The sequence below is a fragment of the Schistocerca americana genome, chromosome X (genome assembly GCF_021461395.2).
Source record: "Schistocerca americana isolate TAMUIC-IGC-003095 chromosome X, iqSchAmer2.1, whole genome shotgun sequence".
Classification (NCBI taxonomy): domain Eukaryota; kingdom Metazoa; phylum Arthropoda; class Insecta; order Orthoptera; family Acrididae; genus Schistocerca; species Schistocerca americana.
Genome location: NC_060130.1, coordinates 317,444,993 through 317,517,081, shown reverse-complemented (window position 1 = coordinate 317,517,081; position 72,089 = coordinate 317,444,993).

Below are 72,089 nucleotides of genomic sequence, written 5' to 3'. Positions count from 1 at the left end.
CTACTTTTATCATTATAAGTAGTCCAGTCAAGAATAGCATCTTCTTCATATTTTCATGAAATTCAAGTGATAATTACTGTTAAATCTCCCTCCCAAATTATTTCTTTAAAATCTTTAAAAACCTAACATATAATACTAATAGATAAAGTACAACATTTTATTTGCTTTCAATTTTACCATTGTCTTGAATATTTCATTCCGTAGTTAATTCATTTGATAAAGTAAATGAAACAACAGTTAATGGAGAATTAAATTGATGTTCTATACTACATAATATATTTTTCCTTTTTTAATTGTAATAACATCAAACAATTTTAGTACATAATTAGCTTTAGTTTAAAATTCCATTTACCAACTACCCTGAAAAATCTGTTCTATCTGTGTTAATAACATCAACTGTCAAACCAAACTGTGAACAATTAGCATGGACCAAACATCACAAATATTAATATCAATTTCCGATTCCTTGTTGGGAAGATTTAAATTATTCTTTGTTTTCATATTAATGGGAAATTAGTAAAATTGATAACTATTGCTTTTGTTAATTACTTATTAAGAGAAAAATTTATTAATTCATTTTCAAAAGTACTGTTACACAAGCACCACTAAAGTCAATCAAATTATCACTTTCATCAGTGACAGTAATTATTACATTTTGAGTAGTACCAGAAGTGGGAATATTTGTGGGATAATTTGGCTCGTATATTAGTGGCCCTCCAGATTTGGTTTATATTAAGAAATAATATCAGGTTCTCTATTAAAATGAACATTATGTTCAATGAACATTCCATCAGCTAATTAAAATTAACATGTATTAATTCAAATGGAACAATTTTAGGAACATTATTAGAAATTGGTTTTTCTTTAGCTTCAATAATTTGAATATCAAATGCTACAATTTGGCCAATTCACTATCCTTTATCCATAAATAATATAATATCTTCCTTATTATGTAACTTAGAGTTCTTTGATTGAATAAATTTTTCTAAGCTTTTATAGCATACTGACCAACAGGAATTTCGATAATTTCTTCATTAGTATACTATTTATTATTTTTTATCATAATATGTGGAGTTAAAAAATTAATTAAAACCAACTAGTGAAAGACGTTCATAAGTTCCTCTTGTTGCAACAGTTACTCTTTTTTTCAGAATCGATTATTTATGATTCAATTTAAATAATCTAATCATTTATGTTAATCACATCTATGTAACAAAATGAGACATTGGGAACCAAAAATCAGAATTCCAGAAAATAAATTAAAGGGAAACACAATAAACTTTTACCAAATTCTGTTCGATGTTTAGTAATAGAACCAACTCATTGTCGAAAAGTAACATTAATGACTGATAATTAGATTCTAGCTCCAGGACTGGCAAAAATTAATCATTTGTACATTTATGCTAAAAGTTTAGATCAGCCAAATTATCAAGAATTTATAAAAAGATGTGAAAGATTAAAGATAAACTTAATGAAAGATTTATGCTTTAATTGAAAATAATTATTCAATTAAATGAATGTACAGATAATTCAGTTGTAGTTTTTGATGTCTTAATACTTGATAATCAAGAAATAGTTAGAGAATATTTTAGTAGTAATAGACATAAAGGAAAAGACTGTTTTTACTTAGCTCAAGCATATTAAAAAGTACCAAAGAATTAGTTAGAGATAGTCTACATTTTAAAAATATTTTCAGACAAGATGATACAAGTTTAAACCATGTCTCACATGAGTTTGTCGGTGGAGATCTTAAGTTTGAAGATTTTAAAGAAATATGTAGTATATGTTTGAATAATGGTAAGTTTCGTTTTAGTACAATAGATATGACAATAAACATTAATGAATTTAAATACTGAAAAAAGATTAAGAACTTTTTTAACAGTGAACACAAAAGACACAAACATAAACATAAAAACGTTGAACCTAAAAATATTGAACATAAACATTGGATGCAAAATAAAAATTAACATTGTACTTTTATCCTGATTAAATGTTTGCAAAACATAATGTAGTGGCTGTTAAGAAGGCAAGACTAAATAGAAAAATTGAAGAACAGTTAAAAGAAGATTTTAAATAAATGTAAAAACAGCAAAGAAGAGAATATGAGAAATTTTGAAAAAGATGATCTACCAGTTATTGATGCAAATTAAGAAGTTAAACAAGAAACTAAATGATTAGCTGATAATGTTACGAAAGAATTGAAGGGAATCGAGAAGTTGAAGAACAAATTGTTGTTTATAATAAACTTCATTTAGATGAATATAGAGATGCATCACCAGTTCCACAATATGAATGGGTTGATGGTAACCCTACCAAGTGTGACTACTGACTACACATTAAGTAAATCAGAAATAAATGTATTGTTAGAGAATTACGAAAAAGAAATAAAATAAAAATGCAAACATGTTAAAAAATAAATATAAATGGAAAAACGTTAGACTTTGTTTATCATTGTGAAGATCCTGTTTTTGGATTAAGACCTGTTGCTACTGTTAAATAGATTGCTAATTATCAGTAGAACTCAATGGTCACAAATTAAAAGTTGGTGAAAAGGAATATGAAAGAAAGATGGATTAATGAAACTTATGACTAAAAGAACGAACTATGGTTGATTTAGATACATAGAGTGATTCTCTTGATTTACAAAATTATGCTAGATTTTTATATGACTGAAATGCAAAAAATTCTATTAGAATTCTATATAAAACTAAATCAAGTAAAGGAAGTAAATACGATTATTTAAAAAATGTTGAAGAATATTATCCTAGTTCTTCAGAGAGAAATCTTAATGTTTCATTTGAAAAAGTTGGTGAGGGTTTAGTAAAAAGATATTCAAAAAAGACAGTTTATTATATTTCGATGAAGAATGTTTGTCAAGTAATTGATAGGTTAGCTGTAATTCATTGAGAAGAATTAGTTGGAAATAAATATTATTGTAGTGAAAAGATGTAATAACTGACATGTTAACTAATAAATTTAGTGATTTTATTATTAATGATCCAAAAGGAATTCCTCATTCATCAGTTTTTTTAATATATACCATACTCATTTTCAAAAATTATAAAATATGGAGCACCATTAGTCAATACTTTAACTAACAAATTACCATTTGAAATGCATCTTCCAAGCTGTCGATTTTGCGGTCTGGGCATCAAACTAATTGAAACATTAGTTAGAGGTTATAATGGATGAATCCATGAGATGAAGCTTGGAAAAACGTGACATAGCTTATAGAGATAATAAAGATTTACAGAAGAGACACAAAGTTGATAAAGAACTTCAATGATATGCAGAAGTAAGATTTACTAAGAGAAAAAATAGCTTCAACAGCAGCAAGAGAAGTAATGTATGGAAAACATAATTAGGAACTTGGATTAAATGTTGATGAAAATGGATTTGGTTTATCGAAAATTCTTTATTATTTTTCAATTTATGTAAATCAATAACTTTTAAGCGAATTGTACTTGTTACCAAATGGTAAAACATTACCAAAATCAATTAGAATTAAATAGTATTGAACTATTTTAAACTGATGTTCAAAGGAGAAGGTGAGAGGAAAAAACTGGCGGAAATTTAATTGTCAGATTGGATATTCCTCTTGTTCAAAAGACTATAAAATATTTAACGTACAACAAAAACAATACATAAAGGTGGATTTGTTCCATTACTTTTGGCTGCATTACTACATCTGTTAACTACTGTTCCACTAGCTGGTGGATAAGTGAAATTGCTAATGCAGTTATAGACAAGAAAAAGAATTACAAGAACAATAAATATATAATCTAGTAGTGGAAAACTAAGGGAAGGTTTGAAAAAGTAAAGAAATTTCAAAGACATAATCAAAAAATTTAATAATCCCTTAACAATGTTGACATAGAAAAATTAGTTAAACACCTACAGATTTTATATTTTCGTGTGTTTTATTGATTGATGAACTGCCTACTTAACCAAGGAAGTGACAATATGGGATAGTAAATTTACATACTTCTGATCATGTTGGTACTCATTCGCTATATTATAGGAATAAAAATAAAAAAGTTGTTTCTGCTTCATTTGGATGAGATATACCAAGCAACTAATAAGTTATTTAGTAAAAAATGACAAGGTTGAAAGTTTGGTGAAGTAATATGGGTTTATTTGTGTTTACTTCTTTCAAAACTGCATTCAGATAACTGTAAAATTAGTGATATTATGAATCTAATAAGAAGACACTTTTTGAATTAAGGCACAGCCTAATAGTTCCACAATGAATGGTCAAATAAATTTAGAAAAACATGAAAATTGAATTAGAAGCAAAAATTGATCCAAAAATAAGAAGTTTACTTTAACAGTTTCATATAGGATTATCTTACATTTTTAATGTAACTAAAGGATATATTGATTTTAAATGTAGACGAATAGTAGACATAAAATATCCAATAAAGGGTTATTATGCTGTTAGCAAACAGTACTAAAAAAAGAATATTTTAAATAAACCTGAATACACAAGTATTCTAACACATCTCAATAATTATATTAATTTAGAAAAACTAAGTAAAGACTATACAAAAAATATTTAAAAATTAATCAGACAATAGAATTTCAGCTAAAAATGGAAAACAGAGTTTTGAAGGTATTTGTCCAATTTGTAAAATTAAAAAAGTAAGTTTGTTTAAAAAATGGTAGGTAATGGATTGCATATTTGTGAACACATTATTAATAAATTACATAATCCCATGAAAAAATTGTAAAAGAAGAAATGTAATTTCTGTAGGAATAGATGAATTATGGCAAGCTGATTTAGTCTAAATGGGTACTGGAAAATTAAAGGGAATTTCAAAAAATAAATAAAGATTATAAAGTTTTGTTAACTGTTACAGATTTTTTAAAATGTGCTTGGGCTATTCCAGTTATAAATAGAAAAGGTAAGAATGTGTTTGATGCTTTTGAATAAATTTTTAGAGATAGAAATCTATAACGTATACCAACAGAGCATGATAAGCAGTTTTATAATAAAGAATTTCGAGGATTAATGACAAAATTTAACATTAATCATTATTTAACTTTTAGTGTATTATAAGCATCGTTGGTTGAATGATTTAATAAGACAATAAGAGAAAAATATAAAAGAAAAGTGCTTTTCACAGGAGTTACAAATGGGTTAAACTAGTTTCTAAATTAATTGATAGTAACAACACAGAAATTTAACGGTAAAAATGAAGCCAAAAAATGTAAATACAGAAAATGGAAATATCTATTAGAAAGCAGTTTATGTATAAATTTGTAGATAATAATGTTAATTTTAAAAGGTGATAAAGTAAGAATCAGAAAATTAAAAGGAATTTTTGAAAAGAGATAACTGCATCTGGACAACTAAAATTTTTGACGTTAAAGGTGTTCTCCATTCAAACATTGAAAAATTAATTTTCCAGATGTTTATCTTATTGAAAAAGTTTTGAAAAAGAAAGGTAAATAAAGCACATCAGAAGTGGTGAGGTATCCATAATTCACACAACGGATTTCTTAACTACTTTGACTCATTGCGATACAAAATTGTATATTGAAAGTTTTATTTATGTTTCTCTGATAACCTGCTACTCGTTTTTCCGAAAATACTGTAGTATGTTCATAATTTGGATTTTTACATAATTCATATACATTTTAATATTGTATCCATTTCTAATATTTTCCATTGTTTTTCCAAATACTGAAGAATTCATTAACTTGTATAAATCATTTTCATATTTGTTACCTGCATTTTTCTCGTTTCTGAATTAAAATCAATGAGTTTCTTCAAGCAACCTGATTGCACAAATGATAAGAAACTATGAACTTTTTTAACTTTAATACAAGATTTAAACATCGATTGTGATTTCTGTAATGTAAAACATAATTTTTTATTATTACATGTTGTTAAGAGAAATGTGAGAAATTCCACCTCTAATTCCTTTTTCAAGATATAAAATCATGGCTTAACTGTTTAATAAATGTAATTCAACTATTGTGATTTTTAACAATGATTCCATAGATAATCCTGGAGCTATAAAATATCAAAATGGATTGAGTTTATAATTTCTGATACATGTTCCTGTAAAATTATTATAACATTTATTAGCATTAAAAGATTAGATTCATTATGCAATTTTGTATATTCATCTGAATTTTCAATATCGACTTTTTTCCAAACTAATTTTGATTTCGTTCATTAGAAATCACTGATTTTGTAAGTCTCTAACAAAAACATTTGCAGTTTTTCTTCATAATTCATATATTCATATCGACAGACTCCTTATGATATCAAATTGTTCACTTCTAAAATATTTTGCTGTTTCTATAGGTTGTTGATTCTTGAGATAAGAAGTTAATTTATCAGTATTTGCAATATTTGAAACCACAAATCGAAATGAATGGTAACCGTGATAGCGTTACGCAGATGTTTAATAAACTCAAGTGGCAGACTCTGCAAGAGAGGCGATCTGCATCGCGGTGTAGCTTGATCGCCAGGTTTCGAGAGGGTGCGTTTCTGGATGAGGTATCGAATATATTGCTTCCCCCTACTTATACCTCCCGAGGAGATCACGAATGTAAAATTAGAGAGATTAGAGCGCGCACGGAGGCTTTCAGACAGTCGTTCTTCCCGCGAACCGTACACGACTGGAACAGGAAAGGGAGGTAATGACAGTGGCACGTAAAGTGCCCTCCGCCACACACCATTGGGTGGCTTGCGGAGTATCAATGTAGATGTAGATGTAGAATCTCAATCCATCTTCAACATAATTATTATAAGAAATATATTTTATTTGTTATTCGAAATAGTGTCGGTAGCCTAATGAACTACTGCTGATTCTTTGATAAAGAAACAAATTTCATTATTTGATAAATAATGAATATAAACTGGAATAGATTTAGGATTTTGATAATTAAGATTATAATATTCATTTTCAACTCCTCGATATTTCATGTTAAATGACGATTTTTCTTTCACTTTTTATCTTTTGGTAAACGCTTTTTCAGAACTAAAAGCAGTTACTGAAATTAACATTTATTTCCTCATCCTTACTCATATCATCGGAACATTTTTTCCATATATTTTAGCGCCTTCTCTAGATTCTTGTTGTCACATTTCAATGAATTTTCTTGCTGTATCTTTACCATTATACATAACAGGATTTTTATAATCACCATTAAAAATTATTACAAAACTGAATGAAATTGCTAAATGTTTTTGAAATTTATTAATATAAGCTTATTCAGGATTTGGTTGACATGTGTCAATATCTTTCAACAGACATTAGAAAACTGCAAAACAATAAAGGTTTCTGTAATAAATTATTACAATTTTCAAATTCCATTTTCCACTTCCAAAAGACATATCTATTTTTACTTCTTTATGTTGTTTGCAATCTTTTTCGTGATTGTCACTTTTTCTAGTGATATCAATAGCTTAAACTTCTTTCATAAGAAGAAATTTGATGGCCATTTATAGTTGATCATGAACTAATTAATCTGGACACAATTTTATCCAACAATAATACGATTTATGTTTATCTTTAACTAAAAGAAGATGAAAATTTTTTTCTTGTTAATTCTTATGGGAAGTTAAATAATTGTCTCTTCCTCATCTATGTATTCATATGCAAAAACAGTAACAGAAATCTTTGATTTATTTTCAAGTTCCAGAATATCTGTTAACAAAGCAGGAAAAGGAATTTTCTCTTTTTGAAGAATTTCAGCTGACTAATCCAAAATGTTTATAACTATTAACTCTTTCAAGACGATCTGTTGCTGGATATAAAGCTGATTTGAATGTATAAAGAAAACATTTTTAGTCTTTGTTTCTTACATTAACTACAGATTTTTGTATTTTATTACTTTTGGTAAACTAATGTAAGAGGAACCAGAAAGTGGTTTGTGTCTATTTAGACCTAATTTTAAATTATTTGTATAAGATAAAAAAAAGATTTATCTTTTGTATTTCTTCCATTTAAATTAATAGTGTCTTAGTCGATTTTTGATAATGTTTTTCTAAATCAGTTATAGTTAATAAAACTTGATTAGTTGTTTCAAAAATTATCCTTGTATTTAATCTTGTCTTTTAAAATTGCAGTAAAATTTCATGTTAGCCTTTCTATTAAAGTATTTTTTAATTTGGTATTTATTTTTTCTTAAAATTAATTAATAAATTCTTGTCATTTTACAATTTAATCATTATTATTAATTCCAAAATTTATTATTGTTGATTTAAAAGCAGTAGCTTTTCAATAAATTTGGTTAGGTGATTTTAAATATCGTCATCATCTAGAAAATTGAATCTGGTAAATTTTTCTGATATTTTTTTTGTTTAATTTCTTGTCATTTATCTAATAGAAGCTTTTAAAATAGTTCTCATTATCATTATTATTTTTTTCAGATCTATTGAGAAGATTAATAATTGTTGCTTATTAATATAAGAATGTTTTTTTAATTTTTCGTTTTACAGATTTTACTAAGATCATTTAAATAGATCGATAATATGAATTTTATAAGAAGGTCTTTTAATGAAAGTGCTTAATTGCCTTTTATTAAATGTAGAATAACTTCTTAATATTTTTGTTATGCAGAGTTGTAATGAAGATCTTTTAAAGATTTTTTAATCAATTCCTTTTCATTTTATAAATTTAAGTTATTTTATATTTTTACATATTAGTTCACCATTTTCCCTTCCTTTCATCACTTCTTTCTTATTACAGCAATCAGTAGATTTCAACATATCTTGTCTAGTTACATTAGAATAGCCATTTTCCTTACAATAATTTTATAAATGATTGTAATATAGTCCATGTTTTCCTTTACAATAATTTTGTAATCTTTTTAATAGCTCACCTTTGGAGTTATTTTGTTTTGTTCTCATTTAAATAGAAAAATTTACCTTCTTAAAAATTAAAATGTTCGTGGCTGAAATGTGCCTTTGAGTTTTTAAAGCAAAATTTCAATTGATGGTATACACAAACAACGTTTGGCAGAGTTTACTTATAAAGAGAAAATTTTGTAAGATTTTTGTTTTTTAAATAAATAAATATTTCATTTCTGGGTATAGACAGATGACATTTGATGGATGTTACTTATAAAGAAAAAAATTAATTCATTTTCAAAGTTTTTAAAGAACTTAGACTTTCGTTTATGCATGTAGATAGATGGTGTTTGGTGGATCTTATTTATAAAGAAAAAATTTATTACATTTTTATAAGTTCAAATTAAATGAAAATTTCGTTTGTGAGTATATATGAGTTTTTGTCGATGTTATTTATAAGGAAAAAATTATATTACATTTTAAATGCTTTTAATTAAATTAATGTTTCATTTGTGGGTATAGATAAATTTTTGGTTGGGGTTCAGCAAAAGTAAAATCTTGGTTTATATCATGGAATTTTTAAGAAATGTGGTGTTTAGTCCAGAATTGGCATAGATATAGTACTCCTGCCAGTTGAAAGAGAATGTAAACTGTAATGACTCAGTGCTCATAGATTGTTAATGCCTCACCATAAACTGGCAGGTTGCTTTAAGAAGGACTGCAGGCAAAACTGCAGTATGTCGCTCTTTCTGGGTTGTTCGAATGTGGAGTGGGGTGCAGACACGGAGGGATAGGGGATGGGGCATGAGTGAGGGAGAGATAAATGCAAAATACATTATATAACTGACAATGAGAGATTTGTAATAGATCAGCAGGAAAATAGTACAGTATTATTTCTAGTCTGATGTTTCTTAAACTCGATGACCTCGAGGATCTGTGACTGCAACCACACAGAGAGCTACATCTACATCTACATCTACATTGATACTCCGCAAGCCACCCAACGGTGTGTGGCGGAGGGCACTTTACGTGCCACTGTCATTACCTCCCTTTCCTGTTCCAGTCGCGTATGGTTCGCGGGAAGAACGACTGTCTGAAAGCCTCCATGCGCGCTCTAATCTCTCTAATTTTACATTCGTGATCTCCTCGGGAGGTATAAGTATGGGGAAGCAATATATTCGATACCTCATCCAGAAACGCACCCTCTCGAAACCTGGCGAGCAGGCTACACCGCGATGCAGAGCGCCTCTCTTGCAGAGTCTGCCACTTGAGTTTATTAAATTTCTCCGTAACGCTATCACGGTTACCAAATAACCCTGTGACGAAACGCGCCGCTCTTCTTTGGATCTTCTCTATCTCCTCCGTCAGACCGATCTGGTACGGATCCCACACTGATGAGCAATACTCAAGTATAGGTCAAACGAGTGTTTTGTAAGCCACCTCCTTTGTTGATGGACTACATTTTCTAAGCACTCTCCCAATGAATCTCAACCTGGTACCCGCCTTACCAACAATTAATTTTATATGATCATTCCACTTCAAATCGTTCCGCACGCATACTCCCAGATATTTTACAGAGCTGTGACTAAGCGTGTTATATTGACCCTAATACTAATGAAATTGAAAACTTGATAAATCTGAAAGACTATTTTAATGGTTGTTAATGGAGTTCACCTTGTGCCACAGTATGTTACAGTGAACATTTGGATTGATGAATCTAACGTTACAAGCTGGTCGTTAATAGAGGTATGCTGCAGAAACAGAAAGTCACACGGAATCCTTACGACTGACATTGCCTAGATTAGATATTCAGCTCTAGGCATGTGTGACGGTGAGACTTCATCAAATATTTCTAGTACACACTGGCCTTTCATCAGAGCATGATAGCAGTGTGCAGTCACCAATGTCGCATTTCACATATCGTAGTCATTCCAGATGTGAGTACATATAGAAAATATGAAACTTCCTGGAAGATTAAAACTGTGTGCTGGACCGAGACTCGAACTCGGGACTTTTGCCATTCACGGGCAAGTGCTCTACCAACTGAGCTACCCAAGCATGACTCACGCCCCATCCTCACAGCTTTAATTCCGCCAGTATCTCGTCTCCTACCTTCCAAACTTCACAGAAGTACTACTGCGAACCTCGTTCTAGAAACATTCCCCAGGCTGTGGCTAACCCATGTCTCCGCAATATCCTTTCTTCCAGGAGTGCTAGTTCGGCAGGTTTGCAGGAGAGCTTCTGTGAAGTTTGGAAGGTAGGAGATGAGGTACTGGCGGAATTAAAGCTGTGAGGACGGGGCATGGGTCGTGCTTTGGTAGCTCAGTTGGTAGAGCACTTGCCCGTGAAAGGCAAAGGTCCCGAGTTCGAGTCTCGGTCCAGCACACAGTTTTAATCTGCCGGGAAGTTTCATATCAGCACACACTCCGCTGTAGAGTGAAAATTTCATTGAATATAGAAAATATGTTTCCCATGCAGTGAGCGTTAATACCTGGGGATTTCTGCTGAACTGGGCAACATGATCCACTGCTGTTTCATCGAAATGAAAGTAATGTGGTATTTTAAGTACAATGCGATTCACAGTTAGACAGGGTAACTAAAATAAATTGTATTTAAGCCTGGCTCAAAACAATACAGTCAGCACATCAGTAAAAATTAGTACTGTTTTATAACATGCCCATTTCACACAGCTTGCGTACCTTTGAGCAGATCTATTTTCAATGCACGTTAGTTGAGAATTTGGAACCCTATAGCAAAATGATCACTGGAGTTCCAATCAGTGGCGTGAGCAACAGTTACACTATCTGATCAAAATTATCTGTGCACCTCTCTGAAATTCGGAACTGACCATTAGACGTCACAAGAAGTGTACCTGCCAGCTGGTCATAGGAGTTTAGTGACTTAGTGTGTGGACTTGTCATTGGTTGTCACTTGAGTAACAAATCCATATGGGAAAATTCAACCCTTCTTAAGCTACCTAAGTCCAACCTTCATGATGTGATATAAAAGGCAATTGCGAAGGAACAACCACAGATAAACCAAGACCTGGAAGACCTCATGCATTGACGGACAGGGAGCGTCGAGCATTCTGAGGATGGTTGTAACAAATTGGATGAAATCAGCACAAAGAGTCACTCGAAAGTTACAAAGTGCTACCAGATGTCCAGCTACCACAATGATTGTGTTGTGCCTAGGGAGCTAACAGCAATTGGATAAAACGGTAGAGTACCTTCTCATAAGCTACAGATTCGTGGAAAATTTCATTCCTGACTGGAGCTGAATGGAATATCTTTGGGATGAGTTACGACGTAAACTTCGCTCCAGATCCCAGCGGCCGACACCACTACCTTCTTTGGTTTCGGTTCGTTAGGAAGAACGAGCTGTCATTCCTCCACAGATATCCAGACACCTCACTGAAAGTCTTTTCAGCAGTGTTGAAACCGTTATAAAGGCGGAGGGTGGATTCAACGCGTATCATTCGACATTTATATGTGTCCGGAAGCTTTTGATCAGATAATGTGCATTTTCTTTTACATCCATACTCTGTAAACCACTATGACGTCCATGGCAAAGAGTACTTCCTACGTATTAGGGGCTCTATTCATGATGCGGTCTTGCTCCTCTTGTATTTCGCGTGTTTGCAGTGAAAATTGTTGTATATGAAGTTCGCCTGTTATGCAAAACACTGTTTTTCATGTGATCCAAACATTTTTCAGCTCCTCTGTGTCATCATCACTGGGTTTTCTTTATTAAAATTGGTGAAATGTGATCTTCTTTGAGTAATAAGTAATCTACGAAACGGAGGTCTGAACACGAGTTTTCATTTGATTCGCCATTACCTTCATTTTGCATTACATGATTCTGCAGGATCAGCTGTACATTATCATGCACGAACAGCGTGTCATCTGCAACCAAATGGTGTTGAGGTGAATTTGAATGGCGAGTTAACACATCTCTTTACTTTAAATATATTTTTCCTGTGCCAAGATAGTTCGCACATATAATTGCTGTTACTTACCTTTTCCTTTGGTACATCCGTTTCCTTTTGCGTTCCCATGAGTTACTGATAAGCACGTGCAGATCGACACAAATCTGCCAAATTTTGTTATAACTAACACTTTTCGCTTCGCTAAAACACTGTGCAAATGATGTTATTGTGTGTCGTATCACAGTCGTCGTTCACTTGTTCTCAAGCGGATTTGGCACCGAACTCGAGTTTGTGTGTGTGTTTGTATGTGTGTGTAAGTGGGTTTAGCTGAGTTTGTTGCCTTTTCTGTAAAGTTCCTCTAATGTATTAAATAGCGTGCCTCTGTACACTTTAGACTTCTCATTTATAAACTTTTTTCTGCTATTGTCTTCTGTATGTGGAAGTTTTCCTCTACTGTTAATTTTGGCATAGGCTGCATGTAGATTTTAGTTCTTTTAGAACTGTGTTAGTTATAGTTGGGTGATAGCTGTGGGCTCTTAGGAGTCAGCAATTGTGGTATGGAAGTTTTTACTTTTTATAACTCTGAAGTCTTCTGAATGTCTTGTTTCAAAGTTCCTGCATTTTTTTTTTTCAATTTACACCGACTGACAAGTGTTGCATGTGAGTTCATATGTGCCTGATGTATAGAATTTTTCTGTGGGTGTTCCTTGTGTTCTGAGCTTTCTCTGTGTTGTATTGTCTGTTCTGCATCCTATTTGATGAAAGCCCATCTTAAGTATGTTGTCTGTTCTGTGAACAGATTCGTCACCTTAGTGTGTGCGAGTAATGAGTGGATGAGCAAATATCTATTAGGTTCAGGTTGCTCGAATTCTTATGGAAATCGTCACCTTAGTGTGCACAAGCAATGATTGGATTGGCATATACGTATTAGGTACGTTATGTATGTAGATTGTGGATAGCTGGGAATGTGGGTCTTACAGGGAGCATGCAAGGGATAAGTCCCTGCAGTCGTGCTCTTCATCTGTGTCCTCAGTGGCTCGGATGGATAGAGTGTCTGCTATGTAAGCAGGAAATCCTGTGTTTGAGTCCCACTCGGGGCACACATTTTCAGCTCTCCCCATCGAAGTATATCAACAACATCTGTCGTCAGCTGAGGGTTTCAATTAATTATCATTTATTCACCGACTCGTACAAAAATATTAAATTCCTAATCCTACAAATAACTTTGTAAATATTAAATCAACATCATGAAATTGCAAAACCCTTATTTCTATGTAACCTATACATTCACAAACACATTACATACTAGAATCTTAGCCTTCAAAGGAGATATCACCATTTAGTTTTCTTAATATAGATATGTTGTCAAAGTATGAAATACGAGAAAATATCATTTATCTGTCAAGATTAAAAACCTCAAAATTATTCAGAATGAGATTTTCACTCTGCAGCAGAGTGTGTGCTGATATGAAACTTCTGCCAGGAAGTCTCAAAATTATTGTTAACAAAAATCAGTTTATTACACAAAACTCTTCAAAAATTAAATATTTTTAAACAATAAAAAGCTACGTGTGTTCGTAACTTTTTTACAATTTAATCTGATATTAGTCCGTCACAGACAGTCTTTTCTGACATATCTTCAACGTGGTTCATTGAAGTTGTCATCCTCATAGTCGTGCACCTCGATTTGTCTCCTCTGAGACTGGGATGGTGGTCGTCAGAGAGAAAGATTGCACAAGGTTTGAGTGTATAGTCAATGCTTGGTTGCCTTCATTCCATTCTGCACGTACCCATGACGAAATTATATTAGAGGTCTACTAATACCAGCATAAAAACTTACATTCTTCGTTAATCCTCGAATTTTTATGCCAAACCACCGTTGGTTAATTTGTCTCCTATTTTCTATACGAATAGTCATCTCTCATCTCTCGGTGTGACATTTGAAAGTTCTGCATTTTGCCATAAGGAATATCGGACATTAGTATTCCTAGCACAGTTAAAATGGATGTTTTTTTCTTGTTAGATAGATGCAATAATGGTCTCGTATAAGAAGGGATTTAGAGAAGTTTCTTGACTTCTTCCGGTCCAAGTCTTCTTTGCTCCTAATGTTCTGTGTTGAACTGTTGTGTTGGCTGAAGAGCCAACACTGTGTTACTAGAGGAGGCCCAAATTCACGCGTTTTAGCTCACGCAGGCTGGCGTGAGGATGTAAGAACTATATGACGTGTGGTCTGGAACATGACAAGGAATTAGAATTCGGACAGCGGACATAATTAGTTTGATACTTAACTTTAATCCATTAATGATGAACATCGCTCTTGGCGGTACATGATTCACAATATTATTTGTTCAGAAGACATAGTAACTGAATATGGCGCCTTACTAGGTCGTAGCAAATGACGTAGCTGAAGGCTATGCTAAACTATCGTCTCTGCAAAGGAGAGCGTGTGTAGTCAGTGAACCATCGCTAGCAAAGTCGGCTGTACAACTGGGTCGAGTGCTACGGAGTCTCTCTAGACTAGACTTGCCGTGTGGCGGCGCTCGGTCTGCAATCACAGATAGTGGCGATACGCGGGTCCGACGTATACTAACAGGCCGCAGCCGATTTAAAGGCTACCACCTAGCAAGTGTGGTGTCTGGCGGTGACACCATATGAACCATCTTTTGTTTTTGCATCTTGCTATCTTCTCACTTGTGCCTTCATTCTTCTGGGGACCGGGATTTGAGATTTAAGACCTGCTTAACTTTATGTTTGTATTATCCATTCCTGCGGTATTTTTTTTTCAGATCATTGTGTATCCTTTATTGAATCAGGTTGTTCATCAGGATAGATTGGACAGCCTTCCACCATTCTCTTGCTTACTCCAGTGAGTGTTCAGGGAATGTTCCACAGTTGCTGGATTCGTATGGTATGACGATAGTTTCAGCCATTCTGTATCTTGGGTTAGAAAAATGCGCCTCTTCTTCTTCCGGTGAATTCAAACATTCGTTCGTCCTTGATGTAACACATCCACCTCCATTCCGGTTTGGTGGACATCCGTCATACCTCCTTATGCTGCTCTAAATAGTTTGTTACAGAAGTGTTAGTATCCATCACTTTAGCAAAACTGTTCTTATGAAGATCGTGATACAGTTCCGCACTGTCGCCTGATAAACGAAGTAAGAGCCTATGGAATATCAGACCAGCAGTGTGGCTGGATTGAAGAGTTTTTAGCAAACAGAACACAGCATGTTGTTATCAATGGAAAGACGTCTACAGACGGTAAAGTAACCTCTGGCGTGCCACAGGGACCTATACTTGAGTATTGCTCATCAGTGTGGGATCCGTACCAGATCGGGTTGACAGAGGAGATAGAGAAGATCCAAAGAAGTGCGGCGCGTTTCGTCACAGGGTTATTTGGTAACCGTGATAGTGTTACGGAGATGTTTAACAAACTCAAGTGGCAGACTCTGCAAGAGAGACGCTCTGCATCGCGGTGTAGCTTGCTCGCCAGGTTTCGAGAGGGTGCGTTTCTGGATGAGGTATCGAATATATTGCTTCCCCCTACTTATACCTCCCGAGGAGATCACGAATGTAAAATTAGAGAGATTAGAGCCCGCACGGAGGCTTTCAGACAGTGCTTCTTCCCGCGAACCATACGCGACTGGAATAGGAAAGGGAGGAGATAGAGAAGATCCAAAGAAGAGCGGCGCGTTTCGTCACTGGGTTATTTGGTAACCGTGATAGCGTTACGGAGATGTTTAATAAACTCAAGTGGCAGACTCTGCAAGAGAGGCGCTCTGCATCGCGGTGTAGCTTGCTCGCCAGGTTTCGAGAGGGTGCGTTTCTGGATGAGGTATCGAATATATTGCTTCCCCCTACTTATACTTCCGGAGGAGATCACGAATGTAAAATTAGAGAGATTAGAGCGCGCACGGAGGCTTTCAGACAGTCGTTCTTCCCGCAAACCATACGCGACTGGAACAGGAAAGGGAGGTAATGACAGTGGCACGTAAAGTGCCCTCCGCCACACACCGTTGGGTGGCTTGCGGAGTATCAATGTAGATGTAGATGTAGATGTAGATGTAGGTAATGACAGTGGCACGTAAAGTGCCCTCCGCCACACACCGTTGGGTGGCTTGCGGAGTATAAATGTAGATGTAGATGTGTGTGACTTCCACATCGATAAAGATCGCGTCAAGGCACATACTGGCTGGGTCCAGGATTCGTCTTAGATCCCAATTTTTTCCCCAGAATTGTTATCCTCTTCGACTGTTATTTCCACCGAGGCGTTTTCTTTCGTCATCTCGGAAGCTGACGTACCAGGCACCCACACTTAGTGTTCCTTCCTCTCATGCCTCTACTCAGTTCTGCTGTCGATCTGACCACAATGATGATGCATCGTTCCTGATGACGTCATGTATAATACAACATCGTGCACACGTTTGTCCATCTTACATCCCCAAATTTATCTAAATTACACGTTATGACCGGCTATCTCATCGCAACCCTCTATCCCTTAGGATTCATTACAACCTTTACAAATACTAAACTACTAGGAGACTTTACAAAAATTCCGTATTTAAACTAGACATGAGATTCTCCTTATTATACTCTTCATAACTTTACATCTTTTATCCCCATTACATATGTACATTTTGCTTTCCCCTTTTTTCACTATTTGTATAAAGGTAGTGGTTTCCTCATCCTCATCATGATGGATAGTAAGAGGAAAATTTATGGTGATGAAGGTTGGTGTATTAGTTGGTCTGTCTTCTTTTGTCCCAACTACAGTTACATCATATGATCATAAGAACTACGCACCTTTACTCCGGCTCCAACGTCTTTTTCTCTGCAATCTCTTCTTTCGGGCATAAGCTGTAACAGAACAAAATGCATATATTCCTATTTCTTGTTTCCTTTTTAAAATTTTCTCCACTGTCCAATTCCATTTTCCTAGAGCTTGTACTTTAATTACTTGTAGTTATCCCTATCTCCTTCTTCTAAACAGTAAACTTTTATATGACTTTCTCCCTCTATCTCACTCTTCCTTATTGAAATCGTCCCTGTGGTAACTTACAACACTGTACTACATACTCCCAGGAAATGACATCTTTCTCGCTTTCCTTAGTAATTCAGTTCTCTTGTAAGGTGGCAACAGCCTTGCACCTTACATGAGCCCATTTAACGTGACACTTTAGGTTTTGTTGTAGTAATACTCTAAATTACGGCGTAGGAAATCTATGTGGAAACGCATCGGCACGCGAGAATTCCGCGATTTTGTAGTCATAAGATTTTGTGGAAAGGCGGTATGCGAGACAGAGCTCGGCTGTCCACGCCTAGCCGCCGAAGACCACATCCTGACGGTATGAACGGTGAACTGGGGGATTTCTGTAATCAGTTTAGAGAGGCCACAGCGGCCGGCAAGCTCTGAGGGACGCACAGCTGCAGGTTTTCAAGTGTTCACCAAATCAGAGCAGTGGATAGCTGGACGGGCTTTCCTGTGCGTGCTCTCGCCTATGTCCCACTAATTTTACGCCTTCGAGTAACTCAAGTGGGTCAGGCCAGGACTTCCAAATAACAAACTTTCAGTGCAAAAATCTGTGTTCGCTACGATAGGGAATCTCGAGTGGTCTCTTGGGAGAAAACTTCTAGTAAATGAGTTATTGCCCACAGCTGTGGTTCTTCCCAGCTGGCGAGGGCGGAGTTTACTTGTGAAATTTTGTAGACATAAAAGAATTGTGGAGAAGAGCTCTATTCCCAGGCCGTACATTGGTCGGCACTGGCAAACTGGGTATTTTGAGAGTTTCTAGTGATGTGATTCGCTCGGTAAAAGTTAAGGTGAGAAAAGAGAGGTGAAGAGCTATCTTGCTGGACTCTCGATAGAGATCTTCTGTTCTGGGCTCTCGTACTGAGAGGACGTTAGTCAAGTCGTCTCCCCTCTCAGTCTTTCGCTCTGAGACGATGTTAGCGGCGCCAGCTCATTGCTGACGGAAACATTGTCGCAATTAGAGAAGTTTACTGACAGCGGTCTGGTGTTCGAATACTGTAGGATTGTACTTTCCGAGACACCACATGGCTATCGCATGGCCGCGCCGTCGCCGTCGGAGACCGCCGCTACAACAGGAATATTACGGTGAGATCACTCGCGTTTCGGCCTCTGTTAGGAGTAACATTAAATAGTTGGATCAATTGCAATTGCTGTTTCCACAGAGGTTTCACAGTACTTTGGAGTGTAGTGGTTCTTCGTGTATATAAGAGATAGCGTTTTGGACCGATTTTAACACAGCTATTGCCAATGCCAGTTAGGAGGATAATTTGTAAATTGTTCATTGTGTTTTATTCAACATTGATCTGAAGGTTATAACAAAATTATTGTGATTCAGTAGAGCCTTTACTTTCAGTAGTTGATCCTGAATTCACCCTTTTGCTTTATTTTATTTTTGTGTATGTGTTTGATGTCACTGAACATCCTAAGTGTTCGTGATCGTTCATGTTTGGAAGTAAAAATAGGTGTCATTTATTGTCAACACTACCACCGCAGATTAATTAGGGGGGATAGGGCCACATTTAAATCTAGCGTTATCCATTTTTGCGTACAGTTCCACTCCCAACTTCTCTGTAAGTTGTTTGTAAGGGGGACCACACGCAAACGTCGGACAAGCAATGGGTGTGGTGTTACACTCTCTTACTTCTTATCCCCTAAAAATCTGTTATGTCTATTTCCATCACATCTCCGTTTAATATCAACTTGTGGTAACTCCCACATATCATTAATGCTTCTCGTTTTCCCCCAAAATAACTCCTCAACAAAATGTCCACCGTCCTTCTTACATAATTCTTTACACACATAATTTCTTGGCTTCCTTTCGATCACAAAAAAAATCAACTTCCTTCTATTTTACAGTACATGTTAAGGGAGAATCTACTAATATTTCGTCAATCTATCCACATGCTAATCTCTATCTTTCACGTTTTTTTCTTCTCATTCCCCATAACACATTTCCTCTGCAGAAGACTTACTTTAGCTCTTACTTTATTGTTCCTACTTGACAACAATCCTTTTGATATACTGAGAAAGTTAACCAATTTATTTTAATGAGATAAGTACAATTTAAATTTTTTTATTTGTATGCATTTTCTTAGCTTCCCTAGTCTTTGGCTTAAAGATTTCGCTTTTATTGGAATCTGGATATTTGATACATGTAATTTTTCTTGTGGAGTTAATATTTACTGTTTTACCGTTTATGTGCTTTCAAGTGAGTTACATGGTGCAAGCACAACTATTTTCTTGTTTTTGTGTTAATCAATTCAACTGAATTATCATGAACATATTTACTTACTTCCATAGGGCTTTTGTATATCGAAAAGAATTTATGGCTTTGATGTTTCTTCTTGCTAGAGAGATGGTAGGTTTTCACAAGTACTTTTTGTCCTAGTGAAAATACTCATGATGTTGCCGTTTTGTCCACCTGGTTCTTTCTACTTAACGCCACAGCTTTCGAATTGTTCAACGCCAGTTTTATTAGATGTCGATTTTGTACTCCAGGTACTGGTGAGTATCTAATTATTTCCTGGATTTATTTGGTGCTGGCTTACTTTTCAGAACAGTTATTGGAGGTAATGAAGTACTGCTCTGTGACAATTCCTTTACCAATTCCTGGAAGTCAGTCAAATATCTGACCCACGTATTATGCTGCTAGCTAAAATACAAACGTCAGGGGGTTCTCAAATCCTTCATCATTCATTTAGCTGGGTTGACGCTTGGCATATATTTGGAAATATAAATAGGTTTGATTTTATGCCGTCGCAGAGTGTTTTACCACTGTGCTGAACGATATTATGGTCCATTGCCTGACAGCATTTTATCGACACGACAAACCTCTCGAAGGAAATCTTGTCAGTGCTTTCCTTATATTGCTCCCAGTTCCTTTCTTCAGGGGAGTAAACGTCATGTATTTCTGCATTAATTCTAGGACCACGAAAATGAATGCATGACCTCTCTGTGTACGAGGTAATGGGCTCATGAGATCTGTTGCTGCTATGTGTCTCAGTTTCTCTGGAATGATACAGAACGTTGGTGGTCTCATTTGAAAAATTACATGTTTAGATCTCTGGCATTTCTTACATTTATTCAGAACCTGTCTGATTCTTCGCTCCGTATTTTGAAGTGACAAGACATCTTTTATTTTAAAAAACATTTCTTAGGACTAAAATTACTGTTACTCCAATGAGTATACCAAATATACCTATTTATCAGATCCTATGGTATACTTGCAACCCATAAACCTGTATCTGTATTACGTCTGTAGAATAAGACATTGTCCTTTATGAGATAGAATTGACTAACGGCCCTTGATTCATGGGTTTTCCACTTACCTTTAACTGTGGCGAGATATGGGTCTTTATCTTGTTCCCTGCGTATCTGTTTTAATGTGTTGGTGACACAATTTTTAAATGCTATATTTTTCAAGTTATACATGGCTGCTTGCTCTTCTTCTGTTACTCCAATGAGTATACCAAATATACCTATTTATCAGATCCTATGGTAGACATGGAACCCATAAACTTGTATCTGTATTACGTCTGTAGAATAAGACGTTGTCCTTTATGAGATAGAATTGATTAACGGCCCTTGATTCATGGTTTTTCCACTTACCTTTAACTGTGGCGAGATATGGGTCTTTATCTTGTTCCCTGCCTATCTGTTTTAATGTGTTGGTGACGTAATTTTTAAATGCTATATTTTTCAAGTTATACATGGCTACTTGCTCTTCTTCTGTATTACTCACTCTATGTTCGTTAGCTCCTTCTGGAAAACTGGAGAGGAGATCAGCTATGATGTTTGATGGCCAAGACACACAGGTGATTCGAAAATCATATTCCTGCAGCGTTAACATCCACGACCTAAACTTCCTGTCAATATTATTGCACTTAACATAGATTGTAGTGCGTTATGGTCAGTAAAAACATTGGCTTTTTGACCAAACAGGAAGTATCTGAATCTACGAAACCCCATACTACTGCCAAGGCTTCAAACTCTGTGATCGACTAATTTTTTTCACGTTGGTAACTACTCGACTAGTGAAAGCTATCATTTTTCCTGTCCAGTGTGCGTCTTCTCCATATTGTTTAAAGACTACCACACCGAAGCCTGTTTTAGCACTGTCGGTCGCCATGCTGAATTCCTTCGTCAAATCGGGATTCGTTATAACCAGTGCCTTTACCACTGACTTTTAGTTGTTGGATCTCCTGTTCTGCTTGGGCATCCCACACCCAGGGCATCTCTTTAGTAGTTAACGCACAGAAACGTGGGGTAGCAAGGGATTCTATCCAAATGAAGTTAATGACTCCCAAGAAGCGACGCAACGTCTTTCTGTTGTGTGGAGTGCCCATTTCTGTATTGCTTGCAGTTTGCTAGGGTTTGGTTCAATTCCCTGTTCAGTAATAATAAGGCCTAAAAAGTCAACTTTTTTATTCCCAATACTGGACTTCATTATGTTCACAGCTACTCCATATTCTTTTAATGGCCTTAGAGATTTATTGAGCACCTCATTATGAAGTTTCCATGATGCTTCTGCTACTAATATGTCAGCGAGGCGGCCGGCCACTGTAGTTGAGCGCTTCTAGGTGCTTCAGTCCGGAACCGCGCCGCTGCTACGGTCGCAGGTTTGAATCCTGCCTCGGGTATGGATGTGTGTGATGTCCTTAGGTTAGTTAGGTTGAAGTAGTTCTAAGTCTAGGGGACTGGTGACCTCAGATGTTAAGTCCCATAGTGCTTAGAGCCACTTTTTTGTCGTCGAGGTAACAGGTGAGATTCTGTTGGAGCTCTTTATCCAATACAGTTCCTAAACCTCTTATAACGGCAGCAGAGGATATGATCAACCCTAAAGAAAGCCTTTTGAACTGACAACTTCGTCCAAATGCGATGAAAACCATATACTTTCCACATTCAGGTGTTTGTTCTATTTGCCAAAAACTAGCCCTCAAATCAAGGGAAGAGAAAATCTGGAGCCCTAAGAACTTTTGTCAAAGCTCTTCCAATTTTTCAGTGCGATCGGTCTCAGGAATGATAATGGAATTTATCTGTCGTGCATCAGTGACCTAATACTTCCATCCTTCTTATCCACAATTAGCAATGGAATGTTGTATGTTGAGGTTGAAGTTTAAATAATGTCATCATCTAGCATCTTGTGTAGTTGTGAAAATACTTGTCTTCAGTAACACAGTGGAATAGTGTATGGCAGTACTCGAAGTGGCTTGTGATCTCTAATCTTGAATTCGTATTGAAATTTCTTAATGGCACCGGGGTGTTGCAGAAACACCTCGGCATTTTGCCGTAATACTCCTTCTAATTCGGCTCTGTCTGTCTGAAATGTCCCTTACGTGTAGCAACTTATTATCTATTTCTTGATGAATTACCACCATTACATCGTCATCTGCTTGTATTGCTTCTTTCGCCCACCTATATCATGGATGTCTGTCCTCCTATTGATACAGATCCAGTTGCATATTCAGTTGTTTGTAAGCACCTGGCATCTCTTTATGTCTGAGTTTTTCTTCAAACGTACAATGCACCTTCCTGAGCATCATATAACCTTCGTCCATATTGAGTGTGACACGATTTTGACGCATGAAATCGGCTCCTATGATTATGGGCACAGACAGTTCCGGCATAGTTACCATGTTCGCTTCTATTTCATGCCACTAACAGAAAAAGTTGCTGGCGTATGTCTAGTAATCACCGTCGACGAACCCATAACCGTTTACTTTAACACGTTTCGTCCACAACACTGGTAGCGCATGTTCAGTATTATATTTCTCAAAAAGTACTTCCGAAATCGCCGTAATTTCGCTTCCCGTATCAAGGATGACATCTACAAGCGTGCCACCTACCTCAACCCGAACGATCGGTTGCACCTCATGAGGGGCTTTAGTTTCATTTGCATGCATTAAAGCCTCCACTATCGAGTCATATGTTAACCTGTCAATGTGTTTGGCCTGAATTTCCCATTCGTTTCCTACAGTCTCCTTAGTCTCCTTATTACTCTTTACACCTGACATCTGAATGTTCTGGGATGAAATTATTTGCCCATATTCTTTATCATATGGCTCTATGATCTCTTCATACGTCCTTGTGCTATATACATCGTCTGACCTGTGCATCAGTACTGGTACTGCCCTTTAAATGCCTGTATATTATCTCCAGCTCTGCCAACCAACGACTGCTAACAACGCAAGGGTTACTTCATTGTGCACATACGTATCAGTTCCCCATCACTGTATGGATTGCCTAAACACTGATTCTTTTCCGTCATTTCTTCAAAAAATCTGACTGGCTTCTTTTCTCCCGAATTTTCAAGTGACGCCTTCTGTAAAAATTCATATTTTATCCTATTTTGGGATACCGCTGACCAATATCGCTTCAAGAATGCAGACTTAAATTGTTCATATGACTGACAGTTTGCAGCGACTCTTTGTATCGTTTCCGCTATAGCGCCTTCCATATGACCACAAATGAAATTAAGTTCATGTCTAAGTGGCCAATGTTCTGGTAAACCGGTTCGGAACTGATGTATAAACGTGGGGGGTTGTAAGCAGTTACCGTTTTCCTTGTAATGTTCGAATTTTCTGACTGTCAAAAAATCATCATTGTCAATTTTTTCTATTGCACCATGTGGCGCTTGTGTTTTCGCACCATTTTCTGTTCCCTAAAATTGCGTCATGTTTTCGTTTATTCGCACTACAACGTTTGGATCCTGAGACGACATATTTGAGTCTCATATAGCCTCGCATCTACACAGTGGTGTGCAGTTATCTAAATTGTGCCGTTCCTCATGTATCGGACTGGAAGATACGTTTAAATTTACCATTACTGGATCAGTGTTTTGTCTCTGTACTTGCTTCATATTGATCTTCGGTATATGGCCTGTTGTACTGTAACTCGTAAATTGAGAATCTGGTACGTGTGATACAATTTACTTTTCTGTTATCGCGCCATTCGCGTACGTTGCCGGCCAGTGTGGCCACGCGGTTAAAGGCGCTTCAGTCTGGAACCGCGCGACCGCTACGGTCACAGGTTCGAATCCTGCCTCGGGCATGGATGTGTGTGATGTCTTAAGGTTAGTTAGGTTTAAGTAGTTCTAAGTTCTAGGGGACTGATGACCTCAGATGTTAAGTCCCATAGTGATCAGAGCCATTTGAACCATTCGCGTACGTTCGGAGGGTCGGCTGCCGCTCTGTTGATATGCGCGCTGTTACCGCATCTCGCACCATTGTCTGCTGTGAACGTACATTACCTGATTCGTTTACCCGTCTCAACTGTACTTCTACTATTTGCTTCTGTTTCGGATCGTAAAATACTGACGCAACATCTTGTGGACATACAAGTAGAATCTCATGACTTTTTTGTGTTTCCGCAACTGACACTGAAGATTGCATAACGGACTTGATTACCTCTGGACTTTTTCCCCCACTATGTTAGATTATAATACCGATTCCGTCGCCTCACTAATGATTTCTGTACGGTTCTCAATACACTGCTTAAGTTCTGTATGAAGCTGCCCATACTGGTGCTTATTTTTCGAGACGACGTTTACAATGCGTGTATCGAGTCTTTTTAACGCTGCTCGTGTGACGCGTTTTCTGACATTGAGTTCTTCCACGATTTGTTGCGCTTTACCAGATGCCTTACGTACTAAATTATCAACTCTTTGGTTGATATTAGACACTGCAATCTGCACCTGGTCAGTGTCAGTACGCATCTTTTTCTGATCGGCCATAACCGATAGAATTATTTCGCGCTAGATATAATTTACTAAAATATATATATATATAAATTACTAAAATTATATATATATATATATATATATATATATATAATTTTCGAAAATTAAGTTTTGTTTACTTATATAAACAATAAATTTTATCATTGTTAACCGATTCATTTTTTATTATTTCAGTGTTGTCAATTTTTCATTGTCCATATATAATTTACTAAAATTTACTTTTGTTAACTTACACAATTACTTACATAAAGAAAACAGTTTACTTTCGCTAACTTATTCATGTTTTAATCTTATTGTTGGGTATATTTGTTGTCCATTTACAATTTACTAAAATTTACTTATATATATATATAAACCAAATAATGGACAACAATAAGAAAATAAAAAACGAATTTGTCATCAAAGGTAAATTGTATTGTTTATGTAAGTAAAATGTATAATTAACAAAAGTAAATTTTAGTAAATTATAAGTGGACAACAATAAGAGAAAACTGATTTAGTTAACAACAGTAAAATGTATTGTATATACAGGGTGTTTCAAAAGTGAACAGTATATTCGAAACAGCAATAAAAACTAAACAAGCAGCGATTGAAATACACCGTTTGTTGCAATATGCTTGGGACAACATTACGTTTTCAGGCACACAAACTTTCGAAATTACAGTAGTTACAATTTTCAACAACAGATGGCGCTGCGGTCTGGGAAACTCTATAGTACGATATTTTCCACACATCCACCATGCGTAGCAATAATATGGCGTAGTCTCTGAATGATATTACCCGAAACCTTTGATGTGTCTGGCGGAATGGCTTCACATGCAGATATGATGTACTGCTTCAGCTGTTCAATTGTTTCTGGATTCTGGCGGTACACCTGGTCTTTCAAGTGTCCCCACAGAAAGAAGTTATGGGGGTTCATGTCTGGCGAATAGGGAGGCCAATCCACGCCACCTCCTGTTTGTTTCGGATGGCCCAAAGCAATCACACGATCATCGAAATATTCATTCAGGAAATTAAAGACGTCGGCCGTGCGATGTGGCAGGGCACCATCTTGCATAAACCATGAGGTGTTCGCAGTGTCGTCTAAGGCAGTTTGTACCGCCACAAATTCACGAAGAATGTCCAGATAGCGTGATGCAGTAATCGTTGCGGATCTGAAAAATGGGCCAATGATTCCTTTGGAAGAAATGGCGGCCCAGACCAGTACTTTTTGAGGATGCAGGGACGATGGGACTGCAACATGGGGCTTTTCGGTTCCCCATATGCGCCAGTTCTGTTTATTGACGAAGTCGTCCAGGTAAAAATAAGCTTTGTCAGTAAACCAAATGCTGCCCATATGCATATCGCCGTCATCAATCCTGTGCACTATATCGTTAGCGAATGTCTCTCGTGCAGCAATGGTAGCAGCACTGAGTGGTTGCCGCGTTTGAATTTTGTATGGATAGAGGTGTAAACTCTGGTGCATGAGACGATATGTGGACGTTGGCGTCATTTGGACCGCAGCTGCAACACGGCAAACAGAAACCCGAGGCCGCTGTTGGATCACCTGCTGCACTAGCTGTGCGTTGCCCTCTTTGATTGCCGTACACGGTCGCCCTACCTTTCCAGCACGTTCATCCGTCACGTTCCCAGTCCGTTGAAATTTTTCAAACAGATCCTTTATTGTATCGCTTTTCGGTCCTTTGGTTACATTAAACTTCCGTTGAAAACTTCGTTTTGTTGCAACAACACTGTGTTCTAGGCGGTGGAATTCCAACACCAGAAATATCCTCTGTTCTAAGGAATAAACCATGTTGTCTACAGCACACTTGCAAATTGTGAACAGCACACGCTTACAGCAGAAAGACGACATATTGAATGGCGCACCCACAGATTGCGTTGTCTTCTATACCTTTCACATCACTTGCAGCGCCACCTGTTGTTGAAAATTGTAACTACTGTAATTTCGAAAGTTTGTCCACCTGAAAATGTATTGTTGTCCCAAGCATATTGCAGCAAACGGTGTAATTCTATCGCTGCTCGTTTAGTTTTTATTGTCGTTTCAAACATACCACTCATTTTTTAAACGCCCTGTATAAGTAAATTGTATAAGTAAACAAATGTGAATTATAGTAAATTATATATGGACTTTAAAAATGGACAACAATAAGAATATTTAAAATTATTTAGTTAACAAAGTTGAATTGTAATGTTAATGTAAGTAAACTGTATTAGTTAACAAAAGTAAATTTTAGTACATTATAAATGTACAACAATAAAAAAATTAAAAACGGAATTAGTTAATAAAGGTAAATTTTGTTATTAATGTAAGTAAATTGTATAAGTTAACAATAGAAAATTTTAATAAATTATAAGTGTACAGCAAAAAATGGACAACAATGAGAAATAAATAATGATTTAAAAAAAAAGTAAATTGTATTCTTTATGTAAGTAACTTGTATTAGTTAACAAGATTAAATTTTAGTAAATTATGAATGGACAACAATAAAAAAATAAAAAATGAATTAGATCACAAAGGTAAATTGTATTGACTATGTAAGTAAAAGTGTATAAGTTACCAACAGTAAATTGTAGGATATGATAAATGACCAGCAAAAAATGGACAACATTAAGAAAATAAAAAGTGAATTAGTTAACAAAGGTAAATTGTATTGTCACTGCAAGTATAATACATTAGCTAACAAAAGTAAATTTTAGTAAATAATAAATGGACAAAAAAAAATGGACAACAATAAAAAAATAGAAAATGAATTAGTTTACAAAGGTTAACTGAATTGTTTATATAAGTAAATTGTGTAAGTTAACAAATCTAAATTGTAGTAAATTATAAATTGACTGAAAAAATTGCACTTAAATAAGAAATAAGTAATGACTTAGTTAAAAAAAGGAAAATTATAATGTTCATGTAAGTAAATTTTATTATTTAACAAAAGTAAATTTTAGTAAATTACAAATTGACAGTAAAAAATTGACAACAATAAGAAAATAAATAATGAATTAGTTTACAAAGGCAAATTGAATTGTTCATGTAAGTAAATTGTATAATTAAACAAATGTCAGTTTTCGTAAATTATAAATAGACAGCAAAAAGCGGACAACAGTAATAAAATAAAAATGGATTAGTCAACAAAGGTAAATTGTATTCTTTATGTAAGTAAATTGTACAAGTAAAAATTAATAAATTTTAGTACATTATAAAAGGACATCAAAAATGGGCTACAATAAGACAAGAAAAATTGAATTAGTTAAGAAAGCTAAATTGTATTGTTAAAGGATGTAAAAGTGCATTAGTTAACAAAAGTAAATTTTGCTAAATTATAAATGGACTACAAACAAAGGACTACAATAAGAATACCAAAAATGAATATATGAACATAGGTAAATTGTATTGTTAATGTAAGTAAATAGTGTAAGTTTACAAAAGTAGATTTTAGTAAATTATAATTCGACCACAAAAATTCCAAACAATATAATAATAAAAATTGAATTAGTTAGAAAAAGTAAATTTTGTTCTTTATGTAAGCAAATAGTATTAGTTAACAAAAGTAAATTCTAGTAAATTATAAATGGACAAAAACTGTTAAATGAGAAAAAAAATGAATTAGTTACAAAGATAAATTGTATTGTTTATGTAAGTAACATGTATAAGTTAACAAAAGTGAATTCTAATAATTATATATGGTCAACAAAAGTGGACAACAATAGGAAAATTAATAATCATTTAGTAAACAAAATTGAATTACATTGTTTATGTAAGAAAACTCAATAAGTTATTAAAAGTAAATTGTAGTAAACTATAAATGGACAACAAAAAATCGATAACAATAAGAATATAAAAAATGAATTACTTAACAAAGGTAAATTATTTGTTAATGTAAGAAAATTGTGTAAGTTAACGAAAGTATATTTTACTAAATTATAAATATACAAGAAAATGCTAAACAATAAGATAATTAAAAATGAAGTAGTTAGAAAAAGTAAATTGTATTCTTTACGTAAGCAAATTGTATAAGTTAAAAAAAACAGATTTTAATAAATTATAAAAGGGAAAAAAAATGATAAAAATGAGAAAAAATGGATAGTTAAGAAAGGGTAATTTATTGTTTACGTAAGTAATATGTATAAATTTACAAAAGTAAATTTTAGTAACGTATAAATGAACAACAATAAGAAAATAAAAAATGAATTACTTAATAACAGTAAAATGTATTGTTTATATAAGTAAATTGTATAAGTAAACAAAAGTGAATTCTAATAAATTATATGTCGACACCAAAAATGGACAACAATAAGAAAATTAATAACTATTTAGTAAACAAAATAGAATTGTATTGTTTATGTAAGAAAACTGAATAAGTTTTCACAAGTAAATTGTATTAAATTATGAATGGACAACAAAAAATCGATAACAATAGGAATATAAAAAATGAATTAGTTAAAAAAGGTAAATTGTGTTGTTAATATAAGAAAATTGTGTAAGTTAACAAAAGTAAATTTTCCTAAATTATAAATATACAACATAAATGCTAAACAATAAGATAATTAAAAATGAATTAGTTAACAATGGTAAATTGTCTCGTTTATATAAGTAAATTGTATACGTTTGTAAGAAGGCTGTTTAGGTTATCTTATTGGTAAGGCCATGTAGCACTCTGTATGAAAATCACTAGCTGTGCTGTGTGCAATCTGTGGCTAGTTTGCGTTGTTGTCTGCCATTGTAGTGTTGGGCAGCTGGATGACAACAGCGCATAGCATTGCCCAGTTGGAGGTGAGCCACCAGCAGTGGTAGATGTGGGGAGAGAGATGGTGGAATTTTGAGAGAGGACGATTTGGACGTGAACCATTAAGAAAGAGTAAATTTGTAAGACTGGATGTCATGAACTTATATATATAATATGACTTTTGAACAATATTAAGGTAAATACATTGTCTGTTTTCTATCAAAATCTTTCATTTCCTAACTATGCCTATCAGTATATTTTTCCTATTGCAGTCAATTTTGTAATGTAAATTTGTAATTTACTAAAATTTACTTTTGTTAACTAATTCATCTACATTTATACTCCGCAAGCCACCCAACAGTATGTGTCGGAGGGCACTTTACGTGCCACTGTCATTACCTCCCTTTCCTGTTCCAGCCGCGTATGGTTCGTGAGAAGAACTATGCCTATCAGTAGTTAGTGCCTTCAGTAGTTTGAATCTTTTATTTAGCTGGCAGTAGTGGCGCTTGATGTATTGCAGTAGTTCGAGTGATGAAGATTTTTGGTGAAGTAAGTGATTTGGAAAAAGGTATAGGTTAATGTTAGTCAGGGCCATTTTTTGTAGGGATTTTTGAAATTCAGATTGCGTTGTGCTAAAAATTTTGTGTGCCAGTTTAAGCACAGTCATGTATAATTGTTCAAAGGGGACGTTTCAAATACAAAATAAAATTGCAGTCAATGGTAAATGATCAGCAATAAATAAACTACAATGAGAAAATAAAAAATGTTTTACTTAACCAACGTAAACTGAATTGTTTATGTATGTATACTGTATAAGTAATAAATGTCGATTTTAGTAATTAATATATGGACAGCAAAAATGGACAACAATAAGAAAATAAAAAATGAATTAGTTAGCAAAGGTAAATTGTATTATTTATCATAGTATAACGTATAAGTTAGCAAAAGTATATTTTAGTAAATTATAAATGGACAACAATAAGAACTTAAAAGTGCATTAGTTAACAAAGGTAAATTGTATTGTTTATGTTAGAAAATTGTATAAGAGTATAAAAAATTAATTAATTAACAAAGGTAAATTGTATTGTTAATGTAAGGAAATTGCGTAAGTTGACGAAAGTAAATTTTAGTAAATTATAAATATACAACAAAAATGCACAATAATCAGATAATTAAAAATGAATTGGTAAACAAATGTAAATTGTATTGTTAAGGTAATAAATTGTATTACTTACCAAAAGTAAATTTTAGTATACTATAAATGGACAGCAAAAATCGACAACAATAAGATAATAAAAACTGAATTAGTTAACAAAGGTAAATTCTGCTGTTTATGTAAGTAAATTTTATAAGTTAGCAAAAGCAAATTTTAGTAAATGATAATAGATCAGCAAAAAATGAACAACAATAAAAAAATAAAAAATGAATTTGTTAACAATGGTAAAATATATTGTTTTTATAACTAAACAAAAGCGAATTTTCGTAAATTATATATGGACACCAAAAATGGACAACAATTATAAAATAAAAAATGAACTAGTTAACAAAGGTAAATTGTGTCTTTTATGTAAGTAAAGTGTACAAGTTAACAAAAATGAATTTTATTAAATTAAAAATATTGCTGCCAGTTCCTTTCTTCACAGGAGTAAACGTCACATATTTCTGCATTAATTCTAGGACCACGAAAATGAATACATGACCTCTCTGTGTACGAGGTAATGGGCTCATGAGATCTGTGGCTGCTATGTGTCTCAGTTTCTCCAGAATGATACAGAACATTGGTGGTCTCATTTGAAAAGTTACATGTTTAGCTCTCTGGCTTTTCTTACATTTATTCTGAACTTGTCTGATTCTTTGCTTCCTTCTGGAAAACTGGAGAGGAGATCAGCTATGATGTTTGATGGCCAAGACACACAGGTGATTCGAAAATCATATTCCTGCAGCGTTAACATCCACGACCTAAACTTCCTGTCAATATTTTTGCACTTAAGATAGGTTGTAGTGCGTTATGGTCAGTAAAAACATTGGCTTTTCGACCAACAGGAAGTATCTGAATCTACGAAACCCCATACTACTGCCAAGGCTTCAAACTCTGTGATCGACTAATTTTTTTCACGTTGGTAACTACTCGACTAGTGAAAGCTATCATTTTTCCTATGCTGTGTCCATCTTCTCCATATTGTTGAAAGACTACCACACCGAAGCCTGTTTTAGCACTGTCGGTCGCCATGCTGAATTCCTTCGTCAAATCGGGATTCGTCATAACCAGTGCCTTTACCACTGACTTTATAAGTTGTTGGATCTCCTGTTCTGCTTGGGCATCCCACACCCAGGGCATCTCTTTAGTAGTTAACGCACATAAACGTGGAGTAGCAAGGGATTCTATCCAAATGAAGTTAATGACTCCCAAGAAGCGACGCAACATCTTTCTGTTGTATGGAGTGCCCATTTCTGTATTGCTTGCAGTTTGCTGGTGTTTGGTTCAATTCCCTGTTCAATAATAATAAGGCCTAAAAAGTCAACTTTTTTATTCCCAATAATGGACTTCATTATGTTCCCAGCAACTCCATATTGCATTAATGGCCTTAGAGATTTATTGAGCACCTCATTATGAAGTTTCCATGATGCTTCTGTTACGAATATGTCAGCGAGGTGGCCGGCCACTGTAGTTGAGCGCTTCTAGGCCCTTCAGTCCGGAACCGCGCCGCTGCTACGGTCGCAGGTTCGAATCCTGCCTCGGGTATGGATGTGTGTGATGTCCTTAGGTTAGTTAGGTTGAAGTAGTTCTAAGCCTAGGGGACTGATGACCTCAGATGTTAAGTCCCATAGTGCTTAGAGCCACTTTTTTGTCGTCGAGGTAAAACGTGAGATTCTGTTGGAGCTCTTTATCCAATACAGTTCCTAAACGTCTCATAACGGCAGGAGAGGATATGATCAACCCTAAAGAAAGCCTTTTGAACTGACAACTTCGTCTAAATGCGATGAAAACCATATACTTTCCACATTCAGGTGTTTGTTCTATTTGCCAAAAACTAGCCCTCAGATCAAGGGAAGAGAAAATCTGGAGCCCTAAGAACTTTTGTCAAAGCTCTTCCAATTTTTCAGTTGATCGGTCTCAAGAATGATAATGGAATTTATCTGTCGTGCATCAGTGACCTAATACTTCCATCCTTCTTATCCACAATTAGCTATGGACTGTTGTATGTTGAGGTTGAAGTTTAAATAATGTCATCATCTAGCATCTTGTGTAGTTGTGAAAATACTCGTCTTCAGTAACACAGTGGAATAGTGTATGGCAGTACTCGAAGTGGCTTGTGATCTCTAATCTTGAATTCGTATTGAAATTTCTTAATGGCACCGGGGTGTTGCAGAAACACCTCGGCATTTTGCCGTAATACTCCTTCTAATTCGGCTCTGTCTGTCTGAAATGTCCCTTACGTGTAGCAACTTATTATCTACTTCTTGATGAATTACCACCATTACATCGTCATCTGCTTGTATTGCTTCTTTCACCCACCTATATCATGGATGTCTGTCCTCCTATTGATACAGATCCAGTTGCATATTCAGTTGTTTGTAAGCACCTGGCATCTCTTTATGTCTGAGTTTTTCTTCAAACGTACAATGCACCTTCCTGAGCATCATATAACCTTCGTCCATATTGAGTGTGACACGATTTTGACGCATGAAATCGGCTCCCATGATTATGGGCACAGACAGTTCCGGCATAGTTACCACGTTCGCTTCTATTTCATGCCACTAACAGAAAAAGTTGCTGGCGTATGTCTAGTAATCACCGTCGACGAACCCATAACCGTTTACTTTAACACGTTTCGTCCACAACACTGGTAGCGCATGTTCAGTATTATATTTCTCAAAATGTACTTCCGAAATCGCCGTAATTTCGCTTCCCGTATCAAGGATGACATCTACAAGCGTGCCACCTACCTCAACCCGAACGATCGGTTGCACCTCATGAGGGGCTTTAGTTTCATTTGCATGCATTAAAGCCTCCACTATCGAGTCATATGTTAACCTGTCAATGTGTTTGGCCTGAATTTCCCATTCGTTTCCTACAGTCTCCTTAGTCTCCTTATTACTCTTTACACCTGTCATCTGAATGTTCTGGGATGAAATTATTTGCCCATATTCTTTATCATATGGCTCTATGATCTCTTCATACGTCCTTGTGCTATATACATCGTCTGACCTGTGCATCAGTACTGGTACTGCCCTTTAAATGCCTGTATATTATCTCCAGCTCTGCCAACCAACGACTGCTAACAACGCAAGGGTTACTTCATTGTGCACATACGTATCAGTTCCCCATCACTGTATGGATTGCCTAAACACTGATTCTTTTCCATCATTTCTTCAAAAAATCTGACTGGCTTCTTTTCTCCCGAATTTTCAAGTGACGCCTTCTGTAAAAATTCATATTTTATCCTATTTTGGGATACTGCTGACCAATATCGCTTCAAGAATGCAGACTTAAATTGTTCATACGACTGACAGTTTGCAGCGACTCTTTGTATCGTTTCCGCTATAGCGCCTTCCATATGACCACAAATGAAATTAAGTTCATGTCTAGGTGGCCAATGTTCTGGTAAACCAGTTCGGAACTGATGTATAAACGTGGGGGGTTTCAAGCAGTTACCGTTTTCCTTGTAATGTTCGAATTTTCTGACTGTCAAAAAGTCATCATTGTCAATTTTTTCTATTGCACCATGTGGCGCTTGTGTTTTCGCACCATTTTCTGTTCCCTAAAATTGCGTCATGTTTTCGTTTATTCGCACTACAACGTTTGGATCCTGAGACGACATATTTGAGTCTCATATAGCCTCGCATCTACACAGTGGTGTGCAGTTATCTAAATTGTGCCGTTCCTCATGTATCGGACTGGAAGATACGTTTAAATTTACCATTACTGGATCAGTGTTTTGTCTCTGTACTTGCTTCATATTGATCTTCGGTATATGGCCTGTTGTACTGTAACTCGTAAATTGAGAATCTGGTACGTGTGATACAATTTACTTTTCTGTTATCGCGCCATTCGCGTACGTTGCCGGCCAGTGTGGCCACGCGGTTAAAGGCGCTTCAGTCTGGAACCGCGCGACCGCTACGGTCACAGGTTCGAATCCTGCCTCGGGCATGGATGTGTGTGATGTCCTTAGGTTAGTTAGGTTTAAGTAGTTCTAAGTTCTAGGGGCTGATGACCTCAGATGTTAAGTCCCATAGTGATCAGAGCCATTTGAACCATTCGCGTACGTTCGGAGGGTCGGCTGCCGCTCTGTTGATATGCGCGCTGTTACCGCATCTCGCACCATTGTCTGCTGTGAACGTACATTACCTGATTCGTTTACCCGTCTCAACTATACTTCTACTATTTGCTTCTGTTTCGGATCGTAAAATACTGACGCAACATCTTGTGGACATGCAAGTAGAATCTCATGACTTTTTTGTGTTTCCGCAACTGACACTGAAGATTGCATAACGGACTTGATTACCTCTGGACTTTTTCCCCCACTATGTTAGATTATAATACCGATTCCGTCGCCTCACTAATGATTTCTGTACGGTTCTCAATACACTGCTTAAGTTCTGTATGAAGCTGCCCATACTGGTGCTTATTTTTCGAGACGACGTTTACAATGCGTGTATCGAATCTTTTTAACGCTGCTCGTGTGACGCGTTTTCTGACATTGAGTTCTTCCACGATTTGTTGCGCTTTACCAGATGCCTTACGTGCTAAATTATCAACTCTTTGGTTGATATTAGACACTGCAATCTGCACCTGGTCAGTGTCAGTACGCATCTTTTTCTGATCGGCCATAACCGATAGAATTATTTCGCGCTAGATATAATTTTAGTAAATTATATATAATTTACTAAAATTATATATATATATATAATTTACTAAAATATATATATATATATATAAATTACTAAAATTAAATATATATGTATATATATAATTTTCGAAAATTAAGTTTTGTTTACTTATATAAACAATAAATTTTATCATTGTTAACCGATTCATTTTTTATTATTTCAGTGTTGTCAATTTTTCATTGTCCATATATAATTTACTAAAATTTACTTTTGTTAACTTACACAATTACTTACATAAAGAAAACAGTTTACTTTCGCTAACTTATTCATGTTTTAATCTTATTGTTGGGTATATTTGTTGTCCATTTACAATTTACTAAAATTTACTTATATATATATATAAACCAAATAATGGACAACAATAAGAAAATAAAAAACGAATTTGTCATCAAAGGTAAATTGTATTGTTTATGTAAGTAAAATGTATAATTAACAAAAGTAAATTTTAGTAAATTATAAGTGGACAACAATAAGAGAAAACTGATTTAGTTAACAACAGTAAAATGTATTGTATATACAGGGTGTTTCAAAAGTGACCAGTATATTCGAAACGGCAATAAAAACTAAACAAGCAGCGATTGAAATACACCGTTTGTTGCAATATGCTTGGGACAACATTACATTTTCAGGCAGACAAACTTTCGAAATTACAGTAGTTACAATTTTCAACAACAGATGGCGCTGCGGTCTGGGAAACTCTATAGTACGATATTTTCCACACATCCACCATGCGTAGCAATAATATGGCGTAGTCTCTGAATGATATTACCCGAAACCTTTGACGTGTCTGGTGGAATGGCTTCACATGCAGATATGATGTACTGCTTCAGCTGTTCAATTGTTTCTGGATTCTGGCGGTACACCTGGTCTTTCAAGTGTCCCCACAGAAAGAAGTTATGGGGGTTCATGTCTGGCGAATAGGGAGGCCAATCCACGCCACCTCCTGTTTGTTTCGGATGGCCCAAAGCAATCACACGATCATCGAAATATTCATTCAGGAAATTAAAGACGTCGGCCGTGCGATGTGGCAGGGCACCATCTTGCATAAACCATGAGGTGTTCGCAGTGTCGTCTAAGGCAGTTTGTACCGCCACAAATTCACGAAGAATGTCCAGATAGCGTGATGCAGTAATCGTTTCGGATCTGAAAAATGGGCCAATGATTCCTTTGGAAGAAATGGCGGCCCAGACCAGTACTTTTTGAGGATGCAGGGACGATGGGACTGCAACATGGGGCTTTTCGGTTCCCCATATGCGCCAGTTCTGTTTATTGACGAAGTCGTCCAGGTAAAAATAAGCTTTGTCAGTAAACCAAATGCTGCCCATATGCATATCGCCGTCATCAATCCTGTGCACTATATCGTTAGCGAATGTCTCTCATGCAGCAATGGTAGCAGCACTGAGGGGTTGCCGCGTTTGAATTTTGTATGGATAGAGGTGTAAACTCTGGTGCATGAGACGATATGTGGACGTTGGCGTCATTTGGACCGCAGCTGCAACACGGCAAACAGAAACCCGAGGCCGCTGTGGGATCACCTGCTGCACTAGCTGTGCGTTGCCCTCTTTGATTGCCGTACACGGTCGCCCTACCTTTCCAGCACGTTCATCCGTCACATTCCCAGTCCGTTGAAATTTTTCAAACAGATCCTTTATTGTATCGCTTTTCGGTCCTTTGGTTACATTAAACTTCCGTTGAAAACTTCGTTTTGTTGCAACAACACTGTGTTCTAGGCGGTGGAATTCCAACACCAGAAATATCCTCTGTTCTAAGGAATAAACCATGTTGTCTACAGCACACTTGCAAATTGTGAACAGCACACGCTTACAGCAGAAAGACGACATACAGAATGGCGCACCTACAGATTGCGTTGTCTTCTATACCTTTCACATCACTTGCAGCGCCTCCTGTTGTTGAAAATTGTAACTACTGTAATTTCGAAAGTTTGTCCACCTGAAAATGTATTGTTGTCCCAAGCATATTGCAGCAAACGGTGTAATTCTATCGCTGCTCGCTTAGTTTTTATTGCCGTTTCAAACATACCACTCATTTTTTAAACGCCCTGTATAAGTAAATTGTATAAGTAAACAAATGTGAATTATAGTAAATTATACATGGACTTTAAAAATGGACAACAATAAGAATATTTAAAATTATTTAGTTAACAAAGTTGAATTGTAATGTTAATGTAAGTAAACTGTATTAGTTAACGAAAGTAGATTTTAGTACATTATAAATGTACAACAATAAAAAAATTAAAAATGGAATTAGTTAATAAAGGTAAATTTTGTTATTAATGTAAGTAAATTGTATAAGTTAACAATAGAAAATTTTAATAAATTATAAGTGTACAGCAAAAAATGGACAACAATGAGAAATAAATAATGAATTAATAAAAAAAAAGTAAATTGTATTCTTTATGTAAGTAACTTGTATTAGTTAACAAGATTAAATTTTAGTAAATTATGAATGGACAACAATAAAAAAATAAAAAATGAGTTAGATCACAAAGGTAAATTGTATTGACTATGTAAGTAAAAGTGTATAAGTTACCAACAGTAAATTGTAGGATATGATAAATGACCAGCAAAAAATGGACAACATTAAGAAAATAAAAAGTGAATTAGTTAACAAAGGTAAATTGTATTGTCACTGCAAGTATAATACATTAGCTAACAAAAGTAAATTTTAGTAAATAATAAATGGACAAAAAAAATGGACAACAATAAAAAAATAGAAAATGAATTAGTTTACAAAGGTTAACTGAATTGTTTATATAAGTAAATTGTGTAAGTTAACAAATCTAAATTGTAGTAAATTATAAATTGACTGAAAAAATTGCACTTAAATAAGAAATAAGTAATGACTTAGTTAAAAAAAGGAAAATTATAATGTTCATGTAAGTAAATTTTATTATTTAACAAAAGTAAATTTTAGTAAATTACAAATTGACAGTAAAAAATTGACAACAAAAAGAAAATAAATAATGAATTAGTTTACAAAGGCAAATTGAATTGTTCATGTAAGTAAATTGTATAATTAAACAAATGTCAGTTTTCGTAAATTATAAATAGACAGCAAAAAGCGGACAACAGTAATAAAATAAAAATGGATTAGTCAACAAAGGTAAATTGTATTCTTTATGTAAGTAAATTGTACAAGTAAAAATTAATAAATTTTAGTACATTATAAAAGGACATCAAAAATGGGCTACAATAAGACAAGAAAAATTGAATTAGTTAAGAAAGCTAAATTGTATTGTTAAAGGATGTAAAAGTGCATTAGTTAACAAAAGTAAATTTTGCTAAATTATAAATGGACTACAAACAAAGGACTACAATAAGAATACCAAAAATGAATATATGAACATAGGTAAATTGTATTGTTAATGTAAGTAAATAGTGTAAGTTTACAAAAGTAGATTTTAGTAAATTATAATTCGACCACAAAAATTCCAAACAATATAATAATAAAAATTGAATTAGTTAGAAAAAGTAAATTTTGTTCTTTATGTAAGCAAATAGTATTAGTTAACAAAAGTAAATTCTAGTAAATTATAAATGGACAAAAACTGTTAAATGAGAAAAAAAATGAATTAGTTACAAAGATAAATTGTATTGTTTATGTAAGTAACATGTGTAAGTTAACAAAAGTGAATTCTAATAATTATATATGGTCAACAAAAGTGGACAACAATAGGAAAATTAATAATCATTTAGTAAACAAAATTGAATTACATTGTTTATGTAAGAAAACTCAATAAGTTATTAAAAGTAAATTGTAGTAAACTATAAATGGACAACAAAAAATCGATAACAATAAGAATATAAAAAATGAATTACTTAACAAAGGTAAATTATTTGTTAATGTAAGAAAATTGTGTAAGTTAACGAAAGTATATTTTACTAAATTATAAATATACAAGAAAATGCTAAACAATAAGATAATTAAAAATGAAGTAGTTAGAAAAAGTAAATTGTATTCTTTACGTAAGCAAATTGTATAAGTTAAAAAAAACAGATTTTAATAAATTATAAAAGGGAAAAAAAATGATAAAAATGAGAAAAAATGGATAGTTAAGAAAGGGTAATTTATTGTTTACGTAAGTAATATGTATAAATTTACAAAAGTAAATTTTAGTAACGTATAAATGAACAACAATAAGAAAATAAAAAATGAATTGCTTAATAACAGTAAAATGTATTGTTTATATAAGTAAATTGTATAAGTAAACAAAAGTGAATTCTAATAAATTATATGTCGACACCAAAAATGGACAACAATAAGAAAATTAATAACTATTTAGTAAACAAAATAGAATTGTATTGTTTATGTAAGAAAACTGAATAAGTTTTCACAAGTAAATTGTATTAAATTATGAATGGGCAACAAAAAATCGATAACAATAGGAATATAAAAAATGAATTAGTTAAAAAAGGTAAATTGTGTTGTTAATATAAGAAAATTGTGTAAGTTAACAAAAGTAAATTTTCCTAGATTATAAATATACAACATAAATGCTAAACAATAAGATAATTAAAAATGAATTAGTTAACAATGGTAAATTGTCTCGTTTATATAAGTAAATTGTATACATTTGTAAGTAGGCTGTTTAGGTTTTCTTATTGGTAAGGCCATGTAGCACTCTGTATGAAAATCACTAGCTGTGCTGTGTGCAATCTGTGGCTAGTTTGCGTTGTTGTCTGCCATTGTAGTGTTGGGCAGCTGGATGTCAACAGTGCATAGCATTGCCCAGTTGGAGGTGAGCCACCAGCAGTGGTAGATGTGGGGAGAGAGATGGCGGAATTTTGAGAGAGGACGATTTGGACGTGAACCATTAAGAAAGAGTAAATTTGTAAGACTGGATGTCATGAACTTATATATATAATATGACTTTTGAACAATATTAAGGTAAATACATTGTCTGTTTTCTATCAAAATCTTTCATTTCCTAACTATGCCTATCAGTATATTTTTCCTATTGCAGTCAATTTTGTAATGTAAATTTGTAATTTACTAAAATTTACTTTTGTTAACTAATTCATCTACATTTATACTCCGCAAGCCACCCAACAGTATGTGTCGGAGGGCACTTTACGTGCCACTGTCATTACCTCCCTTTCCTGTTCCAGCCGCGTATGGTTCGTGGGAAGAACTATGCCTATCAGTAGTTAGTGCCTTCAGTAGTTTGAATCTTTTATTTAGCTGGCAGTAGTGGCGCTTGATGTATTGCAGTAGTTCGAGTGATGAAGATTTTTGGTGAAGTAAGTGATTTGGAAAAAGGTATAGGTTAATGTTAGTCAGGGCCATTTTTTGTAGGGATTTTTGAAATTCAGATTGCGTTGTGCTAAAAATTTTGTGTGCCAGTTTAAGCACAGTCATGTATAATTGTTCAAAGGGGACGTTTCAAATACAAAATAAAATTGCAGTCAATGGTAAATGATCAGCAATAAATAAACTACAATGAGAAAATAAAAAATGTTTTACTTAACCAACGTAAACTGAATTGTTTATGTATGTATACTGTATAAGTAATAAATGTCGATTTTAGTAATTAATATATGGACAGCAAAAATGGACAACAATAAGAAAATAAAAAATGAATTAGTTAGCAAAGGTAAATTGTATTATTTACCAAAGTATAACGTATAAGTTAGCAAAAGTATATTTTAGTAAATTATAAATGGACAACAATAAGAACTTAAAAGTGCATTAGTTAACAAAGGTAAATTGTATTGTTTATGTTAGAAAATTGTATAAGAGTATAAAAAATTAATTAATTAACAAAGGTAAATTGTATTGTTAATGTAAGGAAATTGCGTAAGTTGACGAAAGTAAATTTTAGCAAATTATAAATATACAACAAAAATGCACAATAATCAGATAATTAAAAATGAATTGGTTAACAAATGTAAATTGTATTGTTAAAGTAATAAATTGTATTACTTACCAAAAGTAAATTTTAGTATACTATAAATGGACAGCAAAAATCGACAACAATAAGATAATAAAAACTGAATTAGTTAACAAAGGTAAATTCTGCTGTTTATGTAAGTAAATTTTATAAGTTAGCAAAAGCAAATTTTAGTAAATGATAATAGATCAGCAAAAAATGGACAACAATAAAAAAATAAAAAATGAATTTGTTAACAATGGTAAAATATATTGTTTTTATAACTAAACAAAAGCGAATTTTCGTAAATTATATATGGACACCAAAAATGGACAACAATTATAAAATAAAAAATGAACTAGTTAACAAAGGTAAATTGTATCTTTTATGTAAGTAAAGTGTACAAGTTAACAAAAATGAATTTTATTAAATTAAAAATATTGCTGCCAGTTCCTTTCTTCACAGGAGTAAACGTCACATATTTCTGCATTAATTCTAGGACCACGAAAATGAATACATGACCTCTCTGTGTACGAGGTAATGGGCTCATGAGATCTGTGGCTGCTATGTGTCTCAGTTTCTCCAGAATGATACAGAACATTGGTGGTCTCATTTGAAAAGTTACATGTTTAGCTCTCTGGCTTTTCTTACATTTATTCTGAACTTGTCTGATTCTTCGCTTCCTTCTGGAAAACTGGAGAGGAGATCAGCTATGATGTTTGATGGCCAAGACACACAGGTGATTCGAAAATCATATTCCTGCAGCGTTAACATCCACGACCTAAACTTCCTGTCAATATTTTTGCACTTAAGATAGGTTGTAGTGCGTTATGGTCAGTAAAAACATTGGCTTTTCGACCAACAGGAAGTATCTGAATCTACGAAACCCCATACTACTGCCAAGGCTTCAAACTCTGTGATCGACTAATTTTTTTCACGTTGGTAACTACTCGACTAGTGAAAGCTATCATTTTTCCTATGCAGTGTCCATCTTCTCCATATTGTTGAAAGACTACCACACCGAAGCCTGTTTTAGCACTGTCGGTCGCCATGCTGAATTCCTTCGTCAAATCGGGATTCGTTATAACCAGTGCCTTTACCACTGACTTTATACGTTGTTGGACCTCCTGTTCTGCTTGGGCATCCCACACCCAGGGCATCTCTTTAGTAGTTAACGCACATAAACGTGGAGTAGCAAGGGATTCTATCCAAATGAAGTTAATGACTCCCAAGAAGCGACGCAACATCTTTCTGTTGTATGGAGTGCCCATTTCTGTATTGCTTGCAGTTTGCTGGTGTTTGGTTCAATTCCCTGTTCAATAATAATAAGGCCTAAAAAGTCAACTTTTTTATTCCCAATAATGGACTTCATTATGTTCCCAGCAACTCCATATTGTATTAATGGCCTTAGAGATTTATTGAGCACCTCATTATGAAGTTTCCATGATGCTTCTGTTACGAATATGTCAGCGAGGTGGCCGGCCACTGTAGTTGAGCGCTTCTAGGCCATTCAGTCCGGAACCGCGCCGCTGCTACGGTCGCAGGTTCGAATCCTGCCTCGGGTATGGATGTGTGTGATGTCCTTAGGTTAGTTAGGTTGAAGTAGTTCTAAGCCTAGGGGACTGATGACCTCAGATGTTAAGTCCCATAGTGCTTAGAGCCACTTTTTTGTCGTCGAGGTAAAACGTGAGATTCTGTTGGAGCTCTTTATCCAATACAGTTCCTAAACGTCTCATAACGGCAGGAGAGGATATGATCAACCCTAAAGAAAGCCTTTTGAACTGACAACTTCGTCTAAATGCGATGAAAACCATATACTTTCCACATTCAGGTGTTTGTTCTATTGGCAAAAAACTAGCCCTCAAATCAAGGGAAGAGAAAATCTGGAGCCCGAAGAACTTTTGTCAAAGCTCTTCCAGTTTTTCAGTGCGATCGGTCTCAAGAATGATAATGGAATTTATCTGTCGTGCATCAGTGACCTAATACTTCCATCCTTCTTATCCACAATTAGCTATGGACTGTTGTATGTTGAGGTTGAAGTTTAAATAATGTCATCATCTAGCATCTTGTGTAGTTGTGAAAATACTCGTCTTCAGTAACACAGTGGAATAGTATATGGCAGTACTCGAAGTGGCTTGTGATCTCTAATCTTGAATTCGTATTGAAATTTCTTAATGGCACCGGGGTGTTGCAGAAACACCTCGGCATTTTGCCGTAATACTCCTTCTAATTCGGCTCTGTCTGTCTGAAATCTCCCTTACGTGTAGCAACTTATTATCTATTTCTTGATGAATTACCACCATTACATCGTCATCTGCTTGTATTGCTTCTTTCGCCCACCTATATCATGGATGTCTGTCCTCCTATTGATACAGATCCAGTTGCATATTCAGTTGTTTGTAAGCATCTGGCATCTCTTTATGTCTGAGTTTTTCTTCAAACGTACAATGCACCTTCCTGAGCATCATATAACCTTCGTCCATATTGAGTGTGACACGATTTTGACGCATGAAATCGGCTCCTATGATTATGGGCACAGACAGTTCCGGCATAGTTACCATGTTCGCTTCTATTTCATGCCACTAACAGAAAAAGTTGCTGGCGTATGTCTAGTAATCACCGTCGACGAACCCATAACCGTTTACTTTAACACGTTTCGTCCACAACACTGGTAGCGCATGTTCAGTATTATATTTCTCAAAAAGTACTTCCGAAATCGCCGTAATTTCGCTTCCCGTATCAAGGATGACATCTACAAGCGTGCCACCTACCTCAACCCGAACGATCGGTAGCACCTCATGAGGGGCTTTAGTTTCATTTGCATGCATTAAAGCCTCCACTATCGAGTCATATGTTAACCTGTCAATGTGTTTGGCCTGAATTTCCCATTCGTTTCCTACAGTCTCCTTAGTCTCCTTATTACTCTTTACACCTGTCATCTGAATGTTCTGGGATGAAATTATTTGCCCATATTCTTTATCATATGGCTCTATGATCTCTTCATACGTCCTTGTGCTATATACATCGTCTGACCTGTGCATCAGTACTGGTACTGCCCTTTAAATGCCTATATATTATCTCCAGCTCTGCCAACCAACAACTGCTAACAACGCTAGGGTTACTTCATTGTGCACATACGTATCAGTTCCCCATCACTGTATGGATTGCCTAAACACTGATTCTTTTCCGTCATTTCTTCAAAAAATCTGACTGGCTTCTTTTCTCCCGAATTTTCAAGTGACACCTTCTGTAAAAATTCATATTTTATCCTATTTTGGGATACTGCTGACCAATATCGCTTCAAGAGTGCAGACTTAAATTGTTCATACGACTGACAGTTTGCAGCGACTCTTTGTATCGTTTCTGCTATAGCGCCTTCCATATGACCACAAATGAAATTAAGTTCATGTCTAAGTGGCCAATGTTCTGGCAAACCGGTTCGGAACTGATGTATAATCGTGGGGGGTTGTAAGCAGTTACCGTTTTCCTTGTAATGTTGGAATTTTCTGACTGTCAAAAAATCATCATTGTCAAATTTTTCTATTGCACCATGTAGCGCTTGTGTTTTCGCACCATTTTCTGTTCCCTAAAATTGCGTCATGTTTTCGTTTATTCGCACTACAACGTTTGGATCCTGAGACGACATATTTGAGTCTCATGTAGCCTCGCATCTACACAGTGGTGTGCAGTTATCTAAACTGTGCCGTTCCTCATGTATCGGACTGGAAGATACGTTTAAATTTACCGTTTCTGGATCAGTGTTTTGTCTCTGTACTTGCTTCATATTGATCTTCGGTATATAGCCTGTTGTACTGTAACTCGTAAATTGAGAATTTGGTACGTGTGTAACAATCAACTGCTCTGTTATCGCGCCATTCGCGTACGTTGCCGGCCAGTGTGGCCACGCGGTTAAAGGCGCTTCAGTCTGGAACCGCGCGACCGCTACGGTCGCAGGTTCGAATCCTGCCTCGGGCATGGATGTGTGTGATGTCCTTAGGTTAGTTAGGTTTAAGTAGTTCTAAGTTCTAGGGGACTGATGACCTCAGATGTTAAGTCCCATAGTGCTCAGAGCCATTTGAACCATTCGCGTACGTTCGGAGGGTCGGCTGCCGCTCTGTTGATATGCGCGCTGTTACCACATCTTGCACCATTGTCTGCTGTGAACGTACATTACCTGATTCGCTTACCTGTCTCATCTGTACTTCTACTATTTGCTTCTATTTCGGATCGTAAAATACTGACGCAACAGCTTGTGGACATACAAATTGAATCTCATGACTTTTTTGTGTTTCCGCAACTGACACTGAAGACTGCATAACGGACTTGATTACCTCTGGATTTTTTCCCCCACTATGTTAGATTATAATACCGATTCCGTCGCCTCACTAATGATTTCTGTACGGTTCTCAATACACTGCTTAAGTTCTGTATGAAGCTGCTCATACTGATGCTTATTTTTGGAGGCGATGTTTACAATGCGTGTATCGAATCTTTTTAACGCTGCTCGTGTGACGCGTTTTCTGACATTGAGTTCTTCCACGATTTGTTGCGCGTTACCTGATGCATTATGTGCTAAATTATCAACTCTTTGGTTGATATTACACACTGCAATCTGCACCTGGTCAGTGCCAGTACACATCTTTTTCTGATCGGCCATATCCGATAGAATTATTTCGCGCTAGCCTCTCGTCTCTTTCCGGATTTCAATAAACTGCTCATTAACTTCCGTTGGCATCTGTTGCTGATCTTTTGCGAACTTTTTCGATCCCATCATTGGTTTCAATCTTGAGACCATTTAAAGCAGGATTTGTGGCCACTAAACCTGCGTTTGTTTCTGTAAGTCTGTTAACTCTGCATTTCTTTCTGTTTTTTAGTCTGCTAATCAAGCTTTCCTTTCTTTTTTTAAGTCTGCTGACCCTGGTCTCATCGTTTCACTTGTTTGCTTGTCAACAATAGTGAGTTGTTTCAACTTTGCGAACACACTATCAGACTGTTCGCCATAGTCATCTGTCACCATTTGGTGTAAATTGTGCCGTTCTCGTCTTTCATGTGATGTCTCACCAACGTTTGGATATAGTGCTGACGCACTTACATTCTTTCCGTAGGAAACTGTCCCATTTGATTCGGAACTACAACATTTACTTCAACGTACCGAAGAACCACTGTATCTGTCATCTCTTCAGTTTTGTGCAGTTGGAAGGGACCTGTAGCCACCTTTCATTAGTCCGGTAGCCCATTTTCATTACCATTTCTCTTTCTTTTCCTTGTTTCTCTATTCTCTTTACTCTCATAGTAGTGTGATTGAATGAATGTGGTTGTGTCTCACGTTGCTAGACGGTGGCGTAGTCTGCTGCAGAAAGTCTGCGATAGTCGTACAGATTCAGCAGCAGTTGCACAGAATAGCCAACTCTCGTAGTAGTCAAGTCGGCAAAGAGGTTTCCACTACTTGTGAGAAATCCACCTCCGTTAGGTTGGTGGCGGAAATGGCGTGTTGGGGTTTTCCGGTCCACGCGGAGCGTGGAAGAGGCTGGAGAAGCGGGAGGCCGTCTGCCGCCGGTACAGGAAGCGTCCACAGCTGTGCTCCAGTCGAAGAAGGGTGAGTTAGACTGACCGCATGGCGCGTTGTTTCTTGGCGAGGGGAGAGCTGTTAGCCTTTGGTATCGCTTTTCAAATCTGGACGATTGCTTTGCCTTGCCGCAGCAAGGAATGCAAAACTTCGGCAGATTTTTCTCTTAACAAATTTCTCTAGCAGACTTGGATCCGCCGGAAGAGCGCCACACAAAGGTGTCGATAAGAAGTGAGCACTCGCTTCTGTATGAATGTCTGTTTGCCTTCAGCAGTGCCTGTATAAGCTTTCACCTTTCTAAATATTTAGAGCCTTGCCTTCTCGTAAATTTTTCTTACTTTCCGTGTCTTTCGTCCATGGGGAGCCAACTACGTGGTAGAACATTATAGTTGTTGGGCTGTCAGCATCACTAACTGTCCGATCGCATGTTTGTTTTAGAAAATGTTAACATGATTGTATGATGTGGTATTATTGGATTTTGGCACTATACCTAGAAATTGTGCCTCCACAAACCACGTGTTATCAGGAATCGTGTACATGCCTCGCATCCTTAGTTTAGGAATAAATGATTTTATCTACAATTTCCTCTTGTGTTCCGAGATTACGTTTTTGCGCCTAAGCCACTCACCTCGTAGCTTTCCCATTAGCATATCCAATGCGTTTCCTTATACACAGGTCCAGTGATTAGTCTCCTCTTGTATTTGATAACAAATGCTTTAGATTAAGTCATATTTTCAGGTTTTTGCTGGGAGCTGATCTTATGCAGTGTTAATGCATTTTCTTTTTTATTTTAAATGTTTGATTGTCGTGAACAGCGCACAGGCAATACTATTAATTACATCGTATCCGCTGTGAGCGAGCTCACAACGTATGCATTTTTGTGAGTTTTTGGTCTGTGATCAAATTAATTTATTTTCCGACTTGACCAAATCTTTGATTTGTTGTATGGTTTGAGTCGGTGGCGACCCTATTCTTCTCATGTTGATTTCATAAGCAATAAGTATTTCCATTCCCAATAATAAGGAATAACCCATAGTAACCGGTTAGTTACATATGGCGACCCTGTCTGCTCACGGATTTCGGTAAACCAGAGATCTTCTGATGCGCAGTGAGGATTAGCTATTTTCAGTTGGATGTGGTAATTGGTATATTGTTTTCTGTATTACAGAATTTATGTGAATTTATGATATAGGCGTGCATTTTCTTACATGTTTTATCTTGTATTTATATATTACTGTATAGACATTGTGATTTAGTATTCAATTGTGTTACAAGTTTGGGTTGATTCTTGTCCTGTGGCGTGTACCGGTGTCATATAGTAAATCTTGGGTGCTTTGCGTGGACTGTGAGTCCATTAGGAGACTTTGGCATTATTCTTGTTGTATTTTGGAGCACGGAGTAACTGTCCTTATGATGGAGATGTGTAGCTGTTCAGGGAGCCGCGATCGGAAAAACCTGCCAGACAATAACCCTGAACAATGACGAGGTCAAAACGTCGAGTCCAACCAGGAACGTAACGCGGAAAACGCAAGTACAAGTGTTGTCCATCCTGAGCCCGCTGTAGTGATTTCGAATCATTCGATAGATGCAAATTCATTACAGGCTACGCTACGACAATTACTAGACAGTAATAGGAGACATATCGAGGAAGTGAATAAAAACCAAGCAGAAGATAGTAGGAGGCATATCGAGGAAGCGAATAAAAGATTGACTAGTGAAATAGTACAGGGTGTTGGGGAGAAACTGGCGATCATTGACCAACGCATCTCCGCCTTAGAAGAGGGGCAGCAAGTCATTAGGAAGCAGGTGATGGAGCAAGAAGAAAGGTTCGCTGGGAATATACGTATACTAGCAGAACAATGCCAGAGTGAACAAGCGGCTCTTGAGTCACGAGTAGGATAAAATTCCGCCAGGTATCTCTGCGCGTTAGCAGAACAATGCCAGAGTGACCACGCGGCTCTTGTGTCCCGAATAGAGGACACTAGGGCTAAGTTCCCGGTCCACCTTAGCGTGCAGGTGGAAACCCTCAGCCAGGCGATAATAGCTCTCGAGCGAGAGCAAGGGCTTACGCAAACAAAACAGGACACGGCCCACTGAGAGATGCGAGAAGAAATAGCCAGGATCTCAGACGCAGTGGCGCGTAAGTCTGACAATAATAGGGAAACGATTACCTCGTCATCAGCGGATGCAGACGAAATACGGTCGATAACGAAATGTCCGCGTGGACAGCGTGAAATAAAAATACAACAAAGAGGGGTTACCGAGGGAATATGTAAGCGCATTGCCCGTTTAGAACTGCACCTAAAAGGGTTAAAGGCCCATGAAGTTGAAAGAAATGAACGAAAGGGCCATTATTCCGACAATGATTCCGGGAACGATGGCGAATTTGATCATCGTCATGATCACGGATCTCGTACCAGGTGTGAACGGCGCGGATCCCCTCAGGAACATTCGCCAAGGGAAACTCACGAATTTGACTTTAAACATTTTCTGATGGTGAGGAAGTTTGAAGTCTTCCGTAACTCGGCTACGGGGATTCACCCGCGGGCCTGGTTACAGCAGTTTGAGTTCTCCCTTCCTCCTACGTGGCCCAGTGCGCACAAGATGGAGTATATGTGCGGCTACCTCGAAGGTGAGCCCGCGGCGCGGCTGAGATCAATTGCACGCAATTGCTACACTGTTGGGGAGTTTCGACAACACTTCCTGTCGATCTATTGGTCAGTGGCAGCGCAAAGTCGTGTAAAACACGGACTCATTATGCTACCAGAGTTAAACAGGTCAAAATTCTCCAGCCCTGTGCAGATGTTCGAGCACATACTGCAGGCGAATGAACATCTTGACGATCCTTATGGACCTGCGGAAATTATTCGTATTTGCCTGGGAAAGTTTCCAATGCAGTTGCGGCACGTTATCCTTGCAGGGCGATGTAAGGATGACGTAGAGGGGTTTCGCAATTTCCTTTCAGAGCTTGAGTGCGACGCGAATGGCACCACGCAGAATTACGGTCAGAGCGCCTACGAGCAGCGGCCGCGCGAGCGAAGCCGCAGCCATAGAGACAGGTGGCACTCCCAACGTAACGGGTCGCCTCAGAGTTACAGGGTGCGCGAGCGTTGGCGGCGTCGCGACTCCTCACGGAACGCGGGCAGAACGAACGATGCCAATCGTCATCATTCGCCGAGAGTAAATCAAAGACACCCCCGGGAGTTTAGAAGATATGGTAATGAGCAGAGATATTGGAGTAATTATAGCGGACCTAGGAACGGTAGTCGTGACCGACCACAGAATAATTATCGAACAAGCAACAACAGGGGTGCTGTAAACAGTACAGGTGGTCCGCAAGTGGGTGTTGAAATTCGTCCCGCAAACCCGCGGCACAATCCGACAAATGCCCCTAATCAAAGGGATCAATGACTATTGGATGACTTGGTTGGCGCAACTTAATGAGGACCCGTGCTATTGAAGATATTGATGTGCATTTGATAAAGGAAGACGTTATTATGAAAGATTTGTTGAGGGAGGGCCACAGTATTGTTGTGCCCGCGGTAAACCCAGTCGCCTCTGTTTCGTAAAATTACAGTGTATATTTTCCAATGTTTTGATTCACTCTGGTGTGATTGAAATTAAAGTTTATATTTTCTATGAATTGTAAAGGGTCCCCCAATATGTGTGTAGTTATTTCTTCTTGTCAGCAGAAAGGAGTAGTGTTGTGCAGCTTCAAAACATCTGAATGTGATTGATTATGAGGCTCATATTTAGCGTTTCCTATTACAGTAAGATGGCTTTCGTTCTTTGATGACTAAAAAGGCATCGGGTGTGTTGGCGTGGCGAGTCAATGGTCGTAAGGTAATTCTTGATGATAAATTACGGTTTTAGTGTTCTTATTCCCCTTAGGTGAGCACGATTCAGTGAGATTTTTCAAATGTACTGCGATGTTGATGAAGCGACTTGGTGACTTGTAGGTGAAGGATTTGTGTACGAAGCGAGATTAATAGTGTTTGATTTTCAGAGTTGCCATCTTATAAGATATTTGGAAACTGTAACTTGCCGCCACATACTACTAGGTACGGTTGAGGGCACCAGAATGTGAAACCCCAGAAGACGTATATGGAAACAGCTTATAAACTCAAGCAGCTTGATATTTAATAGAGAATCAATGCAACTACCTCCAAGCTGAAATAACATGACGGTAGGTGAGGACCCCTGGGGACATGTGGTGAGTAATTGTGTAATCATTATGAGTATCTTATGACAGCAGTTAAGTTGGGTACTCATGGCCCTGGACAATGGATTTCTTATGACAGTCTTTTTTTATGTACTTATAGGACAAAGTGTTTATGTGTTTGCTAATAGGATAGGATGATTTTTATTTCCATTTTTATGCCCACTGACCTTTTGCATTAGTCTGATGAATAGATATTGTAACATTTACCATTCCAGATGTGACTTGAATGAACCTTCTGCATCTCATTAATCACAACTTATATTATGCAATGTCCATAGAAAAGAAGTCTCGGAAATGTTTCACAGATCAGCAAACATGTGTTGCAAACCTTGGAGCAGCAGTCAATGAACAACGATATGGTTATTGGTGTTGAAAGGAATATTTTGTTTATATATGGGAATTGTAGTCAGGCTATATGATGATGGTGACTAGTACGAGCTCTGTAGATTGTGTGTGAGGGCGTAGTTAGTAGGTATAGTTTTGTGTCTGTAGTTAGCAGCGGCGCCAAATCCTATCCAAATCCTGACCAAACCTTGTACAAGGTCTACCCTGAATGATTGACAGCAGATGTAATGCTGCAACTATATTTTATAAAAAGGATTTTTTGTTTGTTTGAATATTGGTTATTTAATTTTCTTCATTGTTTTTTTTTTATTAGTAATGTTAAGAAGGCCCTTTTTGTCAAGTTAATTTTGGGCACTATTCCATGTATTGATCAGGAGTGAGATACTCTGAAGATTTTGTGGCAATCTGTACCCATGATATTTTGTAACGATCTCTGTGAGCGCAGTTCTTAAGTGGGTGCAAGGCCGCCTAGGGAGCCTCCGCATCAGAAAGCACAGGGCTTGGTGCACCGGCAGGCGTTGCAGAACCCTGGTATCAACGTGAAGCAGTGGTGCGGGGAGCGGTCACAGCTGTTTCCCCATCAGAGAGGAGGGGATGCTGGTCTTCCCCCAAGCCCAGGCTCACACCGGAGCCCGCAGGCGTGTCACCACGGCAGCGCCAGCTGATGTCTGGCGTTCCACCCCATGCGCTAGTCATCTGACAAGCGAAAGGGAAAGTATGACGCACACCAGGCGAGGCCGCCTATCCCTGAGCGCCGCTAGTCCAGACGGCTGCTGCGGTGAGGTAACGCCCACTGCCCAGAGGGACATGGGTCCCACCACTGACGCATCAGCTGGGACGGTGCAAAGAGGTGATAAGTGGGTCTCAAGCCCGACACCCGCACGAGTTTACGTCGACCTCGATGTGACACAGAAGAGCGCGTGTCTCCCCATTGACACGACAGGAGACGGGGGCGTGTGTCGGTAAAACACATTCCTCCACAACACATGGACGACGACCGCCAAGCCGCCTTCTCGATGATGAGGCAGGGCCCACAAGTGGCGATGTCCTGCAAATCTGCAACGCCGAACCATCCCACAGTATGGACGCAGAGGGTGGAAACGGGCACGAGGCAACGTCGCCGGGTGCTGTCCAGGATGAACAACCTGGGTTACAACGGACGTTACAATCAACGCCGCTGCGAACTCCCCAGTTCAGTGTTGTGGTCCCCTAGTAGCTTATTCTCCAAGTCGCCTTTAGAAGAGACGCCCACCCCAGCAGCTAAAGAGAATACCTAGTGAAAATACCATGTGACGAAACTCCAAAATGACAGCGTATCAGCGAGCTGGTTTCTGGGTGTGTTTTTGTACTCATGTTTTATTTTCCATAGGTGGTTATTTACCAGCTGTCATTCCATTGGGTTCATTAATGATTTTGTATCACTGTATTTATTGTGAAAATTGTATTTTGCTCTTTCACTTACATGTTTTTATTTATGTCAGCACCAGCTGATACTGCTTTGGTTCGTGATAATGATTTTGCAACATTGAATTTGTTTATATATGTATATATTTTGTGTACCTGTTCATCTATGTCTCTATGTTAACTTTTGATAATACGTTTAAGCATGTTTAAGATAATATCTCATGTTTGTCGTCGTTGTAGGTCAGATGACATGATTTTAGCGTACAGTATCACACTTAATTTAATTTTTTTTGTTAGCCTTGCGGACTGCATGAGGTCACAATTATTGAATAAGGTCAGATAAAACACACTTGGATCTAAGAGATCAATCAATTCTTTTGTGCTGCTGTTTGCCTGTTGCAATTGTTGCTCATTAGGGTATGTTTGTTTTGAAGACTGTTGGCGAATCTCCTAGCATGGCGAGAAAATTCGCGGCACAGTCTTCTCCGGGACGTTTGGGGTGATGAAAGGGACCTGTAGCCACCTTTCATTAGTCCGGTAGCCCATTTTCATTACCATTTCTCTTTCTTTTCCTTGTTTCTCTATTCTCTTTACTCTCATAGTGGTGTGATTGAATGAATGTGGTTGTGTCTCACGTTGCTAGACGGTGGCGTAGTCTGCTGCAGAAAGTCTGCGATAGTCGTACAGATTCAGCAGCAGTTGCACAGAATAGCCAACTCTCGTAGTAGTCAAGTCGGCAAAGAGCTTTCCGCTACTTGTGAGAAATCCACCTGCGTTAGATTGGTGGCGGAAATGGCATCTTGGGGTTTTCCGGTCCACGCGGGGCGTGGAAGACGCTGAAGAAGCGGGAGGCAGTCTGCCGCCGGTACGGGAAGCGTCCACAGCTGTGCCCCAGTCGAAGAAGGGTGAGTTAGACTGACCGCATGGCGCGTTGTTACTTGGCGAGGGGAGAGCTGTTAGCCTTTGGTCTCGCTTTTCAAATCTGGACGATTGCTTTGCCTTACCGCAGCAAGGAATGCAAACCTTTGGCAGATTTTTCTTTTAGCAAATTTCTGTAGCAGACTTGGATCCGCCGGAAGAGCGCCACACGAAGGCGTCGATAAGAGGTGAGCACTCGCTTCTGTATGAATGTCTGTTTGCCTCCAGCTGTGCCTGTATAAGCTTTCACCTTTCTAAATATTTAGAGCCTTGCCTACTCGTAAATTTTCCTTATTTTCCGTGTCTTGCGTCCGTGGGGAGCCAACTACGTGGTAGAACATTATAGTTGTTGGGCTACCAGCATCACTAACTGGCCGATCGCATGTTTGTTTTAGAATATGTTAACATGATTGTATGATGTGATATTGATGGAATTTGGCACTATACCTGGAAATTGTGCCTCCACAAACCACGTGTTATCAGGAATCGTGTACATGCCTCACATTCTTAGTTTAGGAATAAATGATTTTATCTACAATTTCCTCTTGTGTTCCGAGATTACGTTTTTGCGCCTAAGCCACTCACCTCGTAGCTTTCCCATTAGCACATCCAACGCGTTTCCTTATACACAGGTCCAGTGATTAGTCCCCTCTTGTATTTGATAACAAATGCTTTAGATTAAGCCATATTTTCAGGTGTGTTGCTGGGAGCTGATCTTATGCAGTGTTCATGCATTTTCTATTTTATTTTAAACGTTTGATTGTCGTGAACAGCGCACGGGCAACACTATTATTTACATCGTATCCGCTGTGAGCGAGCTCACAACGTATGCATTTTTGTGAGTTTTTGGTCTGTGATCAAATTAATTTGTTTTCCGACTCGACCAAATCTTTGATTAGTTGTATGGTTTGAGTCGGTGGCGACCCTATTCTTCTCACGTTGATTTCATAAGCAATAAGTATTTCCACTCCCAATAATAAGGAATAACCAGTAGTAACCGGTTAGTTACACAGTCTCAGCCAGAGATACCGATCGCGAAACTGCAACCATTCTCTCTGCATTATTTCTTCGTTCGTTTTCGTGACTCGCATTCGACATATTTTGTTGTACGTCATTTACTATCCTATTAAGATCTTCAGGTTGCTCTACATGCGATGATATACGTCCTCCGCCATCTCAGACCATCTAACTGACCTGTGTCTTTAACGATTTGCACGAGCCTGAGCTCTAATCAACATGAAGTTATATGACCTGATGCGTCACCACAATATCATAGAAAGTCTTTTATGCCATTGTCACATCTTTATCAACACCGTTTACAGTTTTTGGGTACTCAAACCAATTCAGAAACGCCTCGAATAACTTTGCGCGCTCTAGAAAGGTCATACACAAACTATTTTTACTCAAAACACAAGAGTTGCAAGTTTCTCTGAGTTGACCAATATTAAGACAAATCATCCGATTCCATTCTAAGTTCAGTGCTATTTAAGATGACAATCAAATCTATGGAGGATGGTTAGTTTTTGTGACAAGATGAGCAAAAGATTACTCAAGGTTGCTCGAGTTCACAGTAGATGTAAACTGGTGATCCAACAATTTTACGCCTCTGCCAGCAGCATTTATCTTTAGCTGTGACGTGCTGTTGGCTGCATAGCTGCTCTCGCTCTCTGAAAATCCTATAAAACCTAATCAAAATCTTTACTGATTTTATCAGCTGAAACTGTCCTACATTTCTCGTTAGGCGAGAAAACATACACTCATCAGTAGTCTGGAAAATATGGCGACATACACGTGCATAGATGGAGCAGCATGCATACTTCAACGATCTCTCAGATCTCGCAAGAACAATTAACTGCGTGGTTGTTTCGTTCCTCCACTATCGGAGCTCAACGACTCTTCAGCTGATTTGTAGCTGAATGGCAGCCAAAGCGAATGCAGTGTTCTGGGAAAAATTCCTCTTTTGGCATCGTACAGACTGTGATGCGCCCTGTTCTACACTTGACGCTGGTTCACAGGAGAAATGGTTCAAATGGCTCTGAGCACTATGGGACTTAACATCTATGGTCATCAGTCCCCTAGAACTTAGAACTACTTAAACCTAACTAACCTAAGGACATCACACACATCCATGCCCCAGGATTCGAACCTGCAGCCGTAGCAGTCCTGTGGTTCCGGACTGCTGCGCCTAGAACTGCAAGACCACCGCGGCCGGCTCGGTTCACAGGACAGTCCTCGAAGTTTTCGGTACTGTGTCTTTTGTAACAAACTGTCCCCTACCTGTGTTCTTACGTGCTTCACGTCAGGGCTTTTTCGGACCAAAGGGAGAGTTCCTTTCATCTTGTCGAAACTATCTCTGCCAATTGCAGAGGGACTACCTTCAAACTGCATCGAAATACCGCCCTTTTTACTCCTTCCGAGTTTATTTCAGCCGATCGGCCATTTTGTGCCTGCGCCTGACGCCTAAAAGCTACACGCATACATCACGAGCATACCACTGGCCTTTCACATAATCAACTGTGTCGTTGGTCCATTTGTATCCATTTGGGAATTCCCCAACGCAATTTTGTAAATAATTTCTCTGTCGCAGACAGCACTGGGCTGCTACCTGCTCCCCTCACTGTATCATCCGGCGCGTTCATTGTCTCTCTCACTTCGGGTCACACACCCCTGTTAGAAGCCTTTTTTTGTATGTGGGCTGTGGTGGTTCCACTTGTGTCTGCCCCAAAATAAAGTGTTTTTCCAGTGGTTGTTTCACCTTTTGCTCATTGACATGCAGGATTTGGTGTTTGGTGTGTTAATACTGTCGAATTGAGTGTCATCCCTTTGCGTTACATACTGTAAATTTTGATTGGCAAATCTGCTCACTGTCACCGAAGTATTTCAGTGACATATCCATCTACTTGTTAATATGTACAATATCTCATGTAAGGTGCGAAATTAACATTCATTCAGGCTGCCGCTTCACAATATTTTTGATGTGGCTTTAGTACCATTTTGCAACTCTACATTATTCAACTTGAGTTTTCAGAGGTGAAGAGGGTTTTTTTTCTTATTGTCAAAAATGGTTGCCTGATGTGTGAGTCAAAACTAGTTGTTAGCAAAGGTAGCTAGAATTACTCCAACAGATTACCAACCTACACAAAGTAGTCATTCATGATTGTTTCATGAAGAACGATGTTCCACACTCTCTGGAGGTCGAAAGCAACTTGTTTGAGACAGTCGTTTCTTTGTTTGTCTACATCAGTATTCACTAGCTGTCTATCCAATGCATGTTTTGACTTGATTCTTTAATGACTGATATGAAATCACATAGCAGCAACCAGCACAAACTGACAGCACGGTAGGAAGCGGAAATTTCTGCTGGAACCTATGCTTTACACTTTTGATTCTATGCTTATGTAGGTATTTATACTCTGCTCTTAAATACAATGCATTAAAAAAGCAAACTACAGATATTGACCACTCTCAGATCTTGACGTATTGAAATCGCATTTCTTCTGATATAATTTCGTAGGTAAGGATGTAGTTACCTTTTCTCATGCAGTATATTGTATGAAGAGTATTCATATATGTTATATCAGCTCAAAGATAACCTAAAAAACCAGAAAAGAGCAAATTTTCACGCTGTGAGAATTCTGTACAAATTATACTATGTTCCATAAAATCTCTGGCGTACAGCCACATAAATTTCAGTTCTTCTTCTAATTTTTCGGCTGTATACCATCCAGCCATCTTTGGACTGAGCCATGGTCACTGAACTCCAGATGCAGACGCAGCAGCTGGACAAGCTTCCTAAGTGCGGCCTGGCGCAGGCTAAGCAGAATGTGCTGCTTCTGCAGGACCTCATGTGATCATTATTTGTGACCTGACGGACTGAGGGTCCTACTGGGTGATGTGGATTTGTCCTGAGTCTGGACACACGCCTTAATGGCTGATGAATGGTGGAGTGCCCAAAGATATGCGTATTGTAGATGGGTCGCACAGTGGGGACTGCTGCTGACATGACAGGACTCCCCTGTAAACTCGCACTTGGCTGAGACCACAAAAATATGTTTCCAGTCAGTGGGCGTGAAGAGAGGGTGGCTGTTGATAAGCTTAATGTCCTTCCTCGATATTAGAGAGCGCAGAATCCTATGCTGCCGGACAGAATTATAGGGCTCATGAGGAGGAGAAGGTTTGGGCCTGTCTGAAGAAGAGAAAGGGTAGGGATTGTCCATGTTCAGATATGACCCATCATGAAGCGACGCAGCGACCATCTGCAGCACAGACTGCAGGCTTCGCTCATCTGGGAGTGGTAGGCATGCAGGCAGGTTGGCCTACAACGCCGCCTCAATGAGAGAGGGTGTCGCAGTGTGTGCCTCTTTAACAAGCGTCCCCTCGCCAGACTCACCTTTGGCAGGAAGAGCAGACAGCTCCACATCCATCGGCAACAACTTGGCCAACTGCACGTTAGTGGGAACAGGGCCTAAGTCCTTCTCAGTGGCGGCGTCCATCCTTACCGGCTGCCTTGCAGGGTGGATGGCAGTAGGGGCAGACATATTTTTGAGAGCTCGCAGCTCGTCATGCAGCTGTTGCAGCTGGCAACGGACAACAACGAGATCATCCTTCAAGGCGGCCCTCTCGGCCACAAAAGCAGCATGGAAGGCAGCCCATGCATCGTCCGAGGCGGTCTCACGATGGTGCGGCCCGCTCCCCCACTAGAGTGGGGACGGAGGAGGGGGTGTGGTACGGCCGTCCTATCGCTGGTGAGCGCCGCAGGGCGTGGGGCGGACTTCTGACCCCAGAAGTTTTTCATGTAACTGCAGCTGGTTGAGTTGGACGCGTGAGACCCGCCGCAATTCACGCTATTGGCAGGCACACTACATGGCTTGGGGCACTCACGTGTATAGTACGCCTGCGCGCACTTCAAACATGCAACCGTACCCTGCGTGACTTTGTGAGATGCCCCACATGTTGGCTCTTACAGCATTGTTGCACAGTACTCTTCGTAGGCTTCCATCTGTCATTGCGACCGTTTCATCAGAAGCTAAAGCGCGACAGCATGCTTGCCTCCCTTTTCGGGTAGGGACATTTCAGCTGGCGAAATGTGAGTGACATAGGTGAGAGTGCGACAAAGTGACCAGCTGTGAGGGCAGCAACAGAGTGCGTGGATACTTCAGCACTTACTCTGTCCATTTCAACCTGCAGACACACCACTGCAAATGCAACCACAGATACACAAGGCACCAGAGACGTTGATTGGCGCAAACAGGAATGACATATGCATGGAATTAGATCTATAACTGCGTGGTTGATCCACACAGTGATATCGATGTGTCATTGCGAGGTGCACCGTCGCGACGTCTTTGTAAGTTTATTATAGAAAGTAGCGGATTCCATGATTTACTCAAGCTTAAGTCGCTATCTCAATTAATTAAATTCGTCGCCAACAGATATTCAATAGCTTCTGTCACTACTGAGTTTCAGGAAGATGAAGTTGAGGTTGAAATCTCGACATTACCATACACCATTGAGCTATTGCAGATTTATTAGGTTGTAAGAGAGTAGTTAGATTTTGTATATCTGGACCACTAGACCAATCTAATAAAAAATAAAAAATTACTCGCTTTTTATTTTCCGTAAGATTCATCTAATGATCCTAACCATACAAATTCTAACTACTATCCCTTTTACCTAATAATATATTATAATATAATATAATAATACAATTACAGCTATAATAAAAAATAATTTTTACATACAATTCCCATAGATGAACGAAATAAATATATTACAAAGATAAATACATAATATTATTTACTTTCCACTTTATCAGCCATAAGATCCTTATGAACTGTTTTTTTAAATGTTTTTTGAAGGAAGATAGATTGACAGTTTTACCACATTTACAAGCAAAAATTAATTCAAATCCACTAGTTAACGAAAGTAAATTTTAGTAAACTATAAATGGACAACAAAAAATGGGCAAAAATAAGAAAATTTAAATGAATTAGTTAACTAAGGAAAATTGTATTGCAATTTAAGCAAAATACACTACTTAACAAAAGTAAATTTTAGTAAATTGTAAATGGAAAACAAGAAATGGAGTACAATAAGAAAATAAAAAATGAATTAGTTAACAAAAGTCAATTGTATTGCTTATGTAAGTAAATTGTATAAGTTAACAAAAGTAAATGTTTGGAAATTATAAATGTACAACAAAAATGGAGAACAATAAGAAAGTACACAATGAGTTAATTAACAAAGGTAAATTGTCTTGTTTATCTAATTAAATTGTATAAGTTAACAAAAGTAAATTGCAGTAAATGATAAGTGATTAGCAAAAAAAGGACAACAATAAGAAAATAAATAATGAATAAGTTAACAAAGGTAAATTTTATTGTCAAAGTAAGTATAATGCATTACTTAACAAAAGTAAATTTTACTAAATTATAAATGAACAACAATATAAAAATAAAAAATGGATTAGTTAACAAACGTAAATTGTATTGTTTATGTAAGTAAAATGTATCAGTTAATAAAAGTAAATTTTAGTAAATTGTAAATGAACAACAATAAAAAATTAAAAAATGATTTAGTTAACTAAGGTAAATTCCATTGTTTCTATAGGTAAATTGTGTTAGTTAAGAATAGTAAATTTCAGTAAATTACAAATGGACAATAAAAAATGAACAACAATAAGAAATTAAAAATGAATTAGTAAAGAATGGTAAAATGTATTGTTTATGTAAGTAAACAAAAGGGAATTTAAGAAAATTATATATGGACACCAAAAAATTGACAATAATAAGAAAATAAAAAATGATTTAGCTAACAAAGTTTTGTTGTATTGTTTATGTAATTAAATTGTATAAGTTAACAAAAGTAAATTTTAGTAAATTGTAAATGGACAACAAAAAATGGACAACAACAAGAAAATAAAAAATGAATTATTTAACAGAGGTAAATTGGTTGTTTATTTACGTAAAACGTAGAAGTTAACAGAAGTAAATATTAGTAAATTATAAATGGAAAACTAAGAGAAAATAAAAAATGAGTTAATTAACAAACATAGATTGTCTTGTTTATGTAAGTAAATTGTATTAGTGTACAAAAGTAAACATTAGTAAATTATTTAAGGACGACAATAAGAAAATAAAAATCAATTAGTTAACAAAGGTAAATTGTATTAATTATGTAAGTAAATTGTACAATTTAACAAGTGGTAAATTTAGTGAATTATAAATGGGCAACAAAAAATTGACAACAATAAGAAATAAAAGTGCATTAGTTAACTAAGGTGAATTGTATTGTTTATGTAAGTAAATTGTAGAAGTTAACCAAAGTAAATTCTAGTAAATAATGGATGGAGAACAAAAAACGGACAAAAATAAGAAAATAAAAAAAGAATTAGTTAATAACAGTAAAATGTATTGTTTATATAAGTGAATTGTATATGCAAACAAAAGTGAATTTTAATAAATTATATATGGACAACAATAAGTAAATTAAAAATTATTTAGTTAACAAAATGGAATTGTACTGTTTATGTAAGAAAATTGTGTAAGTTAACAAAAGTAAATCGCAGTAAATTATAAATGGTCAACAAAAAATTTATAACAATAAGAATATAAAAAATGAATTAGTTAATGAAGGTAAATTGTGTTGTTAATGTAAGAGAACTGTGTAAGTTGACGAAAGTAAATTTTAGTAAATTATAAATATACAACAAAAATGCTAAACAATAAGATAACAAAGGTAAATAGTATTGTTTACGTAAGTAAATTGAATCAGTTAGCAAAAGTAAATAATTGTGAATTATAAATGGACAGCAAAAATGGACAACAATAAGGAAATAAAAAATTAATTAGTTAACAAAGTTAAATTGTCTTGTTTATGTAAGATAATTGTATTACTTTGTAAGTAGGCTGTTTACGTTTTCTTATTGGTAATGCCACATAGCGCTCTATATGAAAATCACTGGCTGTGCTGTGTGCAGTCTGCGGCTAGTTTGCATTGTTGTCTGCTATTGTGTTGGGCAGCTGGATGTTAACAGCACGTAGCATTGTGCAGTTGGAGGTTAGCCGCCAGCAGTGTTGGATGTGTGGAGAGAGATGGCGGAATTCTGAGAGTGGACGATCTGGATGTGTCTCATTAAGAAAGAGTAAATTTGTACGGCTGGATGTCATGAACTGATTTATATAATACGACTTTTTAACAGTATTAAGGTAAATACATTGTTTGTTCTCTATCAAAATCTTTCATTTGCTAACTATGCCTACCAGTAGTTAGTGCCTTCAGTAGTTTGAATCTTTTATTTAGCTGGCAGTAGTGGCGTTCGCCATATTGCAGTAGTTTGAGTTATGAAGATTTTTGTGCGGTAAGTGATATGTGAAAGGTATAGGTCAATGTTAGTCCGGGCCATTCTTTTGTAGGGATTATTAGAAGTCAGATTGTGTTGCGCTAAAAATATTGTGTGTCAGTTTAAGCACAGTCACGTATAATTTTTCTAAGGGGACATTTCATGTGCTGACCCTTAGCCGAGAATACCTCACTGGAATCTTCTAATTTTTTCTTGTAGTTTGTGTAATAAGTGCAGCCTTTGTTTATTGGTAGCTTGTAATTGTAGAGAGAATTTCCTTTGTAATTGTAGTTTTTCATTCTTGTACCGTAAAACAGTTGTGGCATACATGTAGATTTGCACCAAGTATATCACAGCTGCACTTGCAATTAACGTGATATTATTTTCAATGCTGTGTTAATGTGTTTTCTTATTTTGCTCTTCAAATTGTGCTTTTCTGTGTTATTGTATGAAATATTGTGACAATAATGGCATGTGAAAAACGTAATACTAGTCTCCAAAGTAAACTGAGAAATGACAGTGAAGACGAAAGCAGTGTGTTAGTGCCACTAAGTAATGAATTAACTAATGTTCAAAGTAGTAATTTGGTAATTGTGCATAGGAAAATGGAGCGGGCTGCAAATAATGGAGTAGACAGTAGAACAATTAGTGAACAGGGAAGCATTATCGATCAATCGGTCGGCAACAGCTCGCCTCAGGATTCCGAAAAGACATGACACAATCTTGCAAATACTGTAGATTCAGGTTTTGCGTCCTCACCGATGTATCTAATAAGTCATGACACATTTTCTGCTTTTCAAAGTGCGAATATTGCCAGTGCAACTTCACTGCCGAAAAGCACTGAGGAACATGTTTCGGACACCAGTGCATTGTTATTACAGTTAATGCTACAAATGCGACAAAGGCTGCAAAAGTTAGACACAATGGAACTAAATCTTCAAAAGTTAGACACATTGGAACAACACCAGAGAGAAACACAGCAACAGCTAGACGTAATGGGACAAAAGCCTCAAAAGTTAGACTTAGTGGAACATACGCATCAACAAGCACGTGAAGATTTAACTACTGAGTTGCATAATATCGAATCGAAATCTAAAAGTGTGTAATGACGTAAAAACACAAATTTGTGAGCATTTCCAACCTATTTTTTCGTGGCATGAAAATACATTACAGAACACGAATTAGCCATAAAAGAACTGCAGACTACATGAAAGTCATGAGACCTTGCAAGCTAACAATGACTCACTAGCATCTACTGATTCGGTTACAGAACTTGCAAAAACTCAGGCAAGCTTAAAGGACACAGTAGATACGATTTCAACACAAATGGACACTCTGAAACTTGGTTCAGAAAAACACACTGAGGAAATATGTACACTATCGGAAAAAGTAGCCATACTTTCGGAGCAGTCGGATCAGTTCACTAACTTATCTACAAAGGTAGATGATGATCTGAATGACACAAGACCAGTAGTCTTTAATGATACAGAAGAGTACGAACAAATTAGGAAATTCAAACAAAATCAGAATCAAATTAATACGCAACACCAAAGAGAAATCCACGAAGTACAAGATCAGTTGACAAAGGTAATACAAAAATTACATGTTTCAGAGGACACTCGCGCTCCAACGCGGGAAGAGGGACTTAGAAATGCGGAAAAGCCACAAAATAATAACACAGGGCATTTCGGAAATTATGAAAGAAATTGGCAAGGTGCACCGAATTTTGAGATGGAACCACCGACGCGACGTAAGAATGACCGATATGCTACTCGCCGACACAATGATTTTGACTACAAGCTGTTCATTACTACACGTACATTCAAAACATTTAAGAATTCTGGCAACGACATTCATCCACAAGCGTGGCTCCATCAATTCCCTCATTGTTTACCTCCCAACTGGTCATTAGAGCACAGATTAGAATTTATGTGTGGCTACTTAGATAATGAAGCAGCTGAAAGAATGCGATCGGTCATTCACGATTGTCACAGTGAAGGAGAATTTTATCATGCCTTCCTCTCAGCATATTGGTCTCATGCTACACAAGACCGAGTAAAACATAGCATCATGATGATGAAACACTTTGAACAATCTGAATTTTCCAATCTTGTCAAATATTTTGAAGATATGTTGTATAAGAATCAATATCTTTCAAACCCATACAGCCCCTCAGAACTCATCTGCAACTGCTTAATCAAATTGCCTGAACATCTAAGAAATATTATTTCTTCAAGACATTGCAAAGACGAAATTGAAGCTTTTCAGGGACTTTTACACGTATTGGAAATGACACTGACAATTGCGGGACGCGAAAACAGAAACACAATAATTGCAGGTCACATCCGTCACAATTTCGCGATGAAAGAAATAATAACTGGACACGACAAGGCTATTCTTACAACGCAAATCGTGAACAAAACAGACACCACCCATATGACAACCACTGGCAGAGTAATAGTTAGAGAAAAATATCGCATTTCTGTAGTAATGAATACGACAGAGATAATCATAGAAATAGACAATATGGCAACCATAACTATTATTGTCACACGAGACAGATTAACTTCAGATGCAATGGTCCACCATGCAGTGATAATTCAGGGAGAAGTTCTCCACCACTTAACTGACAAGAAAGAAACTACAGGAACTACCGACATGAGGACAGACGATATAATCTTAACGACAGACCTGAATTTCATCAGAACTGGCAGGATTCAAACAGGGCTGGGCCCTCTCAGCAAGGTGAATTTCTAGAAGTTAGGTCTCCTAATCCCAATAACAATGCACGCCAACAAAGAGATAGCAGAAAATGACTCGCACCACAGGCAGCCACGTGCGCAGCCTGGCTCAGGGAAAAATAAGATTGAGGCTAACCTTGAGCAAATTTTAGCATTCCTTACCAATGTATATCGCATGATAATTGCGTTCAAGTTGAACCTCTGCGTACTAGGAAGAGTAAAGGATTGCACCACATTTCACATGTAAAACCGTTTATTGAGAGATAATCTGCTTTTTAACTTAGTCTTTGCCATAAAATTTTTCACTTCACGCTACTAGTATAATTTGTCACACTGAGAAACTGTTAACATGCAACAATGTTTTGAAGTTAACTATGCAGTCTATAACCTAGGGAACGTATTTAGACACTATTTACGAGTGCATTGTTATAGTGAACCGACAACACAGTGTTATTGTGTGTGTACATTTTTGCTTGTTAGTTGCACAATTACATAACGACTATAAGGCTTACATACTTAGAACATATACAGGTACCGCTAATGAGATTTTAATGCAACATTTTGGTTTACTTGAAAATACATTCTTTATTTGAAGTATTCTCTGTGGGATTAAAGATGACTTAGCATTTGGTTTCTTTGACAGCTCCACAATTATATCATGATGCTACTAATGTGTGACACAATTTGCATTGTTGCTTTTGCAGTGTATCTGTTTTTCTGAATTCTTCTGGAAAGTAAAACATGATTTAGGAGTAACATTTGTGGTATAGCTATAATGTGACAGCCTTTTTTGTAGCACAACAATACGTTACAGTATAGCACTTTCTCGATCATGGTAATGTACATAATAACTACGATATCCTTCAGTTGGATGGTCAACACCACTTCTTCAAGAATGCATGGAAATCCACTACTTCCATGTGCATTTTCTTTTCCTGCTCAGACTTTGAGAAAAAACTGCAATTTTACTGTGATGAATGATCAGGACTGTCTTTATGGACTGTGGGAAAAATTTAGATTTTGACCAACATTGTATCAACAACTGTGTGCATATGATTTCTTTGTTATTGTAGTTGTGAAAATTTTTTTAACAAATTTGTATTGGTCAGAGCCCTAAACAATTTGTAAAATTTTTTGTGTTGAGCATGGGGTCTTTCTAAGTAGGCTGCTTAGGTTTTCCTATTGGTAACACCACATAGCGCTCCATATGAAAATCACTGGCTGTGCTGTGTGCAGTCTGTCACTAGTTTGCATTGTTGTCTGCCATTGTAGTGTTGGGCAGCTGGATGTTAACACTGCGTAGCGTTGCACAGTTGGAGGTGAGCCACCAGCAGTGGTGGATGTGGGGAGAGAGATTGCAGAATTTTGAGAGTGGATGATCTGGACGTGTCTCATTATGAGAGAGTACATTTGTAAGACTGGATGTCATGAACTGATATATATAATATGACTTTTGAACAATATTAAGGTAAATACATTATTTGTTCTCCATCAAATCCTTTCATTTGCTAACTATGCCTATCAGTAGTTAGTGACTTCAGTAGTTTGAACCTTTTATTTATCTGGCAGTAGTGGCGCTTTCCGTATTGCAGTAGTTCGAGTTATGAAGATTTTTGTGAGGTAAGTGATTTGTGAAAGGTATAGGTTAATGTTAGCTATTAAAAGTCAGATTGTGTAGCACTAAAAGTATTGTGTGCCAGTTTAAGCACAGTCATATATAATTGTTCAAAGGGGACATTTCAAGTTATCAAAAGTAAATCGTAGTCGATGATAAATGATCTGCAAAAAATGAACTGCAATAAGAAAATAAGAAATGAATTAGTTAACAAATGTGAATCGTTGTCAATGTAAGTGTAATACATTACTTAACAGAAGTAAACTATAGTAAAAATTATAAACGAACAACAAGACAAAAATAAAAAATGAATTAGTTTACGAAGGTAAGTTGTAGTCGTTATGAAAGTGAATTGTATAAGTTAACAAAAGTAAATTTTAGGAAATTATATATGGGCAAAGGTGAATTGTAGTTGTTATGTAAGTAGAATGTATAAGTTAACAAAGGTAAATTTTAAAAAATTATAAACGGGCAAAAAAATGGACAACATAAAGAAAATAAAAATGAATTAGTTAACAAAGCTTAATTGTTTTGCTTATGTAAGTTAACTGTATAAATCAACTAAAGTAAAAAAAACTGGTGGTTACTCAAACTGGGGAACAATCAAGAATGGGGTGCTGCCAGGTTCGGTTTTGGGTCCTCTGCTTTTCTTAATATATATTAACGACTTGCCATACTATATTCGGGCAGGTACAAAGCAGGTACTATTTGCCGATGATACAAGTATAGCTATCACACCCAGCAGACAAGAATTAACTGATGAAACTGTAAACAATGTTTTTCAGAAATCAAGTGGTTCTCTGCAAATGAGCTCTCATTAAACTTTGACAAAACACAGTATATACAGTTCCACACAGTAAATGGAATGACACTGTTAATAAATGTACACTTCAATCAGAAACTGGTACCTAAGGTAGATTATTCAAAATTTGTAGGTGTATGCATTGATGAGGAGTTGAACTGGAAAAACCACACTGAGGATCTGCTGAAACACCTGAGTTCAGCTAATTATGCTATTACGGTCGTTGCAAATTTTGGTGATATACATCTCAGTAAATAAGCTTACCACACCAATTTTCAGTCTCTGATTACATATGGCATCTTATTCTGGGGTAACTCATCCTTGAATAAAAGAGTGTTGATTGCATAAAAACGTGTATTCAGAATAATTGCTGGAGCTCATCCAAGATCATCCTGCAGACACTTACTGAAAGAGCTAGGGATCTTCACTGTAGCCATACACAAAAAAAAAGTAATTAAATAATTAATTAAATAATTAATTTAATAAATAATTAAATAATTAAATAATTAAATATTTAGATAATTAAATAAATAGTTAATAAAATAATTAAACAATTTAATAATTAATTAAATAAATAAATAATTAAATAAAAAATTAAAAGATTAAATAGATAATTAATTAAATAATTAATTACATAAATAATTATTAATCAAGTAAATAAATAAATAAATAAATAGATAATTAAATAATTAAATAAATAAATAAAAATTAAATTAATAATTAAATATATAATAAATAAATAAAATATATATATATATATACTTTTATTACTTGTACCAACTGGTACTTACCTAATAGCATCAAAAGTCTGACAGATAGCCATATAGCATTTAAAAGGAAATTAAAAGAATTTCTGAATTGCAACTCCTACTCATTAGATGAATTTTTGGATATAGTAAGTGCGTAATTTCCCCACCCCAATCCAAAAAAATATTAAGTGTCCCGTAATATTTTGTGTAATATAATACCTTGGATAGACACCTTTTATTAACCTGACATGTTCCACATCATTATGAAGTGTCGTATTCATGACCTATGGAACAAGTACTTATCTAATCTCTAATCCAGGATGTGTACACTGAAACTGTACTAGTGACCATGACGTGGTTGTGGCAACAATGATTACCAAAGTACAAAGGAGAACTAAATCATTCAGAAAGATGGTAAACTGCATTACTTATATAAGTGAATTGTGTATGTTAACAAATGTCGATTTTAGTAAATTATAAGTTAACAACAGTAAGAAAACAAAAGTGAATAAGTTAACAAAAGTAAAAAGTAATGTTTATATAAGTAAATTGCATAAGTAAACAAAAGTAGATTTTAGTAAATTAGAAATGGACAGCAAAAATACCCAACAATAAAAAATTAGTTAGCAAAAGTAAGTTGTATTCTTAATGTAAGTAAATTGTATAAGTACACAAAAGTAAAGTATAAAAATTTATAAATGGACAATAATAAGAAAATAAAAAATTATTTAGTTTACCTAGGTAAAGTGAATTTTTATGTAAGTAAATTGTATATGTTAACAAATGGCACTATTAGTAAATTATATACGGACAGCAAATATGACAACAATAAGAAAATAAATAATGAATTTGTTAACAAAGGTAAAATGTATTGTTTATGTAAGAAAAATTTATATGTTAACAAAAGTAAATTATAGTAAATTATAAATGGACAACAATAAGAAATTAAAAATGAATTAGTTAACAATTGTAAAGTGTTTTGTTTATGTTAGTAAATTTTATAAGTTAGCTAAAGTAAATTGTAGTCAATGATAAGTGATCAGCAAAAAATAGACAACAATAAGAAAATAAACAATGAATTACTTAACATTGGTATATTCTATTGTCATTGTAAGTATAATGCAGTAGTTAACAAAGTTAAATATTAATAAATTATAAATGGAAAGCAATAAATGGACAACTATAAGAAATAAATAATGTATTGGTTAAAAAAAGGTACATTTTATTGTTTATGTAAGGAAATTGTATTAGTTAACAAAAGTAAATTTTAGTAAGTTACAAATGAAGACCAAAATATTGACAACAGTAAATAAATAGAAAATGAATTAGTTGTATGTATTCTTTATATAAGTAAACAAATACAAATTTTTCTAAATTACATGTGGACACCAAAAATTGGAAAATAATTAGAAAATAAAAATGAATTAGTTAACAAAAGTAAACTGTATTGTTTATGTATGTAAATTGAATAAGTAAACAAAAGTAAATTTTAAAAATTACTAATGGACCATAATAAGAAAACAAATAATGATTACATAACCTAGGTAAATTGAATTGTTTATGCCAGTAACTTGTATAAATTAACAAATGTCTATTGTAGTAAATTGTATATGGCCAGCAAAAATGACAATAATAAGAAAAAAATTAATTAGTTAACAAAGGTAAATTATATTGTTAATGTAAGTAAATTGTATAACTTAACAAAGTAAATTTTTCTAACCTATAAATGGCCACCAAAAATGGACAACTATAAGAAAATAACAAATTAATTAGTGAACAACAGTAAAGTGTATTGTTTGTACATGTAAATTATGTAAGTAAACAAAAGTGAATATTTGCAAATTATATATAGACAGCAAAAATGGACAACAATAAGAAAATAAAATATGAATTATTTAACAAAGGAAAATTGTGTTGTTTGTGTAAGTATATGGTATTAGAAACAAAAATATATTTTAATAAAATTATAAATGGACTACAATATAAAAATCAAAAATGATTTAGTTAACGAAGGTAAATTGAGTCGTTTATCTAAGTAAATTGTATAAGTTAGCAAATGTCAATTTTAGTAAATTATAAATGGACAGCAAAAGGTGATTTATGATAGGAAAACAAAAAATGAATTAGTTGGCAAAGGTAATCTGTATTATTTATGTAAGTAAACTGTATAAGTAAAGAAAAGTAAATTTTAGTAAGTTTTAAAAGGCCACCAAGATTGGACAATAATTAGACAAAAATAAATGAATTGGTTAACAAGGGTAAATTGTACTGTTGATGTTAGTTAATTGTATAAGTTAAGATATGTACATTTTAGTAAATTATACATGAACAACTAAAATGGACAACAATAAGAAAATAAGAAATGAATGTATTAACAAACTTAAATTCTCTGGTTTATGTAAGTAAATTGTATAAGTTAGCAAAAGAAAATTGTAGCAAAAGATATATGATCAGCAAATAATGGACAACAATAAGATAATAGAAAATGATATAGTTAACAAAGTAAATTATATCATCATAGTAAGTATAATGCATTAGATAACTAATGAAAGTTTTACTAAGTTATAAATCATCCTCAGCATCATCATCATCATCATCATCATCATTTAAGACTGATTATGCCTTTCAGCGTTCATTCTGGAACATAGCCCCCTTATAAAATTCCTGTATGATCCCCTATTCAGTGCTAACATTGGTCCCTCTTCTGATGTTAAACCATTTACTACAAAATTATTCTTATAAATGGACAACAAAATGGACAACAATAAGAGTATAAAAAATTAATTAACTACCAAAGTTAATTGTATTGTTAATGTAGGGATATTGTCAGTTGAAGAAAGTAAATTTTTGTAACTTATGAATATTGGACAAAAATCCACAACAATAAGATAATTAAAAATGAATTGGTTAACAAAGGTAACTTGTATTGTTTATATAAGTAAATTGTATTAATTAACTGAAGTAAAATTTAGTAAATTATAAATGGACAACAAAAAGATAAGAAAAATGAGCTAGTTAACAACAGTAATTTGTATTGTTTATGCTAGTAAATTGTATAAGTTAACAAGAGAAAATTTTAGTAAATAATAAATAGACAGCAAATAATGGACAACAAAAAGAAATAAATAATGAATTACTTAAAAAAATGTAAATTGTATTGTTTATGTAAGTAAATTGTATTCGTTTACAAAAGTATATTTTAGTACATTTTAAACAGACACAATTAGAAAATAAATTTGTATTAGTTAACAAATTTAAATTGTATTGTCAATGAAAGTATAATGCATTAGTTAACAAAAGTAATTTTGGTAAATTTTAAATGTACAACAAAGCAGGACAACAACACACATATAAAAATTTAATTAATTAACAATTACAT